Below are 72,089 nucleotides of genomic sequence, written 5' to 3' on the forward strand. Positions count from 1 at the left end.
ATATTTCCAGATTAAAGGAGACTAAAAAATAATGGCAGCGAAAGCAGCTTGTCATCCTAGATTGCTCCCGGATCAGAGGGGGAGACCATGAAAGATGGCATTAGTGAGACGCTTGGCTAAATGTGAACGTGGACCGTATAGGAGGTAATATTACCTCAAGGTAAATTGCCCAATTTTGATAATTATACCGTGGTTATGTAAGAAGCTATTCTTGCTCTCAGGAAAATGCCAGCTGAGGTGTTCAGGGTAAAGGGGCACCATGGCTGCAATTTACTCTTAAGTATTTCAGAAATAAACGTAAAAAGGGATGTGGCAAATGTGGCAAAATGTTAACAACCGATTTTTCTGACAACTCTTCTGCAAGGTCGATGTTATTTTGAAGTCGCAAGTGTTGAAACACTCTGCACGGGTTGCCTCCCCATTTCTCCAGGGTAAAGCCAAAGTTCTGGAAGTGGCCCACCAGAGCGTGTGTGATTTGGCCCTCCATTATGTCTCTTGCTTCTTTGCTCTTTCTTGTCCCCTTGGCTTGCTCTGCTCCTGGCACGCTGACCACCGCGCTGTGGCTGGAACGCCTGCACGTCAACTTTGTGAGGGGGGAGAGGTCATCTGTTTGGGTCACTGCTGAAGCCCCAGCATCTTACAACCGCCGAGCGTTCTTGACTAAACGAATACTGTCGAGCTTGAAAAGGTGCAGAAGAAAAGCAAATAAGAGCCAAGACTTATAAATTTATTATGTACCACGCAGTGCTCCAAGTGCTTTACAGATATCATCTCATCTATACCACAAAAACACTAGACATGGACACCATCGTCATCGTCATCATCACCATGTTGCCCACACATGTGGCAAACGTACGGAGGCAGGGTGGGAATGAGAGCCAGCAGGGAGTCAGCTGGATGGTAGCGTGTAAGGTGGCAAGCGGACATAATCAAAGTTGTCCTTGAAAATCTCTTAGTGGGGCGCCTGGGTGGCGCAGTCGGTTGAGCGTCCGACTTCAGCCAGGTCACGATCTCGCGGTCCGTGAGTTCGAGCCCCGCGTCGGGCTCTGGGCTGATGGCTCGGAGCCTGGAGCCTGTTTCCGATTCTGTGTCTCCCTCTCTCTCTGCCCCTCCCCCGTTCATGCTCTGTCTCTCTCTGTCCCAAAAATAAATAAATGTTGAAAAAAAAAATTAAAAAAAAAAAAAAAGAAAATCTCTTAGCAAGTCCCCGACACAGATGATTTCTTCCCCGAGCGTCGGATCCTTTCCCTGTATCTACAGTTGAGACCTGAACTCGATAGCTGGTTTGCGGGTGGGGGCCATGTTGTATGGAAATTTCCAGAGACATTTCCAGTTGAGAAATTGGCCTGGTGGGATGCTCACCCCAGGAAGGGAAGAGGGGATGATGACAACGGGGACCTTCACCAGAGTAAAGGTCTTTTCTAGTGTCAGAAACGGGGACAGAGTCTCATAAGCTCAGCCATCTCTCTCTGTGAGAGGACACGGAAATCAGTAAAGCCACGTGAGCTGTCTAGACCTTTGAGTTTCTGGGTACGGATGGCTCATCACATCTTGTGACAGCCTTTTCTGGTGTTTATCAACTCCTATCAGCAGTAACTAGTTCTTTATGTTTAACTCACACCTCCCACTGCAATTGCAGTCCGTTTCCTATTTCTCTCTGTACATTCAGAGAACAGATGCTCAACTTTCTCCTTCTAATCTTCCAGAGGATGGAAGATGCCCACTGAAAGCCTCCCTCCTCAGGTGACATTTTTTGTCTCAACCAAAGGGCTCCAGCCTCTTCATTTTTCTGCACGCTTCATTTTCCAGTCCACCATTTCAGTTACACTACATCAGATTTTTCAGTGAGCTCTACTCCCAACATGCAGCTCGAATTCACAACCCCAAGATCAAGAGTCGCATGCTCTACTGACTGAGCCAGCCGGGTGCCCTGCACCATGTTGGATTTAAAAAATAAATAAATAAACATAGTGGTTTTTTTTTTTTTGAAAAAGTAACACTTGCAAACGATGAAAATTTGAACAGAAGAAAAGCCTATCCAGAGAAATGTAAGTTTCTCTCCCATCCAAGACCTCTCAGTCTCCTTTTCTAGAATCAACCCTTCTCACCAGGGTCTCCTTCCAGAGAATTTTTTTAAGTCTATTAATTTATTTTGAGAGAGAGAGAGAGAGAGCAAGCAAGTGGTGGGGGAACAGGGAGAGAATCCCATGCAGGCTCCATGCTGCCAGAGCAGAGCCCTACATAGGGCTCAATCCCACGAACCTCGAGATCACATCCTGAGCCACAATCCAGACTTGGACGCTCAACCGACTGAGCCACCCAGGCACCCCCAGAGAATTTTCTCTATGTGCCAGGCAGCGTGTGAGCCACTGAGTAAACACGGAGTTACTGTCCTTCCAGAGCTCATCGGGTTATGGGGGTAGGGGGGAGGCAGACCAATGAGCGGGCCTGACGTGAAAAAGAAATCAGTGCCAAGGAAGTGCTAAGATGACACTTGACAATCGCCCCACGCTCCCTTGTAAGCTGTGTGGACCATGTGGGGAGCAGGCCACAAAAGCTTAGCCTTGTGCACGGTGGGAAGAGAAGACAGTGGCATTCTAGGTAGGAGCGGGGGCACCGGGACCCCTGCCAGGCTCTGGGCTAAGCCCTTTGCACCGAATGTCCTATGTAATCTTCACAGGGATATGAGGTGAGTGGCATTAGCCACCTTTTACAAACGAGGACACTTTTTGGCTCCAGAGATGTTAAGAGCCTGGCTGTCTGTCACACAACTGAGAATCAAACACTAACCTATCTTTCAGGAAAGCCTGGGCTCTCATCCGCCGTACCACGAACAGTTTCTGGGCTGGGGGGTGAGTGATGGATAATTCTGATACACTGCCTCCTTCCCCGTTCCCCTGCGGAGAGCCACTGGCCTGAAGGTAGCAGGTTGACTCAGTCTGTTAGCAAACTGAATTTTTCCATTTGAGGTGTGAGAGGGAGAGGACCGTGCATTGGCCTGGGAACCAGGAGCCCTCCGTCGTCGTAACTCCTGCTCTGCCTCTCATCATCCCTGTGACTTTGAGCAAGTCATTGTGTCATTGTACCCTCTGAACTTAGGGCCCTGACCTTGGAAGTGCAGAGCCTGGCGGGGATCATCCCTGGAAGCTTGATGGGATTTGCTGGTATTTCCATCATTCCAAAGCGCTGTAATGACACCTTCTGGAGCACAAAACTACATCCCTCTCTTGAGAAGGCCACAAAACCAGTTCTGTACATCTCTTTTCAAAGCACTTTGAAGAATGGATCCGTGGTGAGGGTAAAAAGCTGGCCCCGTCGTCCTGACGGGGTGAGATGTGAACATGTTAATCCTTGCCTGGCCTCTGCTTTCTGCTCACCGGTCTGAACACCATCCCCCACCCCCCAGTTCTCAATAAAGTGAAATGAGCCTTAGTTAAGTGAGCAAATACCGGTTTAATACATCCAACTTAATTAAAGTGATAATCAACTAGCAACTGAAGATAATCCTTGGTGAGCACTGGGAAGGGGCCCTCACGTTAATGGGTAATTGCAGGGATGTAATAACCTGAGAACTTTGCTCGGGCTGATTTCATGCTCGGGAAAGCAGCCCCGTGACGTACTGCAAGCCACAGAAAGAGGATCTGCCCTGGTCAGTAAGCCCCATAAAGCTAAGAGCAGAGAGGCTGAGTTGATCTAGAAAGAAAAAAAAAAAGGTGACTGAGGCATGGCCAGCAGATCATGAGCCTTCCTGCGTTTGGCTCGTTCCATTTCACATCAAACGTAGGGATTTGGAGACCAGATCTGGTCATTCGTGAAGCAAATTCTCCTTCTGGACCCCACAGTGACACGGGGTGGGAAGTTGGAGGAATCCAGCTCTCAGGTAAGCGTCTTTCTTCCACCCTCCCTTCCTTCTGCCCTGCTTCCCTCCTTCCTTCCTTCTCTCCCTCCTTTCTTCCTGCCTTTAAATTTCTTTTAAATGATGAAAGGGGCGCCTGGGTGGCGCAGTCGGTTAAGCGTCCGACTTCAGCCAGGTCACGATCTCGCGGTCCGCGAGTTCGAGCCCCGCGTCGGGCTCTGGGCTGATGGCTCGGAGCCTGGAGCCTGTTTCCGATTCTGTGTCTCCCTCTCTCTCTGCCCCTCCCCCGTTCATGCTCTGTCTCTCTCTGTCCCAAAAATAAATAAACGTTGAAAAAAAATTTTTTTTAAATAAATAAATAAATTTCTTTTAAATGATGAAAACAACACCTATTAAGCACAAAAGAACCACATTGCATGTAACTGTAAGAGGTATAAAACACAGGTCCTTAATCTCTACCCTCTCTCTCTCTCTCTCTCTCTTTCTCTTCTTTTCCTCCTTCCCATCTTTCTTTCCATTTTGTAAAATTATACGAGGCATGCAGGCTCAGTATAAAATACTCAAACAGTACAGAATGGTATTAGGCATAGAGGAAACCTACTTAGTATCCATTCTTCCTTCCTATCTTGTCTTCTTCCTCTCTCCCTCCCTCCCTTCCTGTCTCCTTTCCTTCAATTTTAAAAATTACATAGGTAATGTATGATGATCGTAGAAAAGCCGAGCAGCTCAGAATGGCATTGTATATAAAGGAAAGTCCTCAGGGCCCATCCCGTCTCCCCACCCACCTTTTCATACCTGACAGACAGAGAGACTTACTTGACTCCTTTTAATGGCTGCATAGTATTCTGTACTGTGTCCCACGATTTATTTATTGGGTGCCAGGTAAGTTTCTGAAACATACATTGGAATTGTTATAAAAGTTTAGAGGAAATGCAAGAAAGATATAAATTGGATTGTTTGCTACTGAAAATTCCATTTTATAGATAGCAATCATATCCATTTCTATAGCACTTTATACTTTGAAAATTGCCTTTGAAATATCACCTTATTTGATCCTCTTGTATAGCAGCTCTGGGAAATAGGCAGATTATTATCTCCATTTTTTACAGATAAGGAAACTGAGGCCCAGGGAAATGAAGGAACAGAAATACGGGCTCACAGCTAGTTATGGATTCTCAGTCTGGTCCTCCTTACAGCGCTGTGAATTTAAGCTGCATTTCATCTCACAAGTCGTAAGAGATTTAGACATTCCCCCACTTCTAAGTTTGTGGTGTAGGAAATCCATCCAAGTCATACAGATTCCCTTCTTATTCGCACTTAGAAGGGGAAGAAATACAATATGTTGCATTATCCTATAGGAAAAGAAATGTTTAAATCTGTAAGTCATTCCGAAGTTCATTTTATTTAAAATCAGAAAAGGCCCATCAGCACCCTACTGCCAAACTTCTGTAATATGTTCTGTAAGGTTTGTAGTTTTAACACTGTTTTGGCTGGAGAAGGGGGCTTTCCAGGGTATTCCCCAAATAAGCAGCTTTAATTATACTTTTTTTTTTTAAGGAGAAAAGCTGGGTGAATGAAGGAGGTGATCAGGTCTCTCTAAACAGATCTGCTCTAAAAATAGAAATGATTTCAGGAGTTACCTTGGCCATTTCTTCCAAATGTTTCGGATCATTACAATTTCAAGTTGTTGGGTTGAAGATGTGTGCATTAAGGTTGAGTGCAGCCCCATTTTGTAATTAACACATTCGATGTGTGTCTTCCCCTCTGGGCTAACTTGTCTTCCCAGCACTGTTATTCCCAGCGTGTAACACAGGCTCTGGCACATGTAGGCACTCGGTACAATTTGTTGGAAGGGTATGCAAATAAACCAATCAGTGAGGTTTCCGCCAGGCTGCGTAACTCAGGCAAGCGTCTATACTGCGGCTGGCAGACATGGCTTTAAGCAATAGGAAAAAGCCTTGCATTGGACGGGAGGGAGAAGTATGGTCACATACACTTGGAAATAAACCTTTTTTTTTTTTTTTTTTTTTTTTGGAAATAAACCTTTTGTTCTGAATCTCAGCTGGGCATATTTCTGACTTTTTGAACACAGGTTTACACAATGAAAGAACACATCATATGTCAGAAGTTTTATGGATTGATTCTCATGTTGAGCGGTACCTTTCTCTCAGGTAAGAAAATGTACTTTTGTGATTTCTTTCAATGTCTTATATACAGTAGGTGAAATGAACCATTTGCAAAGTCGTGGGGCTGCCTCTCAACGGCTTCCTTTGGGTCAATATGGCTGCAGGACAAGTTGAAACTTCAGTAAATGCATCCATTCACTCAGGATTGTGTAAGACTGATAGAAAACTGGCTTCAAGTACCCAGTAGTTTGGATGATTGTCTTTGACATTTCATTTTCTTTTTTTTTCCTAAATAAAGTAGCCTCCACACCCAACATGGGGCTTGAACTCACAACTCCGAGGTCAAAAGTTGTGTGTTCTACCAACTGAGCCAGGCAGGCGCTGTCTTTGACATTTCTTAATGCAGCTCTGAAATGCCATTTGATGGCTAATGCACACTTAAAAGAAGCTTTCAGTTTTCTTTTGGGCTGTTTTCTCTCATGCAAAATGCTGTATTTAAAGTTCCCTGCAGCACGATAATATCATCTTTCTTTCTTTTAAGATATGTATTTTAGGGGCGCCTGGGTGGCTCAGTCGGTTAAGCATCTGACTTTGGCTCAGGTCATGATCTCACGGTTTGTGGGTTTGAGTCTCGCACCAGGCTCTGTGCTGACAGCTCAGAGCCTGGGGCCTGCTTCGGATTCGGTGCCTCCCTCTCTCTCTGCCCCTTCCCCACTTATACTCTCTCTGTCTCTCTAAAATAAGTAACATTAAAAAACTTTTTAAAAATACAATATGTATTTTAAATCCAACAGTTTTTAAAATTGTTTTATACGGTCATTATTCTTTTCTTTTACTTTATTTTATTATGTATATATTGTGTATTTCTTTATTTTATTTGATTATGATATCACCTTTATCTCCTTTACATGGCAACAATCAATCATAGAATATAGATGGGGAAACTGAGGCGTGCCAAAAGCTGGTCACTGATCCACGGTGACAAACAGGCATCTGTTCTGGGGTGGCCCAGACCTTGCCTAGGCTCTGTGGCAGGACTGGAGATAGATTCTGTCTTTGTTTTTATTCTGCAGTGAATAGATGATTAAGACAATTGAACTGAAGTAGCTGGTAATTTGGAGACTTCGGGGAAAAGGTCGTCCTGGAAGGCTGCAACTTGGTCCATATTAAGTAAATTCAGTTGATAACATTGTTCACTTAGCACATCAGTCTTTAGCTAAAAGGTCATGCATGCCAGTGAGTGACAATTCTTGATGAAATAGACCTGGGGTTTAATTTGAATAGCCCTCAGATTGAGTGCTAATCTTCTGGAAAAACACCAAATCATCATCACCATCAACAACAAACACTGACTGGCTTCTTGCTGTGTGCAGGGCCTGATGGGAAACCATGTTTCTCATAATAAAGCTTGAAATGGGACCTATGGGGCACAGCGGCGACTCTGTCACCTGGCCTTGACTACCTGCTAAGATGTTGATTTATCTTTCTCTGCCTGTTTCCTCAAAGGCCAGAAGCTGTTTTCTCCATTTCTGTATCCAAAACATACAGCATAGGACTTGACCCACAGGTTAGGCATTAGGTACCTATTTGCTGATTCACTAAGTTTGTTTTATTTAATAAATTAATGCAACTTGAAATCACACATTTTTGAACTCCTGTTTGGTGATGCTATATGTGACACAGACTCTACGTGGGTTTTTTTTTTTTTTTGAGGGGTCACGGGGCATGAAATAGAGGGATCTAGGAACAGAGGGATCTGGAAGTCTTTCCTGTAGTCATGAAAGAAAAAAGTGGAAGAATGTGTTGTCCTGGAAAATGAGAATGAGTTTGTGAGGAATGTCACTGGTCAATGGAAATTATGATGGATAGGCAGATTTTCAACCTGAAGAAGTCATTTTATTTTTTTTATTTATTTATTAAAAAAAATTTTTTTTTAACGTTTATTTATTTTTGAGACAGAGAGAGACAGGGCATGAAGGGGGGAGGGGCAGAGAGAGAAGGAGACACAGAATCGGAAGCAGGCTCCAGGCTCTGAGCCATCAGCCCAGAGCCCGATGCGGGGCTCGAACTCACGGACCGCAAGATCGTGACCTGAGCTGAAGTCGGACGCTCAACCGACTGCGCCACCCAGGCGCCCCAAGAAGTCATTTTAAAGCATTCACAAGGTTTTCCAGACTAAGTCTCAAAACCATGGGTCGAGACAATGATTTTTTTTTTTGAGGTTATCAAATAATTAATTCTAATTTTTCTTCAATTGGCGAGAAGCTCATCGTTTTCTTCCTGGGGGGTGGGGGAGGATTCTGTCCTGGAAACAATGGCATAACTAAGGTTCGGTTCCCTTCAGGCTCCGGACGAGTCACCAGCTTCCCCAACTGTGAGGGTCATTGTAGGATAGAGGGCTAAGGGCAACACTGGGCACAAGACTCAGATGCTCTAAATGGATGGAGCCAGAGTGTGGAAAAAAGCCATGTTCCTAGAAGAACACCAAGGGTCAAAAAGAAGAAACCGAGTCTGTCCTAAGGTCGAAGGGTTGAGAGCCGAGCCAGCAAGAATGGATGAAGACAGGTCAGGGACTGAATAGTTGCAGAATGGAGCAGGAGATGAGGAATAAACCTGAAATAGACTCCTCACTGGTCTTCCTGCTTCTGCTCGTGCTCTGCTATAGCCCATTCTCCACACCACGGCCAGAGCAATCCTTTAACGTGTCAACTCAGAGCTTGTCCCTTTTTTTTTTTTTTTTTTACTCAAAACCTGCTAATACATTTCCAGGACAATTAGAATACAATCGCAATTCTTTTTTAAAGATAAACTGCAGATCCTTTTATGTAAGTTTATTTATTCATTTGGCGAGAGGAAGAGAGAGAAGCAGGGGAGGGGCAGGGGGAGAGGGAGACAGAGAGAATCCCAAGGAGGCTCCGCTCTGTTAAGCGAGGAGCCCGATGTGGGGCTCGAACTCACGAGCCATGAGATCGTGACCTGAGCTGAGATCAAGAGCTGGATGCTCAACTAACGGAGCCACCCAGGTACCCCAGTCCAAATTCTTTAATAAGACCTAAAAAGCACTGCGTGATCTGGTCTCCCACTGCTTCTTGGGCCTCGTTTCCTACCATGCTGCCTCTCTCACTCCACCCCAGACGTGCTGGCTTCCTTCCTATTCCTTGAACATGTCAAGCACAGTCTTACTTCAGGGCCTTTATATGTGCTATTACCCATGTCTGGGTCACTCTTACTCCACATTTGTGTAGCCCTGGCTGTTTTTAGTCTCCTAGAACTGGGTGGAAACGACTCTTCTCTCAGAGGGGTCTTCCCAAACTATCCTGTCTAATGTAGATATTCCCATTCGCCTTATCCCCATTAGCTAACTCATCAGCTTATTCATTTCCTTCAGAGCACTTTTCACAATTTGTGATTCTTTTTTTTTTTAAGATTTTATTTTTAAGTAATCTCTACACCCAACATGGGGCTCAAACTCACAACCCCGAGATCAAGAGCACAAGCTCTACCGACTGAGCCAGCCAGGCACCCCACAAGTTGTAATTTTTTTTTTCTTTTTTACATGTAATTTGTTGTCAAGTTAGCTAACATACAGAGTATACGGTGTGCTCTTGGCTTCGGGAGTAGATTCCCATGATTCATCGCTAATTTGTAATTCTTATATTTACTTGTTTATTGACTACCTCTCTCTCAGGAATGTAAGCCGATTAGGGCCAAGGACCTGAGGTGAATATGAGTTCACTCTAGCACTGATACATAGTTGAGTAGATGAATTCTCCAGGGTTCTTCTGGCTTTCTGAGTAAAGACATCCATTTTGTTGGGTAAGACATGGGCCTTGGACCCAAAATTTGAAGGAACAATCACATTACCTATGTGGGGGTGATTCTTCTGCTTCCTATTTTGAGAAGAATTCTTGACAGGCCCCATATGTGGTCAGCGTCCTGTGGCCTGGAAGAGCAGGTGTGTTGGAAAACTCTGTGGTTAGTGACTGGTGACAGAAATGAGGCTCAAAGGTGGATGCTTTTACATATGACAGATCTGGCTTATCCACAGGTTAGCCGGTTACTCACAAGACCAGCGGGAAGTGTAGGCACTGGGTATCAGGCAGTAACTCCCATTCTCTATGGCTGTTCACGTGATGACCATGGTGTTGTGGGTAACGGAGCTCCCCAGTATCAAGCACCTATCCATAGATCAACTCAGACAGCCACGGATCTTCTAGAACTCAGACCTGGTCTACAAGAGTTTTCCATGCTCCTGAACATTCATTTGCCAGAGTTTGTGCAGGTATAGGTTTCGCATACTATGGAAATGAGGGTCTGCCCACTCCCCTTTTAGGAGCGAGTGCTGACATTTCCCAGTTGAGGCAGGCATGGTGTACCCTTGCGGAATGCCCGTCCTCAGAGTGGGCAGATTTTCCAGGGTATAAAAGCAGCCGATGCCTCTGGTGGGTCCCTTCCCTAAAATTTGCTCTGCCTTGTCTCCCCCTTCTGATAGGAGGTATTTCCAGGTGGTAAGCTGGGCCTTGAGCCTTATGCAGTATTATGAATTGAATTGTGTCCCCCCCAAATTCATATGTTGAGGTCCTCTCCCTTAGCACCTCAGAATGTAATCACATTTGGGAGTAGGGTCAATGCAAACGTAATTAGTTAAGTAAAGTTGGGGTCATACTGGAGTAGGGTGGGCCCCTAATCTGAGATGACTGGTGTCCTTATAAAAGGAGAAAATTTGCACACAGACACGCATACAGGGAGAGGGCCATGTGGAGACAAAGGTGGAGGTTGGGGGAGATCAAAAGAAGTCACAAAACACCGAATGTTGCCAGCAAACCAGAACCTAGCAGAGAGACAAGGCACAGGTTTTGCCCCTCAGAGCCCTTAGAAGGAAAGGAGGCTGCCGACACTTTGATCTCAGCTGGTAGCCTCCAGAGCTGTGGGACAATAAATGTCTGTGGTTCAACCCACTGGTCTGTGGTACTTTGTTACAGCACCCAAACGACTGCTCAGTAAGGCTCTCTGGATTGGAAATCTTGAGTAAAATAGAGGAGAGCGGGTCACCTCATTGGGGGAGAAACAGAGACCAGGCCATGCCTATGGTGCCAGACTGTGATGAGCTTCGTTCGTCCACTCCCCCTAAGATGGTTCAAGGCAGTGTATCTAGAATCTCAGGCCCCTAAGTTTTGAAACACTTTAACATTGCAAGGAGAAACATGGCCTAGAGAGGACAGAGAAACAAATACAGGATATATCTGATGATTGCTTAATGCTGTCTGCAGAAAATTAAGGGGTTGTGCAGAAAAAGAATCATTTGGATTGCTTGTCTCTTAGAATTCTAAGCTTTTTACTCCGTGACTTTTAAAATGAATGTATTTGTGACTTTGGGGGTCCGATAGGAAGAGGAAACTTTACAGTTCAGAACTTCTCATTCTATGTCAGATACTTCGCTCACATCTCTGATGCCTTTGCACAAGGAACGGCCCTCTATCTGCCATCCATTAGACTCCAACTCAGTGCCCTAATGGTGGGCAAACCATTGATCAGAAAATAGCTATAAAGGACCTACTATGTACCAGCCATGATGCTGGGCACTGGAAACTGGCAGTAGAGGGCCAAGACTCTGGTTAAGCCACTGCCCTGAAAAACCAGCCAATACAAGAGTTGGAGCATTCTGGGAAAAACTGGCGTTATTTCATGCTCAGTGAATTCAGTTCTGCTTCAAAATTGTGTAAACATGGCATCACCAGGCAGAGCAGCTTTGGAACTTAGCAAAAAGCAAAATAAAATTACGTACTGAGTAATCATTATAGCAAGAGTTTTCTTTTCCCCCCAGGATCTGCCAGAGACAGACCTGGGACACAATCGTTTGCTCTATCAATCTGGTAGAGAGTTAAAAAAAAAAAAAAAAAGGTAGCTGGCAGACATAGGCACCACAAGAAAAGAAAAATACAGACCAATATCCCTTATGGGTATAGATGCAAAATTCTTTCTTTTAAAGATTTAAAAAATTGTTAAGTCATCTCTACATCCAACATGAGGCTTGAACCCACAAACCCCAAGACCAAAGTCGCATGCTCTTCTGACTGAGCCAGCCAGGTGCCCCTGAAAATTTCTTTTTTTTTTTCTTTTAAGTAAGTTTTACATCTAATATGGGTCTTTAACTCACGACTCTGAGATTAAGAGTCTCATGCTCTACCCACTGAGCCAGCCAGGTTCCCCTGGACAAAAAAATTCTTAACAAAATACTAGCAGACTGAATCCAGCAATATATTGAGAGGATTCTATACCTTGACCAAGTGGAATTTATGCAGGAAAAAAGTTTGACAAAAATCCAACACCTTTTCATGACTAAAACACTTGCCACACTAGAAATGGAAGGGAACTTCCTCCAGCTTATAAGACCATCTAGCAAAGGCCCACAGTAAACATTATACTTAATGATGAAAAGCGGAAAACTTTCCCCTAAGATCAGGAACAAGACCAGAATACCCACTTTTACCTCTTGTATTCAACATTACCGGAAGTTCTAGCCATAGAACTTGGGCAAGAAAAAGATATAAAAGGCATCCAAACTGGAACGAAAAAGGAAAACCATCTCTATTTGCAGATGATTACATGTTCTTACATATAGAACGCCCTACAGAATCTGCAAAAAAAAAAAAAAAAAAAAAAGACATTTAAGTTAATAAACACATTCAGCCAAGTTGCAAGACACAAGATCCACACAAAAATTTAGTGGTATTTCTATGTACTAGTAAGGCACAATCTGAAACAAAGTTACAAAAATAATTTCATTTACAATAGCATATAAAAGAATAACATACCTATGGGGCGGCTGGGTGGCTCAGTCGGTTAAGTGTCCGACTTCAGCTCAGGTCATAATCTTGTGGCTTGTGGGTTCGGGCCCCGCGGCCGGCTCTGTGCTGACAGCTCAGAGCCTGGAGCCTGCTTTAGATTCTGTGTCTCCCTCTCTCTCTCTCCGCGCCTCCTCCACTCACGCTCTTTCTCTCTCTCTCTAAAAAAAATAAATAAACATTTTTAAAAATTAAAAAAAAGAATAAAATACCTAGGAATAAATTTAATCAAGTAGTTGAAAGACTTCTACATTCAAACTGCAAACATTGCTGAAAGAAATTAAAGGAGACCTAAATAAATGGAAAAGATCCCACGTTCACGGATTTAATATTAAGGTAACATGATTTTGGGGTGTCTGGCTGGCTCAGTCAGTAGAGCTATTTGACTCTTGATCTTGGGTTTATTGGGCATACAGCTTACTTTAAAAAAAAGATAACAGGATTTAATATTAAAATGTCAATATTCCCCGGAGAGATCTACAAATTAATTGCAAATCTTATCAAAATCCAAGGGCTTTTTTTTTTTTAACAGATAAGGAAAAGATGATTGTGCAATTCATATGGAATTGCAAGGGACTCTGAATAGCCAAAACGATCTTGAAAAAGAACAAAATTGGAGAATTCACACATCCCAGTTTCAAAACTTACTACAAGGTTATGGTAATCAAAACAGTATGTTATTGGCATCAGAACAGATATAGGTTAATGGCACAGAATGGGAAGTCCAGAAAGAAACCCATGCATATATGTATGGTCAGTTAATTTTTCACAAGGGGGCCAAGAGCATTCAATGGGGAAAAATAGTCTCTTCAACAAATGGTGCTAGCCCAACTGGACATGTAAACTTACACATATACATATAAACACATAAAAAGAATGAAGTTGGACTCCCTCTTCACACCATGTACAAAAATTAAGTCAAAGCAGATGAAAGATCAAACGTAAGAACAACTATAAAAAACGGAAGAAATCTTCATGACCTTGGTTTTGGCAATAGAGTCTTAGAACCGACACCAAAAGAATGAGCAGTGGGGCGCCTGGGTGGCTCAGTCAGTTAAGCATCTGACTCTTGATTTTAGCTCAGGTCGTGATCTCATGGTTCGTACATTCGAGCCCTGTGTCAGGCTCCTTGCTGACGGTGCGGAGCCTGCTTGGGATTCTTTCTCTCTCTCTCTCTCTCTCTGCCCCTCCCCTGCTCTCTCTCTCTCAAAATAAATCAACAACAACAACAAAAGAATAAGCAGGAAAAGAAAAAATGGATAAATTGGATTTCATCTGAATTAAAAATTTATGCATCAAAGGACACTATCAAGAAACTGAGAAAACAAACTAGAGAATGGGAGAAAATGTTTTCCAGTCACACATCTCATAAGGTCCTAGGATCTAGAATATTTATCGGAGCACCTGGGTGACTCAGTCCATTGAGCGTCCAACTTTGGCTCCGGTCATCTTGCGGTTTGTGAGTTTGAGCCCCCGCATCGGGCTCACTGCTGTCAGCTTTGGATCCTCTGTCCCCGTCTCTCTACCTGTTCCCCAGTTGTGCTCTGTCTCTTTCAAAAATAAATAATAAAACATTTTTTAAAAAATAGAACAGGGGCGCCTGGGTGGCTCAGTTGGTTGGGTGACCAACTTCGGCTCAGGTCATGATCTGACAGTTTGTGAGTTCGCGCCCCACGTTGGGCTCTGTGCTGACAGGTCAGAGCCTGGAGCCTGCTTCGGATTCTACCTCTCTCTACCCCTCCCCTGCTCATGCTCTGTGTCTCTCTGTTTCTCAATAATAAATAATCATTAAAAAATTTAAAAAAAAATAGACCATATAAAGAGTGCTTACAATTCAACAACAAAAAGACAAATGACACAACTTAAAAATGGGCAAAGGGCTTGAATAGACATTTCTCCAAAGAAGATATGCACATGGCCAACAAGCACATGAAAAGATGCTCAATGTCATTAGTCATTAGGGAAATGTAAACCAAAACCATGGGGAGACACCACTCCACGCCCTCTGTGATGGTTATAATACTAATTTATTTTTTTTTATTTTTTTATTAAAAAAAAATTTTTTTTTTCAACATTTATTTATTTTTGGGACAGAGAGAGACAGAGCATGAACGGGGGAGGGGCAGAGAGAGGGAGACACAGAATCGGAAGCAGGCTCCAGGCTCTGAGCCATCAGCCCAGAGCCTGACGCGGGGCTCAAACTCACGGACCTTGAGATCGTGACCTGGCTGAAGTCGGACGCTTAACCGACTGCGCCACCCAGGCGCCCCATAATACTAATTTAAAGAAATGGAAAATAGCAAATGTTGGTGACGAAGTAGAGAAATTAGAACCCGTATAAACTGCTGGAGGGAATATGAAGTGGCTGCTGTGGAAACCAGTGGCTGTTACTCAGTAAGTTAAACATAGAATTACTACGTGACCCGTCCTAGATATGTACCCAAAAGCAACGAAGGCATGTTCACACAAAACAAATGACATGAGTGTCCACACAGGCACTGTTCATAATAGTTAAAAGGTAGAAACAACCCCAAAGTCCATTAACAGATGAGTCAGTAAACAAAATGTAGTATATCCCTACAATGGAATGTCATTCCACCATCAAGAATAATGATGTATTGGGGCGCCTGGCTGATTCGGTTGGAAATGCGTGTGACTCTTGATCTCAGAGTTGTGAGTTCGAGCCCCACGTTGTGTGTAGAGATTACTTATATGAAATGTCCAGAATAGTCAAATCCATACAGACAGAAAGTAGATTAGTGGTTGCCAGCAGGACGGAGGAGGGAAGGGTCATTGACTGCCTGACGGATATGGGGTTTCCTTTTGGGAGGCTGAGGATGTTCTAGAACTCCTAGAATAATGGTGATGGTCATATCCCATCACGAATGTGCTGACTGCCACTGAACTGTACACTTTAAAACGATTCATATGGTGAATTTTGTAGTATGTGAATTTTCTCAATGTAAATAAAATGGTGCCTGGCACTCCCAGGGCTGTAACAGAGCCGTTTAAACGAGGCTCATAAGTTTTTCCTAACATGGGAGATACTTATGTCATCATGTTACGTGAGAAAAGCAGGGTACCAAATTTTCCATACAATATGATCTCAGCCACGTAGAAATAAACAAAACTCGTGCACGGCAGAAAAGGAACGCCAAAGGAAATTTGCCAACATGTTGTCTCCGGGTGGTAGGGCTCTGGCTGACTTTGTTCTCATCTTTTTACTTTTCTACTGCTTTCCATTTTTTCTTTTAAAAAGCATGCACAGTATCACTTCTATAATGGAAGAAACAGGGTTTTTCTTTTAAGTGAGGAAAACAATAAATGTAATTGAAAATAAAAGGAAACAGGATAGGGGCGAGGAGACACAGAGGAGCCAAATCAAGAGGGAACACGCTTCGGGGGAGCAATCATGCAATTTGGGCTTGAAAATTGCCAGGGAACAGATGGCAGCGTCCAAGCAGACATCTGCAATGGATAGTTAAATCATATGCAAAGGCACAAGTGGCCTTTGAAGCAGGCCCTGGAGAGGCCCAGCTGAGAACGCTGCTCGCCAGTCCAAACAGAAGGGCAAAGCCCTTGTCCCGCCTCGGCACAGCCTGGTCCCCTCTGAGCCCCAGCTGGGGGCCCGGGGGCTTGCAGCAGGGCTCCGTGCAGACGCTCCTGCCTGTGTGAGGGTACAAAAGAGGTTTGGGAGAAGAAAGAGACTTCTAATAATGACAGTGGTGAACATGGCAGCTGACATTTACACGGGGCTTCACAGTTTATAAACATTTCATACATAAAACCTAAATGGCACTTACTACTGCGCCATCTCTCATAATGGCCCTGCGAGGACGGTAATTATTATTCCTATCTTACCATGGAGGAATGAGACACAAAGAAGTGACGTAGGTGTATTTAACATTCATACAGTGCTCACTAAATGCCACTGTCCTAAAAGCTTTCTCGTGCGTTAATTGTCCACGTTCATGCAGTGAGCAAGGGGCAGACCTAGGACTCAGAGCTGGTTCTTTGGACTCCATTACACCAACTTCTGCTCATATCCAGGTAGACCTTACCTCTGCCCCCAGAAACACAGAGTCTCAAGTATGGCTACAAGTGGTTCTATCGATCGATCAATCGATCCATCCATCCATCCATCCATCTTTATTTTTCTGATTATAAATTTAACACATGATTGTATAAAAACTGCAAATATCGGGGCACTTCGGTGGCTTAGTCCATTAAGTGTCTGAGTTTGGCTCAGGTCGTGATCTCACCATTTGTGAGTTTGAGCCCCGCATCGGACTCTCTGCTGACAGCACAGAGCCCGCTTCGGTTCCTCTGTTCCCCTCTCTCTCTGCCCCTCTCTCTCTCACACACTCTCTCTCTCAAAATAAATAAATAAATAAATAAACATTAAGGCCCTGGGTGGCTCAGTTGTTTAAGCGTCATGATCTCATGGCTCGTGAGTTCGAGCCCCATGTCAGGCTCTATGCTGACAGCTCAGAGCCTTGGAGCCTGCTTCGGATTCTGTGTCTCCCTCTCTCTCTGCCCCTCCCCCACGCACGCTCTGTCTCTTTCTCTCTATCAAAAAATAAATAAAATTTTGAAAAATTCTATAAAAAGTAAACATTAAAAACAAAAAAATAAAAAGTGCAAATATTACTGAAATAAGTAACATAGAAAGTAAAAGTCCCCCTAAATCTCACACCTAAAGATACTCATTCTTTTAAAAAAAAAATTTTTTTTAACATTTATTTATTTTTGAGACAGAGAGAGACAGAGCATGAACGGGGGAGGGTCAGAGAGAGGGAGACACAGAATCTGAAACAGGCTCCAGGCTCTGAGCTGTCAGCACAGAGCCTGATGTGGGGCTCGAACCCACGGACCGCGAGATCATGACCTGAGCCGAAGTTAGCCGCGAGATCATGACCTGAGCCGAAGTTAGCCGCTTAACCGACTGAGCCACCCAGGCGCCCCTAAAGATACTCATTCTTAACTGCTTGGTGTGTGTTTTTCTGGCTTTTTTTCTATGCTAAGGCACATATTTTTCTCTTATTTTAAACAGTAGGATGATATTCTGTCTATACTTATGTAACTCACATTTCTTATAATATGGAGCCTTGGAAATCTCTCCATGATTGTATCGATCTACCTTGTTTGCCTTAATTGTCCATTATACAGAGGTAACAGTTGCTTAACTAGTCACTTATGGACTGACATACAAGTATTCTTACTTTTTCTCAATTACAAACAATACCGCAATAAATATCCTGGTACTTGCATTGTTGTATACATGTACATTTGTCTAGAATAAATTGATAGAAATGGAATTGATGGGTCAAAAGTATATACACAGCTATCCACAATGAAAGTGTTCATAGATATTGGCAAATTGCCCGTCAGAAAAAAAGACTGTATTGGGGAGCCTGGCTGGCTCAGTCAGCAGAGCTATGTAACTCTTGATCTCCAGATCATGAGTTCCAGCCCCAAGTTGAGAGTAGAGTTTACAAAAAAAAAAAAAAAAAAAAAAAAAAAAAGACTGAATTATTGTGCTGGTTGAACATCTTTGTGAATATGCTAAAAAACATTGATCCTCCTCCAGGAGCCTTCTTTTTCTTTTTAAAGATTTTTAAAAAAATGTTTATTTTTGAGAGAGAGAGCAAGTATGAGCAAGGGAGGGGCAGAGAGAGAGGGAGACAGAGGAGCTGAAGCAGGTTCTGTGCTGACAGCAGAGAGCCTCATGTGGGGCTCGAACTCATGAACCATGAGATCATGACCTCAGCCAAAGTCAGACACTTAGCTGAGCCACCCAGGTGCCCCTAAAGATTTTATTTATTTTTATTTTTAAAAAAATTTTAATGTTTATTAATTTTTTGAGAGACAGAGAAAGACAGAGCGAGAGTGGGGGAGGGGCAGAGAGAGAGGGAGAGACCCAGGATCCGAAGCAGGCTCCAGGCTCTGAGCTGGCCGCACAGAGCCCGATGCGGGGCTCGAGTTCACAAACCGTGAGATCATGACCTGAGTCGAAGCTGGACGCTTAACTGACTGAGCCACCCAGGCGCCCCAAGATTTAATTTTTTTAAAGTAATCTCTGTACCCAATGTGTTGCTCGAACTTATAAATAACCCTAAGATCAAGAGCCACATGCTTGGGACGCCTGGCGGGCTCAGTCAGTGGAACATGCTACTCTTGATCTCAGGGTTGTGAGTTGGAGCCCCACGTTGGATGTAGAGATTACTAAAAAATAAATGAACTTAAAGAAATAGATCGTACTAATTGGTGCTCCCACGACAGTGTATTAAAATGACTTGTTTCCTCACAAGCTTGTCAATGCTGGCTATTCTCAGTCTAAAGTGCTATCATTTCAAAAGGTAAAAATGGTTATCTCCTTGTTGTAACTTGTGTTTCAAAAATAGCGAGGGGCCATCTTTTTATATTTCTGATGTAGTTATGTTGCATGTTTGTGTCCTTTGGCAACTGGCTTTATATGAGTATATTGCAGAGAGGAGGGGCCCTGTAGATAATATGGGATTATGATACATTCTCCTTTAAAGGACAAATGAGCCTTGGAGATTTATGCTCATCATAAAACCTGTTCTTAAACGTTGTATTTGACGTCATTTTGGGGGGTTGAACAGAAAAGCAGTTAACCAACCATAATCGAGATTTGGGTTTCATAGTGATTATCGCCTTGTGGGATGACCTCCAGATTTATTAGCCACATGAAAGATGATAAGATAATATAATCACATAAGCCAGGGATAGAAATAAACATTTGCTCATCCACCATGGACAGTTCAGAAATAGCTCACTGGCAGGTGGATGGTATGGGTTCCGGCACATGGCGGGAGGCGGGGGGTGGGGGGGTGGGGTGTGTGTGCGCGTGTGCGCGCATGCGTGCGTGTGGGCAGGCACGTACTTGTTTGCCTTTGCAAGACATCAGTGGAGGAATGGAGGGCGAGAGAATATTGTAGGGCTGGAGAATACCTAGAAGCTTTCATCTGGGGACATCTTCCAGAAGCAGGGAAGCGGTCACTTCCTGCCAGCCTTTGTAGTGTGCTGTTCTGGCAGGACACTGTCAGTTGTAGAGTGGCGGTCCCAGGGTCACATCCCTAATGCAGAGAGAGGTTGGAATTCTGTTCTGTCATAAAGCTCTTTTTGGTTTGTCAGGTACCGTGCTGGGGCTGGAATTAGGTTGATATTTGCCAATTCTCAGATATTTGCCTCGTGGCCTGGGGTGTGAGGTTTGTAACGCTGATGCTGTCACCATTCACCAATGGCTTCCTGTGAAGCAAAGGGCATGCTCAAGTTTAAATTTTCATAGATATTGCCAGATCGACCACGAAATGACTGTACCGATGGCCATGTTCTTCAGCAATGTTTGAGAGGGCTTGGCATGCATCATCTCACTTAATCTTCAAGCTTGTAAGGTCACTAGATAGGGGTATTATCTGGTGTAGATTATAATGTGAGTGGTGGGCCCGAGTTGTGCCTGCATACTGGGGCCCTGACTCCCCATTTTATTGAGGCAAACGTTGAGGCATGGGGAGGTTAAGGTACGTGTTCAAAGTTACACAGCTGATGAATGTCAGAGCTGAGATTCCAACCCAGGCTCATTGACTCCAGAGCCAGTGGTAACTGGGTCCATGGCCCCCTGGAACCTCTTAAAGATACGCAGCTCCCTTGGTGAGGAGCTGGAAGGGGGGAATTGGGGTACATTCAAGGCAGTGCCATTTATCTTACTTCTGAGTGCAGACAGAAGCCTTGAAGCTTCGGTATTGTCCGCCTGGTCACCCTCTGGGCCCCTGTCGGTGCCTTCAGCGAGACGCAGTCTCCAGAGACAGAATAAATCAAGTAATTTGGCTCAGGAAAAGGCATTGGAGAAATAAATTGCTGTTGCACCATGAATATAATAAGGCAGTTAGGTAGATGGAAATAGCTATCTTTTGATTACACGAGCGAAGATTATGTGCAGCAAATTTTAAGTCCAAGCTGCCTTTTCTTTGGCCTCTTCCCTGCCAACTACTTACATACTTCTAGCTGCCTCCCCGAAATGTCCAGCTGGTGTGTGCTCTGGGAACACTAATCTGACTTTTCATATTAGCGCAGGCAAAATATAATTAGGAAGAAACTCTTCTGCCAAAAAATGTCACATGCCAATGTCAAACAGAGATGATTTGTGTATCTCCATTATTTGGGCTGTTTTGCAGCAGTATTGACTCATAATGGTATTGTGTAACCTGGATATGACTATGTGGCCAAAGATGATAAAATTGAATTTTTGTTACCGAAATTTCATTTGCTTTCTCTTTCCCCTATCCCCAAATTTGGACAGATGCACTTTCACTGAAAGGAAAAAGACTGGATTTTTATGGAAGAGCTGACACGTACGTGAGCCTGACCAACACGGTTCCTGAACTCAGTCGATTCACAGCATGCATTGACCTGGTATTCGTGGATGACAAATCAAGCGATTGGATGGCCTTCTCCTATATTACTAATAACACCTTCCTGGGCAGAGAAGACATAGACCTTGGACTTGCAGGAGACCATCAGCAGCTAATACTGTCCAACTTGGGGAAGACTTTTTATATCCGTTACCAACTGGCTCCGTTTCAGTGGCATACAATCTGCTTGCTATGGGATGGTGTCAAGGGCAGATTAGAGCTCTTCCTGAATACAGAAAGGATACTGGTAGTGATGGATCAACCACAAAGCCTGACACCTAACGGGACTCTGATTCTAGGACATTTTCTCAAGAACTGGGACAGCCAGGTTAAAAGCCCACTGCCTGGCTTTGCTGGCAGCTTGTACTACTTTCAACTCTGGGACCACGTCCTGGAAAATGAGGACTTTATGAAGTGTTTGGGTGGAAACGTAGTTAGTTGGGAAGAAGATGTTTGGCTCATCAACAAGATCATCCCAACTGTTGACATGAGACTGCGCTGCTGTGAGTAACTTCTGAATTGTCCTCCTAGGCAAGGGTTGTGCTGATGCAGTCGTCTGCTTGCTGCTCTGGATGACCCACTCTTGGCCAAGGCTCTGTTTTCTTCAGAGGGGCCCACGGTTGCCACCGTTTTGTCATCTTTTTTTTTTTTTTTAATGTAGGACAAATACTATTTTCTTTCCTTTTTTGTGTGTGTTTTATTTTGATATGATTTCAAGCTTGCAGAAAAATTACAACAGGACAGAGAACTTCAATATGTTCTTTACCCACATTCACTATTACATTTTCCCCATGTTTTATTCTTCTTTTTCCTTCTCTTTCTTCCTCCATTCACACACACACACACACACACACACACGCACACACCCTGTTTCTTAATCATTTGAGAGTAAGTTGCAGACATAATGCCTCATTACCCCTAAATGTCTCAAAATATCTCAGTGTGTACTTCTTTAGAATAAGGACATTCTCTTTGTGGAACACCGATACAGCACGAATATCTAATTCATACTCCATATTCAAATTTAACCAATTATCCTACTAATTTCTTTTATAGCTATTTTTTGCTTGGTCCAGAATCCAATTCAAGATCATGCATTGCAGTTAGTTACCACGTCTCGTTAGATGAATCTGGAACAGATCCTTAGTCCTTTCCTGTCTTTCATGATGCCAATTTTTCCCATTACTGGCGATGATCATTTGATTCTGACGATGATTCTAGATTTCTCCACTGTGCAGTTCCTATTTTCCCCTTTGTAATTAACTAATTTCCAGGGGGAATATCTGGAGGCTACGTAAACATCCCATTATTATCAAACTTTCACCCAGTAGTTTTACATCTATTGATGATTCTTGCCTCAGTGACTTGGTTGCAAAGTGATGATTTTTAAAACTCCATTGTTTTTCAACATGTATTAGTTCGTATTTTATTGTAAGGGAGAGTGTTTTCTTCTTCCACATTTACTTATATATTCCTTCCGTTGTTTATGTGTTTATACCAACACGAACTCATGGATTCTTCCCTTATTCGATGGGTTACAATCTGTTGCTATCATCTATTTTGATGTTCAAATTGGCCCTCTTTTGGCCAGCGGGAGTCCTTCCATCTGGCTCTTGTGTCCTTTTGACATGTTCCCAGCTTTTTTTTTTTTTTTTTTTTTTTTAGTATTTCCTTAGTTTCAGCACAACAGGATGTTATAGGCTCATCTTGTACTTTTTCTGCTAAGCTCAAGAATCAGCCATTTTACCAAGGAGTCCTGGGTCCTTTTTAGCAAGCAATGGGATTTATAAACCAATTCATTTTTCTTTTGTGAGCAATGATGATGTTAGAGAACTGTTTGGGATGGAGTTCTTGTAACAAAACTGGCTTTTTGGAATGACGCATGTTATTTTTCTCCTTCTTTCCAATTTCGATGAGAAAATATAGGGTTGCTTTTCTCTGTACAACCCCATTCTCCCCTCAAATCCAATCTTTTCCACCCTCAGCAGTAGCAGGTCCTGAGTGTGGGTAAAGTCAGTGATAACAACATCCAGATGGGATTTTTTTTTCTCATTTCCTGAAATGTTCACTCATTTTTAGGTTTTATTGACGATTCTTATGGATTTGGGGGAGAGGTATCAAGGGAATGAGGGCTAGACCCATGCTTAATAGGCTCTCACAGATTATATAGATATGTTTTCACCAGTGGTCTGGGTACTGTTTGATTTAATGGCAGAGGCGCATTCCAGAGGGTTTCTGTGTTTCTTGGAGATCAGACTAAAGCAAAGGAACCGGAATGCTATTCCTTTGGGTGACTACCTGAAGGCATTTGGTTTTTCTCTTTTCTGAAGCCTTGGAAATAAAAGAGAATAGTCCTAGCTGGCTCTGATTACAAAAAGGAGCTAAGGACTAGCAGGTTAAGCCTGAACAGCTCACCCAAAGCAGTTTAAAGTAACTTTATCTTTGATCTAAAGAACCGGAAGTATGGCTCTATTAAATCCATATGCTCAGGAGTGGTTTTTGAAAACCTAATCTGGCTAGTGAATTGCCATGACCTTTTCTACCACTTTGTTGGTAAAATGCTAAATCTAACTGATGCGTTAAAGTGCTAGACAACCCCCATTTACTTTGCTCTGTTGTACACTCTTTAATGTACAATCTATCTTCTTGGTCTGATTGAGTCCTGATAGGCATAATACACAAATAATCCAACACAACAAAAAGGAAAAGAAAACACAATCTGAAATGACAACCAGCAAAAGGAGTAGAAAAGATTATTTCTACTATTCAGGTTTCTTCAAATGTTCTTTCTAAACCTTAGACCAGGGGTCCAGAGGTCCAGAATGGCCTCGATGGGTGGGCAAAGCCCTTGAAATTGCATGCAACATACTAAAAATGCAAGATGGATTCTTTTTTCCTGAGGACGAAGTCTATAGTTTCCATCATATTCAAAAGTATTTTGATAAATTGCTACATTTTACGAAGTTCTTTCCCTGTACCAGGCATGTTACAGATGAGGAAAGAGAGGCTCAAAGAGGTTAAGTAAGTTGCCTGATGTCACCAATTAAATTAGCGGAGCTGAGATGTGAGCAAAGATTTGTCTTGTTGCAAAGCTCGTGTTCTTTCACCCCCGCACCGTGCAGCACTATGTCTAGGGGTCTGTGGCCCCCAAAAGATTATGACCACTGTTTTACAAGCTTCCTTTGAAGGGATTTGCTGGTGCTAATAACCCACCTGGGGCGATTCGGCTACTGGCTGCAGCTCACCACAGAAGGAGCTGTAACACCACAGAATTTCTACCTCCGTCCTGGCCACATGACATATGGGGAAAAGGGGGCAGTTACATGAATAAATAGGAGTGATTACAACATGCCTAGCTTCAGCTTTTGCCTAATAAACTGGTATTTATGGTCCATAGAAGGATGATGACCTTTAACAAATAAATTTTAATGAGCACATTGCTAGGTTACAAATCTCAATAAATCTATTGACACATAAATTATATATGTATATATTTATATATTCATGAGAACAAGGCTTTTGGGGAACATTTCCTGAAAACCACGAACCCTACCTGGACTTAATAAGCAAGCATTCACTATAGTTGGAGATGTCTCTGGAATATTTAGACAACACAGTGATAAATAATAACAACAGCAAGTTGCCAGTCATTAGCAATTTAATTTTGGAGTCATTTTTAAGCATCTTTTCTTTGGTTTTAGAAATTACAAATGCAGGTGGTGCCTGGCTGGCTCAGTTGGTAGAGCATGTGACTCTTGATCTCAGGGTTGTGAGTTCAATCCCCACGTTGGGCATGGAGCCTACTTCAAAGAAGAAAAAATAGGGGTGCCTGGGTGGCTTAGTCGGTTAAGCGTCTGACTTCAGCTTAGGTCATGATCTCAGTTTGTGAGTTCAAGCCCACTTTGGGTGAGCCCCACTTCTCTCTCCCCCGCCAACCCTTTCTCTCCCTCCCTCTCTCTACCCCTTGTGAGATTCTCTCTCTCCCTCTCTATGCCCCTCGCTCACTTGAGCCCTCTCTCTCTCAAAAAAAAAAAAACTTAAAAAAATTACAAATGCAATACATTATGGTTGTTTATTATGTGGAGTTTACTATAATATAAACTCAAACAAGACAAAGTACATGAATATAAAGTAAAACCTACTCCACACCCTCTCCACAGAGGTATCTATTCTTTTAGATTTTTTTCTATAGATTTATAATGTATGCTTGTGCGTGTGTGTTTTGTTTTCAAAAAAAAACCAGGGGCGCCTGGGTGGCGCAGTCGGTTAAGCGTCCGACTTCAGCCAGGTCACGATCTCGCAGTCCGTGAGTTCGAGCCCCGCGTCGGGCTCTGGGCTGATGGCTCAGAGCCTGGAGCCTGTTTCCGATTCTGTGTCTCCCTCTCTCTCTGCCCCTCCCCCGTTCATGCTCTGTCTCTCTCTCTGTCTCAAAAAAAAAAAAAAAAAAACGTTAAAAAAAAACAAAAAAACAAAAAAACAAAAATAATATATGCGTACATACGTATTATTTTATCATTTGATGTATTTTAACTTAATATTATCATGGATGTATCAGTACATTTAGATCAACCTCATCTGTTTTTAGGGCTGCATTTATCCATTGTATAGATGTACTATGATTTATTTAACTCACTACTGATGGGCATTTAAGTTGCTTCCAATTTTTTGCAGTTACAAATAATGCTGTAATAAATTTCCTTGTACGTACATCTAGGTATACGTGGGCTAGCAATTTCATAGGGCACATTAGTAAAAGTAGAATTGCAAAGGAAAAGAACATAAGCTTTAGCAATTTAAATTGATTTACCATTTTTACTAGGTATTTTATTAATTTAACTATTCATTAAGATGGGTTTCTTTTGGGGCGCCTGGGTGGCTCAGTCGGTTGGGCGTCCGGCTTCGGCTCAGGTCATGATCTCATAGTCCGTGAGTTCGAGCCCCGTGTCGGGCTCTGTGCTGACAGTGCAGAGCCTGGAGGCTGCTTCGGATTCTGTGTCTCCTTCTCTCTCTGCCCCTCCCCTGCTCATGCTCTGCCTCTCTCTGTCTCAAAAATAAAAACATTAAAAAAAATTTTAAAAAAAGATGGGTTTCTTTTGGGGGTGCCTGGGTGGCTCAGTCAGTTAAACGTGCAACTTTGGCTCAGGTCATGATCTCACGGTTCATGAGTTCGAGCCCTGCATCGGTCTCTGCGCTGACAGCTCAGAGCCTGGAGCCTGCTTTGGATTCTGTGTCTCCCTCTCTTTCTGCCCCTCCGCCACTCGTGTTTTGTCTCTCTCAAAAAGAAATAAACATTACAAAATTTTTTTATTTTTATTTTTATTTTATTTTATTTTTTTATTGAGTAGCAAAAATTCTTTTTTATTTTTTTCATTTTATTTTTTATTTTTTAAAATTTACATCCAAAAAAAATTTACATCCAAATTAGTTAGCATCTAGTGCAACAATGATTTCAGGAGTAGATTCCTTAGTGCCCCTGACCCGTTTAGCCCATCCCCCCTCCCACAACCCCTCCAGCAACCCCCAGTTTGCTCTCCACATCTGTGAGTCTCCTCTGTTTTGTCCCCCTCCCTGTCCCCATATCATTTTTGCTTCCCTTCCTTTATGCCCATCTTCCCTGTCTCCCAAAGTCCTCATATGAGTGAAGTCATATGATCTCCGTCTTTCTCTGACTGACTGACCTCACTCAGCACAATACCCTCCAGTTCCATCGACATAGTTGCAAACGGCAAGATTTCCTTCCCTTTGATTGCCGAGTAATACTCCATTGTATATACATACCACATTTTCTGTATCCATTCATCCATTGATGGACATTTGGGCTCTTTCCATACTTTGGCTACTGTTGATAGTACGGCTATAAACATGGGGGTGCATGTGTCCCTTCGAAACAGCACACCTGTATCCCGTGGATAAATGCCTAGTAGTGCAATTGCTGGGTCGTAGGGTAGTTCTATTTTTAGTGTTTTGAGGAAACTTCATACTGTTTTCCAGAGTGGCTGCACCAGCTTGCATTCCCACAAAATTTTTTTAAAAGATGGATTTATTTTTTAAAGTAAAAGCAATAGATACACTGGTAAAAATTCAAACAATGAGTAAGGACATAAATTAAAAGTAAAAGCCTCCCTCTGGGCTGATGGCTCAGAGCCTGGAGCCTGCTTCCGATTCTGTGTCTCCCTCTCTCTCTGCCCCTCCCCCGTTCATGCTCTGTCTCTCTCTGTCCCCAAAATAAATAAACGTTAAAAAAAAATTAAAAAAAATAAATTAAAAAAAAAAAGTAAAAGCCTCCTTTCTCGTCAACCTCTTGCCTTAAGTGCCTCTCCCTGAAAGTGATGAATGTTAATGTCTTCTGTATCCTTGCAGACACAATGTAAAGCTTGGTTTACCTGTAAATAGTCTTTGTTTTTCTTTTTCACAGTTGGGATCATCATTATGTGCATAGTCTTCGTATCTGTTTTAAAAATCCATTTAATCAGGGGCGCCTGGGTGGCGCAGTCGGTTAAGCGTCTGACTTCAGCCAGGTCACGATCTCACGGTCCGTGAGTTCGAGCCCCGCGTCAGGCTCTGGGCTGATGGCTCAGAGCCTGGAGCCTGTTTCCGATTCTGTGTCTCCCTCTCTCTCTGCCCCTTCCCTGTTCATGCTCTGTCTCTCTCTGTCCCAAAAATAAATAAACGTTGAAAAAAAAAATTAAAAAAAAAATCCATTTAATCATATATTTTGGAGGCATTCCCATATCAGAAAATACAGAACATAGAGTTGCCTGATTATTTGGGAGGAGGGTATGGGTTAGTATGAGAGAGTAAGGGTCTCCTATAATTTATTCGATGACCTCTCTTTGAAGGACTTTGAAGTTATTTCCAGGTTTCAGCTGTGACAAAGTCTACAGTGTTTTAAAAGGAATGGTTGGTGACAGGAATTTCTTGAGGTGACCATTAGGGACTGAGCACAACCTGAATTTCCTCTCCAGGTTATGTTGAGTATAATTGCCTAATCTTAGCTCAGACACATGATCCGGCAAAGGATTTGTTCTGAGTTGTGAATGTACGAAGACGAAGAGTCTTCCCAAAGGCGCTCAGATGAAATGAGCCCCTGGTTATGGAGTTGAGAAATCCCCTTGGAAAAGAGTGGAATAACATGAACCAAGCCCATCCCGGGAAAGCTGCACTGTATCGAAACTCAGAGCCCCTGTATCGGTGGAGCTATTGATTTGCTCAGGTTTATTAAGAGATCTAATGCTCCAGCTGCTTTAGAATTACTGTGAACTAACCATTCTTAGAATATGCAGAGATTGATTATATCATTCATGCACTTTCTGAGGCCTTTGGCCCACTATTAAGCCCGCTAAGCAATTATCAGCTGTGATAGGAAAGGTTCCATAGCGATGGGTTCTACTAGCTAAAAGGCAATTTGGTTTGGCCCTTGTATATCAAGTCTCTGGGCTATCCTCGTTTTTTTATCACGAAAGGTAAGCAGAGGCTGTTTGTAGTTTCCTTGAACTTCCTTATTTGTATTCCCCTGCACAGGGTGACGTTCTCCTATAGATTCAGAGATAGAAGGTTTCACCTGTCTCTCTCCCTGTCTCAGGATTCATTTTTCATGTCCTTTCCTGGAAACTGAATACAGACACCATTTTGAAACATGTATATTTTTGTCATCATCTTAAAGATGCTCGTTTTGTATTTCTTCTGCCCCATGGGCAGATCTGTCTGTAGCAGTTTCTGGTCACTATTATCTCTCACAAATCTAATAAACACATTCTGAATTATATTTCCAAAGGTCGTGATTGGAAGAAAAAGCCAGATGCAATATGTAGGCTAGAAAACCACAAAGATTTAATATGAGGTGATATACCCAAAGCATAAGCAGAATTTGGTACCTTAGCAAATGTTCTACTTAATATTCTGTTGGCAGGTACACCTGCAACAAAATGCCTCATAAATATTCAGCTACTCTATACCTCTGTTCTCTGGCTCCCAATGATTACAATAATACAATTTTGTCTAGAGTGAAGGAGCAAATGGCAATTAAGCCCACAGGCCCCTGTGAATTAGCGTGGATTATCCCCACTTTAATACAGAAATACCAAAGCTCATGCAAATCATTTGTGCAAATGATCACTTGTTCACAAGTGGAAACAGAATGAATGTGGCAAAACATGTTTGCAAGCCCTTCAAAGATGGAGGCCAGACTTCATGGCTTCTGTGGTCCTTCCAGTAGGAATGGACATTCAGTTATCACTCAACTACCTGCACGGTGTGGGCTTTTGCATTTGCCTTTTTTTTTTTTTTCAATTGAGATACCTGTAGAGTCACATGCAGCTGGAAATCCCTTGTACAATTTGCTCTGTTTTCCCCAAGAGTAACCTTTTACAAAGCTATAGCATAACGACCAGAATGTGGATGTCGATACAACTTGCTAACCGTATTCAGATTTCTCTAGTTTAATACTTGTACCCATTTGCGTGTATTAAGTTCTACATAATTCTATCCCCTGTGTTGATTTGTGCATCTAGCACCACAGTCAAGGCAGGGAACACTTTCAATACTGCAGGGATCCTTCCTGTTGCCCTTTATAAACACACCCACTTCTCTCCTGCCTTTCTCCCCACTTCCCTCTGCCCCCCACCTCCCTAACCCTTGAAAACCCCTCATCTGTCCACCATTTCTAAAAGTTTGTCATTTCGGGGCGCCTGGGTGGCGCAGTCGGTTAAGCGTCCGACTTCAGCCAGGTCACGATCTCACGGTCCGTGAGTTCGAGCCCCGCGTCAGGCTCTGGGCTGATGGCTCAGAGCCTGGAGCCTGTTTCCGATTCTGTGTCTCCCTCTCTCTCTGCCCCTCCCCCGTTCATGCTCTGTCTCTCTCTGTCCCAAAAATAAATAAACGTTGAAAAAAAAATTAAAAAAAAAAATAAAAGTTTGTCATTTCAAAAATGTTAATAAATGGAATCAGACAGTGTGTAACCTTTTGGCATTGGCTCTGCCCCACCCCCCCACCCCCATCAGCATTATTCCCTTGAGTTTCCTCCAGGTTGTGTGTATCCATAGTTTGTTCCTTTCTATTGCTGGGTAGGATTCCATGGTATGGATTTTCCACAGTTTGTTTAGACATTCACCCATTAAAGGGCATTTGGACTGATTCCAGGTTTTGGCTATAGCCACCCCTCAAAAACCCCCCACCACACCCTGCTACAGTCTTTGTGTACAGGTTTTTGTGTAGACACAAATTTTCCTTTCTCTGGGACAAATGCCCAGTAGCGTCATTGCTGAGCTGTATGGTAGTTGCACGTTTAGTTTTCTATGAAACTGTCAGGCTGTTTTCCAAAGTGCCAGTACCTTCTTATATTCCTACCAGCAATGGATGAGTTATGCATTTTCTCTCCATACTTGCCAGCATTTATTATTTTAGCCATTCTGGTAGTGTGTAGTGATGTTTCGTTATGCTTTTAATTTACATTTCCCTGGTGCCTTATGATGTTGAACACCGTTTTCTGTGGTTATTTGCCATCTGTACATCCTCTTCAGTGAGCTATTCATGTCTTTTGCCTAGTTTTAAAAATTGGATTTGTTTTACTGTTGAGTCTTGAGAATTCTTTATATATTCTAGTCCTTAGTTGGATATATGTTTTGCAAATATTTTCTCCTAGTCTGTAGATTGCTTTTTATGATCCTTTTTACACGGGCTTTCATGGAGCAAAAGCTTCTAGTTTTGATGAAGTCCAATTTATCAGTTTTTCTTTTTGTGGATCATGCTTTTGGTGTCAAGCCTAAGAACTCTTGGCTTAGTGCTCATTTTGTACCATCCAGCCTTGCTGAACTCACTTCTAAGTTTCAAGAGTTTTTTGTTTTTGTTTTTTTTTTAAAGATTCCTTGGGATTTTCAACATGGACAATCATGTAATCTTCAATGACTTAATTTTTTTTTATTAAGTAAACTCTACCCCCCAACATGGGGCTCAAACTCACAACCCTGAGATTAAGAGTTGCATGCTCTACTGAGTCAGCCAGGCGTTCCTGCAATGCCTTTTATTTCTTTCTCTTCTTACTGGAATGTCTCTGCTTCCAATAGTATGTTGACTAGAAGTGGTGAGAGCAGACATTCTTGCCTTGTTCCCAGTCTTGGAGGGAAGACATTCAGTCTTTCACCATTATGGTTGATTTTATATGTAAGTTTCTTGGTTATGTTCTTTATCAGGTTGATATAAATGCTGTCCGTTCCTAACTTGCCAAGGGATTTTCTCATGGATGGACGTGCGATTTTGTCAAATGCTTTTTCTGTATCAGTTGAACATCTTTGCTAACCCACTGTAATTCATTGGCAGACTTGGGGTTTGAAATAATCTTTAATTCCTATAAATCTTGGTTAAAAAGCTATTGACGTTTGATTGGATTGCCTTTATTTGGAATATGAATGATTCTTCAAGGCAGGTATTGTTTCAGGGCATGGCTATAATTTGGGACTCCCATTGAGTTTCAATGCCCAGGCCTGCAAGGGCACCTTTCTGTTTTGGTTTAGCACAGTGATACTCTCTTCTAAGGTTTATGTCTCATTATTTTGGACGATTGCTTATTCTTGAGCTATTCAGCATGTGCAGAACTTGGCTTTTATTATCTAAGTTTGTCTTTCCTTGTTTTTTTTTTTTAAGGTAGAGTCTCTTCATTCTCCTAGGTTTGTGGTGGTTCTGTGTAAATTGAGGGCATGCACTTATGGGTACTAGATAATTGAAACACTGACATGTACTGTCTTACTTCTCTACTTTTTCCATCTGTGGAAATCTCATCCTGTCAGCACTGTACCTCTCTGGGCCTAATATCTAAATGAAGTGGTTGAATCCAGTCTCCAAGACTTAGTTCTAGGATTGTGTGATTTGGAGGTGCCTGGGTGCTTCGGTCAGTTAAGCATCTGACTCTTCATATCAGCTCAGGTCAGGATCTTGCGGTGACGTGATCAAGCCCCGAGTGGGGCTCCGTGCCGAGTGTGGAGCTTGCTCTGGATTCTGTCTCTGAATCCCTCTCTGCCCCTCCCCTGCTCGTGTGCTCTCTCTCAAAATACGTGAACATTAAAAAAAAAAAGATTCTGTGATTTTAATTAAGGAAGACTTGAGTATTTGTTAATAAAGACACTAGAGGAAAAACTTGGTACACTAATCCCTCTGGGAAAAAACTCTCATCTTAAAGATTCAATGGGAGGTTTGCTGAAATATAAATCCAGGCTTCGGATTCAAGTGAAGTGATGTAAGTTGCATTATTTTCCAAGAGATACCTGCTACTTAAAATGCCACCTGCTTGACAATTTTGTTCAATTCATCTGTTTTTCCTTTTCTAAGTTTTATGCTTCTTTTGAGACGCTTACTGGAAGTGTTAATAACAATTAACATCTATAGCTCAGCCCTCTTCAGATAAAAATATCATACCTAACTCCCATCCTCTGTGTTCTGAAAGAGTTTCCTGTTACTCATCAGGACTCCTGTAACGGTGCTTTTTGAATATTGCATCAAAGAAGATAACTTGGACTTTTGCGGTATTCAGTATTTTATTGTTTTCCTAAAAAGTAAATGCAGCTCCATCATGAATCATTTGTAAAGAACTGGAAATTGTGTACTCTTTCTCAACAATTAGTGTATTCACAGAGAGTGATTCAGGCTCTGGGATGCCACACTCCTCAAATGTGATATAAGTGACACTTTAACAGCTTTGCTAAGCCAGTTGGCTGTGGTAAAGCCATCTGCAAAAATGGAAACCAAAAAACCCTGACAATTCTCCCTCTGCTTGTAGTTACGGACAAATTTGAAGGCAGAAAGCTTGAAATAAATATTGTGCTGTAGAAGTGTAGCAGTTTCTCGACGGGGCCTAACAGAATGCGAATCTCTGATCATCGAAACAATGTTGGAAAATTAAGTGGGAGAGTGCTTTTTATATAACGTAGACTTTTCCCCTTATACACGTGTGTGGCGACTTTATACATGTGTGACTTTTGTCAACTCTGACTGTACAGTCAGTTGCAGACTTCTGATTGCCATTCATTCTACTTGCTAATGACCACAAAATCCTAAAGAACATCCTACACACATCTCAGAATTTCTATATATGCAAATTAAAGGTAATTTTAATGCTCAAGACAGTGAGACAAGTTAGTAGATTGTCTACCCCACCATAATTATTTCTACATCATAAGTAATAGGCTTCCCAGGTGGATAAATTCAAAATGCTAACTTCCCAATGGTAAATATGCAGGATTTCATTCTGGGTGATCTGAACCAGAGAAAAATTATGACTCAGTCTTGAATTTTACTATGCACCATTTTCACGTGGATGTTCTTCACCCCAAATTCCACTTACCCAAGTCAGAACTGCATATTTTTCTTCTGAGAGAGGCTGCCTTCCCAATTTTCCTATTTTCTATGAGTATCACTGCTATTCTCCAAGTTGCCCAAAAGCAAAATTTGGGCTCTCTGAGATTTCCGTCCTCTTCATCTCGTAAGCTTCTTCGTTACTCTAACCTGTCAATTCTTCCTTTAGGAATCCCAACATGACTTATTTCATTCCAACCCCTTGTCATCCACTTGTTCAGTTAGCCTGCAAATATTTACTGGACACCTGCCATGTGACAGGCCCTATGCCAGGCACTAAGGTTACACTGGTGAGCAAAGAAAGAGGCGGTCCTTGCCCACATGGTGTAGTGGGGAAGACAGACAGTAGTGATAAGCACACACCAGTGTAAAACTGCAGATGTGACAACTACTGTGAAAAAGAAGTACGGGCTGTCATAAGAGCCTAGAATAGATTGGTTTGATCCAGTCCTGGAGGCGAAGGGAGGTAGCAGTCTTCCCTGAGGAAGTGATGCATGAGCTTGGATCTGAAGGATGAGAAGTTAATCGAATGAAGAAGGATGGGAAGAACATTCCAAGTACAGGGAGCAGCACAGGGGGTAGTCTTGTGGTGGGAAAGAGAATGCCAAATACTGGAGGACTAAAACGAGGCTGGTGGGCCGAAGCCCAAGAAACAAAGGAGAAACGTCCTGCAAAGTGAGGCTGGACCGGTAGGTAGGGGCCAAACTGTGTATAGCCTTATAAGCTCTATTAAGAAACACATTTGTTTTTAATCCTAGGAGTAATGGAAGGCCACTAAAGGGAGCTAAATGTGTGTGTGTGTGTGTGTGTGTGTGTGTGTGAGAGAGAGAGAGAGAGAGAGAGAGAGATGATCAAATCTGCATTTCAAAAAAGATCACCCTGATTTTCTTATGGAAGAGACTGGAGGGGCACCAAGAGCAGAAGCAGAGATCAGGTGGGAGGCTGTGCAGTCGTCCAGGTGAGAGGCCAATGGGGGCTTGGTCAGGGTGGTAAGTGATAGAGATGGAGATAAACAGATGGAGTCAAGAGCTATTTGGGAGATAAGAGTTATAGGACAAAATTATGGGTTGGCTATGGCAGGCGAGAGAGAAAAAGAAGGAGACAGAGGGAGAGGATTTTGCCTTGTGCAACTGAACGCATGATGATGCCATTCACTGAGGGAGTCCTGACAGAGGACCCAGTTTGGAGAGAAGACCGAGTTCAAATTGGGGCATACTGAGTTGGAAGGGTTAATGAGATAGCCAACAGATGTCAAGTAAGCAATTGGGTATACAGATGTGGAGCTCAGAATAGAGATCCGGTCGAGAGATACAACTTTGTCATTCATCTGTGTATAGGTATAAACTGGAAGATGGAGGTGTGTGAAGAAACCATAGGGTGAGGGGGCGCCTGGGTGGTTCGGTCGGTTGGGCGTCTGACTTCAGCTCGGGTCATGATCTCGCAGTCTGTGAGTTCGAGCCCCGCGTCGGGCTCCGTGCTGACCGCTCGGGGCCTGGAGCCTGCTTCGGATTCTGCGTCTCCCTCTCTCTCTCTGCCCCTCCACAGCTCACGCTCTGTCTCTCCCTCTCAAAAATAAATAAATATTTTTAAAAAAAGAAAGAAAGAAACCACAGGGTGAGAAGAGAAGCGGTGCTTGGACCAAGCTTTGAGGAACTCTAATGTTTAATGACTGGGTTAAATAGGATGGGTCTGCAAAAGAGATGGAAAAGGAGTGGCCAGAGAAGTAGGAGAAAGCCCAAGAGCATGTTACGTCACGGAAATCAATGAAAGGAGTATTTTAAGAAGAAGGGAGTGGTCAACATTGTCCAAAACTGTCGAGAGGTAAAGTAAGATGAAGACTGAAAAAGTATCCATAGTATTTGTCCTTATGGAAGCCATTGGTGGCCTTAGTGGGTGTTGTGCAGTGGAATGATGACAAAAAACCCAGTTCAGTGTGGGCTAAAGAAAGGAGCCGGGGAGGGTGGAGACAGCCAGTATAGATAAACTTTCTTTAAAGTGGATGTGATGGGGAAGAAGGAGACAGGGCAGTACCTGTAGAGGGATGTGGGGCTTTTATTGTTTTTAATGTTTATTTATTTATTTTGAGAGACAGAGGGAGAGAGAGGGAGAGACAGAGAGAGGGAGGAAGGGGAAGAGGGAGAGGGAGAGAGAGAATCCCAGGTAGGCTCCTCGCTGATAGTGCAGAGCCCGATGCGGGGCTCGATCCCACGAACTGTGAGATCATGCATGACCTGAGCCGAAATCAAGAGTCGAACACTTAACCGACTGGACTACCCAGGCGCCCCCGATGTAGGGCTTTTATTTTGTATTACAAGAGACTGGAATATGTTTTAAATCAGGAAGGAAAGGCTCCTTAAGAAAAGGAGCCATACCTGCCGGTGAGGGATAACTGAGACAGTAGCACAGCTGAGTTTCTGGTCACTTCAATTATTTTGTCCTATGAAGTAAGGGGCACAGTTACAGAAGAAACACGGGGTGAGGGGGCAGAGTTTGGTAATGAGGAAGGCTTCAAATAGTTATTGTAGAGAGTAGTAGCAAAAATTGAGCAGAGAAAATAGTAGGGTGGCTGGGCAGTGTGAGAGGCTTATTTGGGGGTGGTGATCAGGAATTTATAGAAACACTAATTCATCCCCTTGTGTGACCACGGCCAGCAGTGCTTGACCTCTCAAGTGCAAGTATGGAGGCGATGGATAGTCGGGTTGGCTCAGAGTTGATGGGAGTGAGGTGAGGAATAGGACCCTACCAGCCTCCTAAAGAATCTCCTTGCTTTCGGTGCCTTCCTGTTCCTACCCATCCTGTACACTGCCACGAAAGTCATTTGCTTTAAAGACTACTTTTATTCATTTCATTCTCCTCACTCAAGAATCTACATCCTTTCCAAGGGTGGAGTGCTTAAGAGCATGGATGACAGACCTTGGTCTGAACCGTGAACTTGAGCAATTCGTGTAAAGTTGCCAATACTCTGTTTCTTCGCCTCTAAAGTGGGAGTAATGGTAATATCCACCTTATAAGGTTGTTAGGTGTATTAAACGAGATAGCATGGGGTGCCTGGCTGGCTCGTTTGGAAGAGCACACAACTCTTGATCTCGGGGTCATGAGTTTGAGCCCCACGTTGGATGTAGAGGTTACTAAGAAAAATAAATAAACTTAAGAAAACTACTAAAAAAGAAATGGGATAGCATTTAGTATGGCGCTTGGCTCATAGTGAGTGTGTGGAAGCTGCTACGTTATCTTCTGTTACCTGTTTCTCCACCCTCCCCTTCAAGTTACATCCTAGTCTGACATTCTTTCCCAGCCCTACCCAACATACTCCTTCCTAGCTAGACTGATCCTCCGCTGCCTCCACATTCATTGCCACGTGCCTTTGATTCTCTACCCAAATCCCATCATTCCTCAAAGGCCAACATCTTCTAGAAGAAAGCTTCCTCATTAGTTTGAAGCCTGTGTTGATCTCTCACTGCACTGCTCTCCCACTGCAATTCAGAGACATTTGGAACCTGGTTATATTCCATTGTTCACTTTATGTATTTATTTACTAAAATTTTTTCCCCATTTATTTATCTTTGAGAGATGCAGAGAGACAGAACATGAGTTGGGGAGGAACAGAGAGAGGGAGACACAGGATCTGAAACAGGCTCCAGGCTCCGAGCTGTCAGCACAGCCTGACACGGGGCTCAAACTCATAATCTGTGAGATCATGACCTGAGCTGAAGTCGGATTTTTAACCGACTGAGCCACCCAGGCACACCTTATTTATTTATTTTTAAAGTAGGCTTCACGCCCAGTGCAAAACCCAACATGGGACTTGAACTCACGACCCTAAGATCAAGACCTGAGCTGAGATCAAGAGTTGGACACTTAACTGACTGAGCCACCCAGGCGCCCCAAATTGTTCACTTTATTATACACTGTACTATTATTTTTTATTGTTTTCAGTGTTTTGTTTAAAAATGTTATGTTATATTTTGTCTAAAAACATGTCAGTAATATAAGACTTTTCTAATGTAAGTGTGAGCGCTTTGAGGGAAGGAATCATGCTGTGAGAGCTATATACTTCTTTCTCACACGACCCAGAATAGCATTCATAATACTTGTTAAATTTAATTCACTTGAATTGAGATAAAATCTAGGCCCCAGTGGTCTTCAAAGTGAGGTACACAATTCTAGGGGGGCACACAGACAGTACATCAGAGTGCAGGAAGAAGATATTATAAAGCTTCTATTTCTATTTATTTTTATCATATCCTTTTGACATTTCTATTTTTGTGTATGCTTGGAATGTACATAATACAAATTTATTATATATATGTACATACGTTATTGACAAATATGTGTGTGTGTGTGTGTGTGTGTGTGTGTGTGTGTGTAGTGCATGTTCAAGAAGTTTAAGCTTGAGGTTCCAGATCAAAACATCTTTATACAGCTTAGAAGAGTAATAGAAATTTGACCAAGTCTGAAACTTTCCTTTATGGCAGTTAAATTTCTTTTTGAACACTTACCGTGTGCCAGGTGCTATACTAAGTGTTTTATACGCATTAGCTCAGTTCTCAAAACAATCTTATAAGGTAGCTGTTATTTTTTCGCATTAGAGAGGAGGAAATTGCAGCACAGAGAGGTTAGGCAATTAGTTCAGGGTGACATAATGAAAAATGATGGCACCAGGATTTAAAACTACATCTATTTGAATCCAAAGCTGTCCCTCCTTTTGGGAAGACTTTTAACTACACAGTACAACTTCTTTGATAGATATGGGACTATTCAAGTTACCTAGTTCTTCTTAAGCGAGTCTTGATCACTTGTGTCTTTCAAGAAATTGGTGCATTTCCCAGCGCTAAACCTCTTAATCAGTACGTGACTCTAGCATTCATCCCTCCTTTAGCGGTGCCTCCAATTGTTAATGGAGACACTGTGAAATGGATGTCCTTCTACTTGTTACTTAACCAGGGCCTTTTGAGAACAATATAGAGATTTTAGAAAGTAGAAAATTATCTTAAGAAAAACCAAGTAGGCAAGTGGTTTGATTATATCAGATGTTTATCTCCTCTTAAAAATATAAGAAAAAATTATAGAGCTCTTTCTAACAGAATTGTCTCTGATTCCCAAAGCTGAATCCAAAGTAACACGTGCTTTCTCATTTTTCAGTTGTTTATGAAAATATAACAACTCAAGAAATGAGTACGACTCTTTCTCAGCAAATAGATGTGACAACTCCATCCCAAGTTACTGGACTAAAACCGCAAGAGACAGTATATTCTTCTACAATGATGTTTAAAAGCATGCCTGTATTTGCAACTGATTATGCAACCCTATCATATTCCAATACAACGTCTCCACTTCTGGAAACAGTGACCGCCCCCAAATTATTAAAGACATCCGTAGCGGGGACTGCTAGATTCACGGCAGACAGTTTGTCAACTTCAGCAGCCATCACTCTGCCTACCAAGGGTACCTCCACAGGCGCTACCACCAATTCCACGAAAATAACTAAATCCCCATCTTCAGAGAGCACCGGGACAACAAAAATGGCTGAAGCCATTGCTACTGAGACATTTCCTCAAACTGCAGCTACTAATTTTCCGTACACATCTGGATTTACCAAGGATTCAATTATACCCAAAACTTCAGTGACTGGATCTCAGTCGGCCATTATGAAGACAACATCTGTATTCTCATCTGTTGAGTCAACACCCGTATCTACAACATCTTGGCCCAAGCAGAAATCCACAGGTATTGAGGCACTTTCTATCTTCACAGCTAGCCAGGAGTTTCTTACATCTACAGATGCTGGAACAGTGCCTCGGTCCACGGTGGAACAGACTTCGGCTACAGCTACTCATGTTGGGACTGTATCCGCATTCCCACCCGGGTCTGTGCTCATCTCCACAGTTGCTCCAGTGCATTCTGTATTTCCTAGAAATCAGACAGCATCGACGCTGGCAATAACTGACACAGAAATAACATCTACAGTTCATTCAAAACCACCCCCAACGAAGCCCGTTGAGATGATGCCTGTGCCAAGAACAGCTGAGGCAGAATTGACATCTATAGATTTCCAGGACGTCTCTTCACCCAGAATGGAGGATACGATATCTACTTTCATACCAGAAAAGGCCTCTTCTATGGCCCTTTCTTTCAGGACATCCTCTCCATTCACCGGAGCTCAGGATGTACAGACAGTTAGTGACGCTGAGACTACACATCCAGCCTCGACTCCTGGAGTCACAGCTGCCGCCACGGTGGCTGAAACTGTGCTCCCCCCCACAACAGCTGGGCCGACACATACCCAGAATACCCCCACAGATGGTGGAAACATGCCCTCTTTGAATTCTACTAGATCAGCTTCCACAGTCAAGGCATATGAGTCTGGTCCCACATCCATAACTGATGATGGTGCCCAACTACTCTCCACCGGTGAAGCCACTTGGGCTTCCAGGCCAGACCAGACCCTGCTGACACTAGCATTCCATGGGAGTGCTTCTAATGCAGAACATTCGTCCACAACTAGTCCTGTTGGTTTCCCACCAGAAGCACCCTCAGAAAGTGAGGCTACCCCTGTCGCCGATGCTCTTATTACCGCTGATGGTACTACAGACAGATACACAACAGCTCTATCCAACTCGACGGTTTCGTGGTTGTTTGTTAACTTCTCCACAGTTTCAAGACCCGCATCTGTAACCACACTGCCTGAGTTTAAACTCACCACCTTCCTACTAAAAACTACCCCTATGTCTACAGCAGCTGGAAGTGAGGTTCTTTCAACGCCAAGGGAGACAGTTGCTCCCCCAGTAGGTGCATCTACCGTTGCTGACACTGAACCAAATTTTTCTACTGAGGAGAGCGCTTCTGAGACCATCCTAACAGAGACAAGTGGTACGATTGCATGTGGAGGGACAACGGCCCCCGTAGCAGAGTCTGCAAAAACACGAAGATATGAGGCTACTGTGACAAGGAAAGAAACAACTGCCCATTGTCTTGAGGGAAAATCAACTGTAGCAGTGACAACTGAGCGTCCTCCATCTGCAACAATGCCGGAAGCAACGGATGAATCTGCACAAAGGGTAACAGCTTCTGTCGCCATTTCCCCTTTTCCCCATATAGAAAAGTTGACTACCCCATTGGAGAATAGAACTGCAACTACTGAGGTGAGAGGAAGTTGGCTTTCTACAAAATCGATGAAGACCACACCTAAGAGTTCATATGATGGAACCACAGAAATCTTTCATTCCACCCACACCTACACAGCACATTGGACTTCAGAGGCTCCGCCTGAGGGGAATCCAACCCCATCTCCCATTTCTGGGAGCGCACAGACATTCCCTGAACCCTTGGGCGCTTCCACCAGAAGGATTTTGGGGACCAGTTTTGCCACTATCCCTACAGACACGACAGCTATGTCCTCGCCTGCTGGCATCTTGCCTCCGCAGCCTACAGCTACCCATTCCTCAGCAACCCCTGTGCCATCAGCTCCTGCGACCACAGCTTCAGTGTCACCTTTGGGTCAGACTGCTTCGGCAACCAGCCACGGCATGCCTACACACCGACGCTCGATTCACACCACTTCAGAAGCCACAGTGATCGCCATCAGTAAAACACCCGCGACAGTCCTCTCTCTGACAGAACGTCCAGTCCCCTCGTGGAGACCTCCCACTCCCGTGGCAACTAAGGCTGAGACCACCCATCACCTCACCTCGGCTGACACAGTAACCCCATTTACACCCACTCTTGTCTGCTCTAAGTCCGTCTCTGACAACATTCCTGTTGCGTCCTCCACCCGTGTGATCTCAACTCGGTTTACACCAGTGACGACCCGACCTGTATCTCAAGTGGAGGAGACTTCCACCCACGCTCTCAGCTTTCTGCACACTCTCAGCAGTAGTGGGGATGTTGTTAGCTTGGCGACCAGCACCACAGAAACCTCTGTTGTTGACGAGACCATGTCCTCAGACACGTCTGCCCATAAGGCTAGTACTTCAGTAGATGATCACATTTCTCAATCTTCAGCGCATCTTGGAAACACACTGGTCCCCACCCTATTAGTGACTGATGTTTCTACCGTGCCTTCTGACAAAGAGCAGATGACCACATCCCTGGGAAACACCTCTAGAACTACGGAGGTGACAGAAATGTCCCCAGCAGAGAATCCTTTTATTTCAGACTCCCAGAGTACTTCACCCTTGGAAATGACAGATACAGGAGCTGCTGAGAGCCCAGCAATTTCCACCCATCAAACACGTTCACCTTCAGACTTCCCACTTGTAACTCCACCTGACAGGATTTCAGCTTCACCTCCCGCTTCTGGGAGTGTACAGACTACATCTACCTCTCTCTCAAGCCACACAGGAGATGCTCACATTCCAGAAATGTCTACCGTCACTTCCGGGACAACCAGAGTATCGAATCCTGTAGACATCAACACATCTCTTTCAAACTTGCTTCCCCCTAAGACTCCAACGGAGCTGACTTCAGGCGCCTCTCCCATTTCTGAAAGCATACAGACCTCCCCTGAGTTCCTGTCTCTTTCTACAACCGGACCACCTGGTGCCATTTTTACACTCGTCTCTACTGATGGGGTCACTACAGCCCTTTCTGCTCCAAATGTACCAACGGTACTTCTTGGGAAAACCTCTATGGCAACGTCCATTCCTACCTACCAGATGTCCTCACTGCCAGTTGGCGTCACTGCCTTTGCCTCCAAAAGAGTTTCTGAAACTCCCGCAACACTCGTAACTAACTCTTCTAAAACAACACACCCGGATTGTCCGAAAAGTCCCTCCACAGCCACTTCTGCGCCTATGTCTGAGATGTCCGCAATGCCAGTGAGTGGCTCTGCTTTCTCACCTCCAGCTGCCTCTTTTGACACTTCCGCAGCTGCTGGGTCATTCTCTTCATTATTGTCTTCAACTACCCCTAGGACTACCATGACCGTACCGGCATCTACACTGGATGTCGCACCTAGGCCTGCTTCAAAAAGCACGCTGTTTTCCTCTGCTTTCATTACTTCAGAAGTGACAGAGGTGTCCTCCAGGATCACACCTACATCCTCTTCCTCTCCGACAGAGTCAACTTTTCCCTCCGTGAAAACCATCCCAACCACTATCATGGCAGGGATAGCACCTCCATCTGTAGGCACCACTGCCTCCTCTCTACTCAGTTCTAGGAACACGGAAGCGATTTCTTCCATTCCAAAGACCACATTTTCACCCTTTCTAGCAACAACCCATCAGTCATCACAAAATGAGACGGCAACTCTGGGCATATTACCTGGGACTACCAAGGACTCCCTGTCTCCTGTAAGCAGTAGTACAGTAACAGCCCTCACAAATACTTCTTCTGGAACTGATGCCCTGGAAAGTGTGTTTTCATCTACTCCGTCAGGTCATCCCCATACTTCCTCGAGTATTCAGGTGTCCCCGTCTTTGACTAGCTTTAAGAGCACTCCTGGACACACAAAAAGGGTCAAAGCCACCACTTACCTTTCTTCCAATACAGAAAAGAAGACTTCCTGGTCAGAAAATACTTCAACAGCTGAACCAACAAAAGGTGCCACACCTGTGAAGACCCCTGTTTCGTACTCTCCGTGGACTCCATCCATTGCAACTCCACCCTCTTTGACATCACTTCTTTTTTCACCTCATCGTACGGAAGCCAAATTCTCCACTCCAAAGACTTTTCTTCCTCTTACATCCCAAATGGTTGAATTTCCAGTTCTGGGAACAAGAACCACACCTAGTAACACCCAACCTCTGCTTATGACTTCCTGGAACACACCCACAGCTAAAGGTTCTCAATTTCCAATTTTTACCAGTACTCATGTACCTACACCCCACAAGACGGAAACGGAGATTCCATACCTTGTTCCTGGGTCTTTGTCAACATTCGCAGCCCCTCAGACTGGGCTTATATCTGGAGATGTTATGGCAAAGCCATCAATTTCCACGTCAGGATTTCTTCCCACCTTGGGGATGTCTGACAGCCCTTCATCAATATCTTCAAGATCTATCCCTATCACTTTGGCTGACATGAAGCACACGTTTGAGAAAACAGCGACATCCGTAACTCTTGGGACCACACTCCCATCGAATCATTCTGGCGCTACTTCAGGATCCATACTTTCAAAGGCTGCTAGTTCACCTACGCTGGCTTGGATTTTATCCACTCTCCCTTCGGGTTCTCCACTGTCAACTGTATTCAGTACTCCTCACATTGTAACTTCTTCTACAGTAAAGCTGTCAGAGTCCACGTCTCTGACTTCTGACAGGACGTCGACACGCTCGTTCACTAACTTCACAACACCATCCTTTGCTACTGTACACACCGCACTCCCTGAAACCACCCCTACACCTGCAGTGGGCAGCATCAGCACTGGCTTCCCAACTTCTCTCCCTGTGTCTGTTAAACTCACAGATAACAGCCAATACGTTTCCAAATCCCCTGAGGCATCTTCCAGAATCACTGCGACTGCCAACTCCAAGACTGTGTCTCAACCTCTACCCTCGAGCAAAATGAGTAGCTCACCTCCCGCAACTGACCACACCCAATCTATTAGCTCCATGCTTCTGCCCAGCCACGCCGTGACATCTGCCTGGAGCAGAATCCCAGCTGTATCAGCATCCTCTACACTGGACTCCCTTCCAGATATAACTGCCAATACATCTACTGCTACTGGAGGCTCACTTCCACTCACATCCACTGGAGTAACACCCCTTCCTCCAGCAACTGTGCCTTCACTACTCTCTTCCTCTCCTGAGACAATCTGGCCAGACTCCACACCTTCTTTTAGGTCTATGGAAACCTCGACTTCACTTGTTGCCACTGAGTCCACAGGTCTGTTCTAGAATATGTCCAGCGTATCGCTGACAGAATACATGGGCACTGGGTCATGTGTCCTCTAAGGTGGCCGTTCCCTGAAGGCAGAAAAGGATAAAGAAGGGTACAGGTGTTTCTGCTCTCCTTCAGACAGTGGGTGCAGGGGGCAGCTGGCTGGCTCGGTCAGTGGAGCATGTGACTCTTGATCTCAGGGTTGTGAGTTCGAACCCCACACTGGGTGTGGAAATTACTATAAAAAGACAGTGGGTACAGTGGTACCTTGTCCAAACAGAATTCTCTAGCCATCTTGCTTATCTTTGCTTTATTGAAATATAGTGCAAATGTACCTTTTCATTCGGTATGACCTCTCTAAGCATGCTTTCCATCCATTCTGTCCCTGATACTCTGTCTCTGCCAATGTGAACATCATCAGGAACTTCACCTTCTCCCAGTGTGGAATTATATGGCCTTAGGTCTGACATGATGACTGCAAACCATCCAATTCCAGGAGATATTCTAGCCTGCCTTTTTAAATTCCTCTTATATAGGCCTCAGCTTCTCCAGTCTCCACCTCCAGCTGGCTTGGAATGCTTATCTATGGCCAGGGAGTATTTGGCTTCCATATCATGCAAATCTGGGATGTCCCTTCAACTTTTAACTCTCAAAAATTGAAATTTTAAAGGACAGACAAGAGAAAGAGGGATACAGAGACAAATCTGAAGTAGAAAGAAAAGTATAGGGAGAAATAAATATTTTCTCAGTGCAAATGATCTTGTGAGATAATGTTCAGCTTGACCATTACATGGACTGGAAATGTGTTGGCTACAGAAAATTGAGGATTTGGAGGATTTGCAGAGTGTCCATCAACTGTGTAGCAATCAGGAAACTGCCGAAATAATTAAAACAAAAATGTGATGGTACATCTGTTTTGCTTTTGGATATGGAGCCCAAGTGTTGGCTCTTGACCTTGGAGTTAAATTAAGCAAAATTTAAGAACGAGACTTCATTGTTGGTCTCTCTAAAATGACAAGCAGTGTTGACCAAATTTATGGAAGTTAAATTTCTTGAGCTAAATGAGTGAAATTAATCTCGTTTTTAATTACAGTCTCCTTCTACAATATTGAAATGAGTTTCTCTGTCTTTGATGAAGACCCAAGGATCCCGGTTATCAGTGTTGTCAAAGAATTTGCAGAAAATTGGGTAAAATAATCTTTTAAATATTTATGGTACATATAAAATCTGTGAATATATGTATGTGCATATATATATGATGGACGGAGTAGCTTAAAAGTAGGCTTTAACTTCTTTCTACCCATGATACATTTCACAGCTAATTGGTTTTGATTTTTTGCTGCAAATTTATCTACTGTGTGAGTAACACTGTAAGGACGTACGGTGTCAATGCTGAAAGCTTTTATGGGATGTCATTATTTTAATTTGTTTAGAACTTTCCCTTCGCCGACACAAATTCTGGGCTTCTGCCAAATTTTCCTAATTGGAGAAAGTGGGGAGGCAGCGATAACAAAGCCTATGCTATTGTATTTAAATATGTTTATTTTCTGCAGTTTTATTTTTTCTCTCCTACACGATGTTTTCTTTATCCTCACATTTTTTTCTGAAAATAAAAGTAATACATTCTCTCTGTAAAAAAAAAAAAAAAATCCAGAGACTGAAATCCGAGCCCCAGAAAGTAAATGTTTTCCCTCATACTGCTTGTATTGAATCCTCTTAACAGTCTGGGGTATATTCATTGAGGGTTTGTTTTTTTTTTCCCCTATACCCGTGGTAACACTGATGCATGTCTGTTCTTTTACAAAAATAATTGGAATCATACAATTATCCTATTCTGCAGCTTGCTTTTTCTCACTTAACCATATATCTTTGAGCATATTCATATTGCAAATATACATCTACCTCATATACTTTAACAGATACAAAGGATTTCACTGGATGGTTGTAATATAGTTTTTTTTTTTTTTTTAATTCAGACACCCAGCGGTGGACATTTAGGTCACTTTTATTTTTTTCTCTATTTGGAAACAATGCTGACGATATGCCCTTGCAATAAATTTGGGGGGCACTTGAGGTTTTCTAGAGGATAAATTCCCAGAGCTGGAATTGCTGGATCAAAGCACATGAACATTGAACATTAAAAAAAAATGTTTATTTATTTATTCCGAGAGAGAGAGAGCTTAGAAGTGGGGGAGAAGCAGAGTGAGGGAGAGAGAGCACACAAGTAGGAGAGGAAGAGAGAGAGAATCCCAAGCAGGCCCCGTACTGACAGCACAGAGCTCGATGCAGGCCTGCAACTCACAAACGGTCAGGTCATGACCTGAGTGAAAATCAAGAGTGGTTAACCGACTGAGCCCCGCTTGGGCCCCACATTTCACATTCTAACATAAAGCTAGGTGGCCTCCCAGACAGGCGATATCCATTTGCACCCCACCAACAGTAAATGATCATGTCTGTTTCCTCTCTTTCCCCATCAGCATTTCTTTTGCCGTGGGTATAGCATGATTGTAAGTGCTTGAAAATGGGCGCGTGTATGTGTCTCTTAGGGCCGCCATAACAAAATACAAGGCACCGGGGGGCTTACACCACAGACATTTCTTCTCTCACAGTTCCGAAGGCTGGAAGTCCAAGATCAAGGCGCCTGGAGGGTGGGTTTCTTCAGAGGACTCTCTCCTTGGCTTCCAGAGGGCCACCTTCTCACTGTGTCCTCCCATAGCCTTTTCTGCGTGCGCGCGCACACACACATGCGCACATGACGCACACACGCGCACGCGCGCGGCAGGTACAGAGAGAGAGAGAGAGAGAGAGAGAGAGAGAGACACACACACACACACACACACACACACACACGCACACACACATATCTGGTGTCTCTCTTCTTCCAGGGACTGCCAGTCCTACCAGATTAAGGCTCCACCTTCTGACTATTTTGAGCCTTCATCGCCTCCTTAAAGGGCCTACCCCCAAATATAGTCACATGAGGGAGTTAGGACTTCAACGTATCGATTGGAGGGGACGCTATTCAGCCCCTGGCAGTAGGTAAAATGTAAATTAAAGAACTGAGTGGAGCAGATGGAAATGTTGATCTCACTGGAATAATAAATGCAGCTTAATGATGACATTGTCTCAGGTAACTTCCCTGGCTTGATAGAGGAGTGGGAATACTAAAATCGATCTGTTTTGTCTCTTACAGTTGAATTCTATATTTCAGGACAGTGAATTTGCTGTTGCTAATCTGGCCATTCAAATTAAAAGCAGGTATGGGGGTATCATCTATTGTGGGTCGAAGGCAGTTTGGGGGCATTCTGGGTATGTTCCTATCCCGGGGGCGGGGGAGGGCGGATTTCATTTTGTTTTTTTTCCGTCTGAGATTTAGGGTCGGCATTTTGAGTTACATCTTCCCTTCTGAGTGTAGGTTCTCTTTGGAATACGAGAAAAATGTGTATTATCACTGTAGGGTGTAAAGCCAATGGGAGAACAAAACAGAGGAATATGAATCAGGGAAACAGTGGAATTAGATTCAGTTGCCTTTAATGTCCCTTTTGGCTTTAAAATGCTCTGTGACTTTGAGAGGGAAAATCATGCCTTAGAGGGATGAAAGGCTAGGGATGGCCAATGCGTGAAGATTTACACGACTCTTTATTTTCTGATTAACGCACTTTCAGGAGGTAGAATATTCCAAAGGGAACCTGAAATGTGTAAGGCGAGGCGTGCTGACTAGTCTAAGACTTGCCTGGGGTGCAGATTTGGGGAGGTGATGACAGTGCAATGGGCAGGTGCTGAGAAGTATCGAGGAGCCGAGATCAAAGAGAAAACCCGCCTTTCCCCACCCTCTCCAATATCTGGTTTGCAGCTTATTTTCTACATACTCCTAGATTTGGGGCCATACGTTTATTAAGAGAACGGGATCCTACTCTACGTGCTGTTTTACACCTTTCTTTTCTTGCTTCAAAATACATCATGTACATCTTAGCGGGCCAACACATACAGATTTAGCTTCTTCCTTTTAATGACTGCATGGGCTCCTTTTGCATGGGTGTGCAATGGTGTATTTATCCGATTACCTAGTGATGGACATTTCAGTTATTTCCACTCTTGTACGTATATCTGTATGCGCCCTTGTTGGTACTGTTATGGGACAGATTCCTGGGAGTGGGGTTGCTCAAAGACTTAACCACCATTTGGGTACTCAGCTAATGACCAAGCTCTTTTGAAGTGTCTCCTTAGAGCCCTAGTGTTTGAATTCCAAGCTGGGAGATTCTACTGTTCTGCCTCACAGTTGTCTTTCTCCTGAACTTGAGCCCTCATGTATTGGACACTGTATTTCATTTACGTGTGTGTGTGTGTGTGTGTGTGTGTGTGTGTGTGTATTTATGCTTTTGATACAGAGACACTTCTGAGGGAGAAATAACCATGGATCAAACTGCAGTAAGTAATTTTCCAAATGACTTGTAACTCATCCTGTACCTGCGTAGATATAAGTAAATTAGTGCTTCTACCCAAGTGTATGTCAAGCAAAGCTCAATGATGGCCGTGGAGGGTCAAATTACATTACTTTCTTTGGCATCTGCACAGCGACCCAGTAGGAAGACCATCCTCTGCTTTTCTGAACTCTCTGTGGGGCAGTGTTTTTGAGGTACCTTTTGTGTGGGCTATGGGAGCATGGAAGGACTTGGGGATTGTAAATAATAAATCTGCCTTTTATGTGTATAGGTTTGAAGTCAGAGTGTGACAAAACTACCTCCCATCCTCCCTGCCCCGATTCTCAGTACTTATCCCAGTGCCTCAAAATTTTACCACGTCAGACTCCAAAAGGATTGGTACGCAATGCAGCTCGTAAGGTTTTTAAACATGAGAGAAATATTTTGCTGATACAAAATAAAATCAAGCCTGCAGTGCCATCCAAATGATCTGCCGTCATTTATTTTTTAAACTTAAAAATTGTTTATTTTTGAGAAAGAGAGAGAGAGAGAGAGAGAGCAAGCACACGAGTGAACGGAGAAGAGCAGACAGAGAGGGAGAGAGAGAACCCCAAGCAGGCTCTGTGTTGTCAGTGCAGAGTCTGATGCGGGGCTCGAACCTTGAGATCATGAAACCGTGAGGTCATGACCTGAGCTGAAATCAAGAGTTGGATGCTTGGGGCACCTGGGTGGCTCAGCTGGTTAAGCCTCTGACTTTGGCTCAGATCATGATCTCACGGTTCGTGGGTTCGAGGCCAGCATCAGGCTCCGCGCTGACCATGTGGAGCCTGTTTGGGATTCTCTGTCTCTCCTCTCTCTCTGCCCCTCCCTGACTTGTGCTTTCTCTCTCAAAATAAATACATAAACTGGAAAAAAAAAAAAAAAGAAATACTTAAAAAAAAAAAAGACACTTAACTGACTGAGCCACCCGGGGGCCTCCTATCTGTCATCCTTTAAAATACTTTCTGTAAAGAGCAGAGTCTGAATTTTTTAATTTAATAGGTAACATAACCTAAGTGAAATTGCTCTCAAATAATAGGTGTAAAAAGCCTTTTGGCGACACTGTGGTCCCCAGGGCAGGCTGCCTGGGTTAGAACCCCTGATCTTGCACTTCCTGAATGGGAGACCTTGGACAACCTAATTGAACGCTCTGTGCCTCAGTTTCCTCATCTCATAGTAAATGCTTGGTAGTGTTTACTCTTGTCATCACCATGTCAGGATCTAGATCTGGAAGTCTCTCTCAGCTTCTGCTCCCAGTGCTGTGATTCGTCAGCTGTGTGACACTGGGCAGATCACTTACCTTCTCTGAGACCTAGCTTTCTCATCTAGAAAATGGGGTGACTTTCCCCGCGTTGTCCACACCACAGGGATGATATGAGGACTAGATGCATTGACTTTTTTGAGACTGATTTGCAAATGGCAATGGGTTACATAAAGGTAAAGCATAATGATGATCGCTGTTGTCAATAAGCCCTGTGCTCAACTGTAACATTTGTTTAAAGATTTCGGAGACCATGTACTTTTCTTTTGCATTATTTTGAAACAGAGGGAAGGGCGAGGAATGGCTACAATTTCCTATGTACCATACAGGTAAGAACCGAGTTTATTCATAGCTGGTACATTTAGTTCTGATTTTCCTTCCATTTAATTCTGTATTTGCAGCCTCTGGGTCGGAGTTGTCAGAAGGAGATCAAAGTACCCGGTGGTTATTTTACAGATGCTGTAATTGGGCTCTTGCCTTCATGAAATAAGTTGTTTCGGTTGGTCATGGCACAGCCTAGCAAAGAGCCTGCTGCCTCTTTGTAGTCAAAAGAAAATGGGGTCCAAAGTGGTCATAATTTGGAGATGGGGGGAATAAAGCGTTTGTTGCCGTCAAGAAAAGTCCACAGAATACTCAGCAGGGAAGTGGAACATACTAGGTATTTGTGACCTTGGCTAAGTCTCAGTTCCCTCATCTGTGGAATGGGGCTAATAATAGCACTTTTCGTCAGGCTGTTGTGAAGATAACATGAGTAGCAAGATGAGGGGAGCAAGAGTGCTACAAATGTTAGCTACTATCATTATCATTATCTCCATTATTACTATTGGAGAAATAGGCCTTCCGCAGAACACCTCTTTACAGACTAATTGAGCGTGTGCCATTTGCCTCATTGCAGTAATGATGGATAAATTGGAGACCAGAAGGATAAAAGGTTTTCTCTCGAGTAATAAATCCTGAGTACTCCATCTTCTCTATTAATTAGCACAAACTCCCAGCGAACGCATGGCTAGTTGATTTTAATAGAATGCGAATGTTTCTGACTGTTCTTTTGCAAATGGGCTTTGAGTTGTTTATTTGGCAGATGAGAAAATTTATCAGAAGATTTCGATGGGCCGTCTTCCATTATGTCTTAAGGCTTGCCACTGGACGTAAAATGTTGGGTGTTTATGGGCTCTCAATTAAACCACCTGTGTAAAATCTCAGCGCCGCGGGCCAAGTTGTACCCTGTTGACATAACTGCGACATTGTTCTTTTGTCTCTGCTTTTTAGCTGTGTTTGTCAGGTCATCCTAAAAGCCAACTCTTCTTTAGCAGTCAGCGAATTGATTAGCAGGATCGAAAGGAAAATACATGGCAACCTCACACATGGAAACTTCACGCAAGGTCAACTGATGTTGTTAGTTGCATCGGAACACATTGCAGTGGAAAAACTAGGTAATTTGGGGTGGGGGGTATTCCATATGCATCCATTCCCCTTATTATATTCCCCATATATATATATAATATAATTTATTGTCCACTTGGCTTCTACACAACACCCAGTGCTCATCCCAACAGGTGCCCTCCTCGATGCCCATCAGCCACTTTCCTCTCATTCCCCTTATTATAAAGCTTATAATGCATGCATAGGAAGACGTCTTGAGTTCTGAAGGGGAGAGGAGTTGTCGTCACGTCCCTTTCCTCATCCACAGTGCTCACTCACCCTGAGAACCTTTCTGCCTGTAAGAGCTTATAAACAATACAGGGGGACTACCGGAGACCCTTGGTCAGCTCTGGACATCAGCAGTGGCCCGTCCATCAACGGAGCGGGAGAATTGTCTTTCTTGCACAAATACCCGGAGGGTGGGGGAGCTTCCTCGTCCCACACTAGAGCTGCCCGATAGATGCTTGCTGATTTATTGATTGATATAGCCAGGCTGTTCATCTTGGAAAGTGATCTGGGAACAGTCGGGCCTTTCTCTCATGGTCCACACAGCTTACAAGGGAGCCCCAATAGACTGCGGCAAAATAGATTGCGGGCTAACCCGGATACCACACATCCGCGTTAGAACACACAATCCTCGGCGACAAACTAATCAGGTAGCAGAGGGTGGGCTGTGGTCCCAAGTGACAGATGAGTGGCAGGCAGAGAAGGGTGGAAGCCACAGGCAGAGCTTACAGGAGACTGGGATGGCCGGACCATTCTGTCAACACACGAGGGGGAAGATTTCTGGAACCAGGGTCATGAGCCCAGTGGGTGGTCAGTGAAAACAGGGGACTGGCCACGCACACTTAGCCTGGGTCACTTCTCCCTTAATGTGACCACACTTGGCAGCAAAACCTTGCCCTCAGCATCGACATCAGAGCAGGGCTCCTGTGTCTAATACTGGCGACAGTCGGTACGTGGAGTTGACTAAAACCAAATCCACCCCAGAACCCCTGAAGAAGGGAGGAAGCATCCAGAAGGAGAAGTCAGTCTTTAGTCTCCCATCATTGACAGTGGGTACCTCTGAAGGAGGGCAACCGGCAGGTGAGGGCTTTTGGTTTTTGTGTGGGTGGCTTGAACTATTAGTCAATGCAAATGTAACACTTTTAAACACCAAGACAAAAAGCTGTCCTGTCAATTTGTGCTTTTAATGAAAAGGACTAAATGTGAGGTTTTGCTGGGAGGCTTAATTTAAGGAAGGCCTGCATTTCACGTATTTTCCGTGAAGCCTGCTTTAAAGGGCCTGGTAGAAAAAGTTTCCTCTTTTATTTGCTGGTGTTTACAGGCAGGAGAATAATGATGGGTCATAATGGCTGTTCATGATTCTTCTAAGTGCCTTTTGCCCTTTAAAATGTGCATACATTTTCTCTGTAGAGCCTGGAAGGTGCAAAGCCCAAGAAACAGTCTCTAAATACAAAGGGACCTATAAGTGGCTCTTAACCAACCCTACCGAGACAGCCCAAACTAGATGCATAAAGAATAGGGATGGAAACGCCACTAGAGTCTGGTATGTATTGGCCGAGTTCTAACTGCCAGTTCAGATACTCAAAGGTCCCCTTAACTGGGGCCACGCTTCTGAGCAGGCTCCCTCCCTCCCCCTCTACCCTTGTCTTGCCTTCTTTTACCCTTCGGACCTACTTAAGCATGCGCGTGCAACATAATCACATTCCAAAAGAATGTTCAAGAAGACAAAAGGGAAAACATCACCCATAATCCCACCATGGGAACACAGCTGTTTTTTAGGCTGGTGTGTTTTTTCATCTCGCTATTCCCGGTGTGCCTTTAAGTTTTATGTAGCTTTTTTTTGTAGTGGCAATCACCACCCTCCTATCAGCACTGTGATTTACCTTTTCACTCAATAGTTGATCAAACATTTTCTGTGGTTTACATTCTTCTTAATGACCATTTCGAAAAATTGCCTCCGAAGCTACCTCGTTGATGGGCCATAATAATTTACTAAATCACCCTCCTATTGTTGCCTTATCATTTTCCTTCTTTACATCATCAGCCCCTCTTCTCTGACTCTCTGCTGTTAATGGTTTATGCCATTAACTTAAGTAGGCAGCCCAGAAGGGCAGCAGGGTTTGACAGAGGCTTAAAAGCTTTTTTTTGGAAGGCAACATCTTAGACTGGGTCCTACTCTCTTCATACACCTAATCAGGTTATCAAATCATGCTGGTTTTGTGATCACAATCAGAGCTCACATGAAGCCTTTGCTTTCGGACTCCACCACCGCGACCTCCGTGCAGGTCCTTACCATTGTCCCTCAGCTACTATTAAAACAGTCCCCTTGCCTTCCCCTGCTCTGGTTCCACATTGCCTCGGGTATTAAGTCTGAGCTCTTAAAGACAGTACTCAAGACCTGTGGGCTCCCCCCCTTTTTTTTTTACCATGCATTCCAGCCAAGGAGGGCCATTTGCCACTGTGGACTACGGTGGGTGCCTCCTCGGGTCTCTTTCTCTGCTTGTGCTATTTGCTCTGCTTCGGGGCAGGGGGGCCCTCCTCCATGTCTGTCCTTTTAGCATCCAGCTCAGCTCAGAGCTTGCAGATAAGCTCTCCTCGCTTGGTGGTTTTGATAGAGTCCGTTTTGTTGATAGAGTTTTTAATCTCACAACTTGCCTCCTAAACGTAGTTACATTTACAGACTCAAACCACCAAGTTACAACACGCTCCTGCCGGGACCAGACCCTGCTGTGTTTGTCTGCACTATCAGAGGTTCGAGAACACAGTGGGTGCTCAATAAATGTGTCAGCTCATTTGAAATGAACTGTATTGAATACGGGAGGGTGGACGGTGGGGGCAAAGAGCAGCAGAGGGTGCCATACCAATTGCCTCTGGGGAATGATATGCTGACACGGGGACAGATTCTAAAATGAATTTCCTTTTAAAATGGGGGTAAGAAAGGAAAGTAAGGGTAAGGAGCCACGTCCAGAGGGGCAAAAATCTGTGCCCCGGCTCTTGCTCTGCTGGACGTTGCCGTGCTTCATCTCAGACTCGCTTGCCTTTTTATACCTCCTGCATGGGGACCCTAGATTCGCTTGTTCCCCAAGAGCAAAGTTTTCTTCACTTTACAGACGCTGGGCTCCTGCCTTTGCTATCTCAGCCAGGAGAGCCCAGTGTTTGTAAGTGGGAGTGGGCAAAAGGAAGAGGCACGCCAAAGATACACCGTGTTCCTTCTTTGTTTGCTTTAAGACTATTCTGGCCTCATCGTCCAACGAGAAAGCTCTTTGTCCCTCTCTCCTCTCTTTCTTAGCTCAATCAACATGGAGACTGGCAAATCTCAGTGGGAAAAACCGAAGTTAAAACAGTGCAAACTGCTTCAAGGACTTCCTGATAAGATTGTGGATCTCGCTAACATTACTATAAGTGATGGTAAGACTGTTCTGTACACATTAGTGAAATAATGGAACCTCAGTTGGTCTGCTTGACCTGAGACCAGAGAGGGTATAGGCTAGCCCCATGTGGGAAAATCCACCTTACAACGATCCAATTTCAGAAACTAGGTAGTTCGTGTTGGTAGAGGTGGGAGCAAGGTATGCTAAGCTAGGACTCTCAGTGGGTTTTTTTGGCTTTATAGTGTTTTTTATTTTATAATTTGTAGCTAATTATTACTTTTTACTTGAAAATAGTTTTAAGTGGTGCCTGGGTAGCTCAGTCGGTTGAGCGTCCGACTCCTGATGTTAGCTCAGGTCATGATCCCAGGGTCGTGGGATTGAGCCTTGCATCGGACTCTGGATTGGGGGCGCCGAGCCTGCTTGGGACCATCTCTCTCCCTTTCTCTTTGCCCCTCCCCCACTTGTGCTCTCTCTCGAGCTCTCTCAAAATAAATAAATAAACTTAAAAAACAGTTTTAATAGGTAATTCTTCACATAGTCCAATATTGCAAAAACAGAAAGGCTATACAGTGAAACATCTTCCCACTGCTGACCCCTGCCATTCAATAAATATCCACAGAGATGTTTTATGTATCTACAAGGAAAATTACACACACACACACACACACACACACACACCATACATATACATATATGTGTATATTCTCCCTCCCTCTTTGTACACAAAGTGGAGCATGCTATCCATGCTGTTCTGCATATTGCTTTTTTCTCTTCACAATATATTGCAGAAATTTATTGTTTTGGTATATGGAGAGCTTCCTCGTGCTTTTTATCACTGCATTATATTATACCGCATGCACGAGCCCTAATTTATTTCTTTCACCTGTTTCCTATGGACGGGCAATTTAAGCTGTCAATAACATTTTGTTTTTACGAAACTGTTGTAATGGATATTGTACATATGTCATTTTGCCTAAGTGGGATATACTTGAAAGATAAATTCCTAAAAGTAGAATTGCCGGGCTACTCATACTTTCGATGGTGTTAAAATGCTGTCTGTGATGGTTGCACCAGTTCGTACTCCCACTTGCAAGATGTGAAAGTGCCTGTCTTGGGGCACCTGGGTGGCTCAGTCAGTTGAGCGGCTGACCTCAGCTCAGGTCATGATCTCGCGGTTCGTGAGTTCGAGCCCCACACTACAGATCCTCTGTCCCCCTCTCCCTCTGCCCCTCCCCTGCTTGTGCTCTCTCAAAAATAAATAAACATTGGGGCGCCTGGGTGGCGCAGTCGGTTAAGCGTCCGACTTCAGCCAGGTCACGATCTCACGGTCCGTGAGTTCGAGCCCCGCGTCAGGCTCTGGGCTGATGGCTCAGAGCCTGGAGCCTGTTTCCGATTCTGTGTGTCTCTCTCTCTCTGCCCCTCCCCTGTTCATGCTCTGTCTCTCTCTGTCCCAAAAATAAATAAACGTTGAAAAAATTTAAAAAAATAAATAATAAAAAATAAATAAATAAATAAACATTAATGGGGCGCCTGGGTGGCTCAATCGGTTAAGTGTGCAACTTTAGCTCAGTTCATGATCTCGCGTTTCGTGGGTTCCAGCCCCACGTCGGGCTCTGTGCTGACAGCTCAGAGCCTGGAGCCTGTCTTCGGATTCTGTGTCTCCCTTTCTCTCTGCCCCTCCCTGGCTCAATCTCTGTCTTTCCCTCTTTCTCTCTCAAAAAGAAAAAAATTAAAAAAAAAAAAACAACCTTTTGAATCTCCAGTCATTTGATAAACAGAAATTGATATCTTGTAGTTGAAAAAAATTTTTATGAAGATATTCACATATAAAATTTTACGCATTTAATGGGTACAATTCCATGGTTTTTAGCATATTCACTAGAGTGTGCAACAGTCACCACTAGTTCCAGAACATTTTGATCATTCCAAAAAGGAACCCCACACACATTAGCAGTCATTCCCTTCCCCTCATCCTTGCAATGCCTGGAAACCTCTAATCTACTTTCTTTCTTTTTTAAATTCTATTTTATTGTAGTAAGAACGCTTAACATGAGATCTACCCTCTTGACAAAAATTTTTTTTTTTTAAGTAGGCTCCGTGCCCAGCGTGGAGCTCAATGTGGGGCTTGAACTCACGACCCTGAGATCAAGAGTCGGACACTTAACTGACCGGGACACCCAGGCAGTTCCCCCACTGGACAAATTCTTAAATGTATAGTATATTCCTACTGACTATGGGTACAATGTTGTGTAACAGATCTCCAGAACTTACTCATCTTGCTTAACTGAAACTTTATGCCTGTTGATGAGCAACTCCCCATTTCCCCTCCCCCAGCCCCTGGCCACCACCATTCTACTCTGTGCTCTTGTGACTTCGACTGTGTTAGATTCCCCCATATAAATGAGATCATGCTAGTGCCTGGGTGACTCCATCGGTTAAGCGTCTGACTTCGGCTCAGGTCCTAATCTCGCGGTTCGTGGGTTCTAGCCCTGCGTCGGACTCTGCGCTGACAGCTCAGAGCCTGGAGCTTCCTTCCGATGCTGTGTCTCTGTCTCACTCTGCCACTCCCCCACTCACTCTCTCTCTCCAAAATAAGTAAACATTAAAAACATTAAAAAAGATAAATGAGCTCATGCAATATTTGCCATTCTGTGTCTGGCTTATTTCACTTAGCCTAATGTCTCCAGGTTTATCCGTGTTGTTGCAAATGACAGGATTTCCTTCTTTTTAAAGGTGAATATTATTCCTGTGTGTGTGTGTGTGTGTGTGTGTGTGTGACATTTTCTTTATCCATTCATCTCTAGATGAACACTTGTATTATTTTCATACTTTGACTATTGTGAATAATGTAATGAACACGTTACTGTAGATATCTCTGTGAGATAGTGATTTTCGTTCCTTTGGATATACACACGCAAGCGAGATGGCTGGATCATACGGTAGTTCTATTTTTAATTTGTGAAGAACCTCCATACTGTTTTCCATGGTGACTGTGCCAGTTTACATCCCCACCCACAGTGTACCAGGGTACCCTTTTCTTATACCCTTGACGACACTTGTCTCTTGATTTCTGATAATAGCTACCCTGACAGTTGTGACGTGATGTCTCAGTGTGGTTTTGCTTTCCATTTGTCTTACGATGATGGATGTTGAATGCCTTTTCATGTATCTATTGACCTTTTTTATGTCTTTTGAGAAGTGTCTATTTGAGTCCTTAGCCCATTTTTAATCAGGTTATTTGTTCACTATTGAGTTATGGAAAGTCTTTTTTTTTTTTTTTTATCTTTTAAGGTAGGCTCCATGCTCACTGTGGGGCTTGAACTCGTGACCCTCAGATCAAGAGTCACATGCTCTACTGACTGAGCCAGCCAGGTACCCCATGAATTATAGAAATTCTTTGTATACTTTGGAGATTAGCTCCTTATCAAATATGTGGTTTGCAGATATTTTTTTTCACCATTTGGTAGGTTGTCTTTTCATTCTGTTGATTATTTCTCTTGTTGTGAGAAACTTTTTATATGTTGTGGTCCCATATGTTTATTTTTGTTTCTGTTGCCTGTGCTTCTGGTGCCACATCCATGGAGTTGTTGCCAAGATCAGTGTCATGAAGTTTTCCCGTTATGTTTTCTTCTAGGAGTTTTTGAGTTTCAGCTCTTGCATTTAAGTCCTGAATCAGTGTGAGTTGATTTTTGTGTACCATGTAATAGAAGGGCCAGTTTCATTCTTTTGCATGTGAATTTCCAGTTTTCCCAGCACCATTTGCAGACGAGATTATCCTTTCCTCATGTGTGGTTTTTTTTTTTTTTTTCGCTCTTGTTGAAGATCAGTTGATGGTATGTGTGTGGATTTGTTTCTGGGCTCTCTATTCTGTTCCATTGGTTTATAGGTCTGCCTTTACACGGTACCGCGCTGTTTGATTACTGTAGCTTTGTATTATATGTTGATATCAAGGAGTGTAATGCCTTTGTTCTACTTTCTCAAGATTGATTTGGCTGTTTGTGTGTGTGGAGGGGTTCGATATGAATTTTAGAATTTTTTTTCTATTTCTGTAAAAAAAAATACCATTGGCTCGCTAATTTAGTGAAGGCTTTGTTCCCTGCAGTATATACATCTGATGCTTCTCATTAGAAGATGCAGCCTTAGGCTTGTCCACATTCTCCGTGACTACCAGGGATGACTGGTTCTAGCTGGGTTGTGATTGTTTCTTTTTTTGGTAATGTTTGTCTATTTATTCATTCATTTATTTATTTATTTATTTATTTATTTAGAGAGACAGAGGGCAGGCAGGGGAGGGGCAGAGAGAGAGGGAGACACAGAATCCGAAGCAGGCTCCAAGCTCTGAGCTGACAGCTCAGAGCCCGACGCAGGGCTCGAACCCACGGTCCGTGATATCATGACCTGAGCCGATGTCGGATGCTCAACCGACTGAGCCCCCCAGGCCCCCCGGACCGATTTATTTTACAACAAACAAGTGAGGATTCCTTCCACTGCTTTCGCTCGAGGAATTAGCATTTTTTTTTAAATTTTTTTTTTCAACGTTTATTTATTTTTGGGACAGAGAGAGACAGAGCATGAACGGGGGAGGGGCAGAGAGAGAGGGAGACACAGAATCGGAAACAGGCTCCAGGCTCCGAGCCATCAGCCCAGAGCCTGACGCGGGGCTCGAACTCCCGGACCGCGAGATTGTGACCTGGCTGAAGTCGGACGCTTAACCGACTGCGCCACCCAGGCGCCCCTCGAGGACTTAGCATTTTTTACGCAAAGAGTGTGATGTGTCCTGCATTTCACTTAAAAACTGGATGACTCTAGGTGAAAAGCCTGTGATTACTTTCCACAGTGTAGTCAGTCTCCCATTGGCCAGTTGTTTACTTTCCTTCTGTGACAGCAGGGACTGCATGGACTGAAGTCACGCCACTGAGGCCCAAAGAATGACTCTGGGTAGGCGGCGCTGGCTATCCCACTTACAACAAAAGCCTGAAAATTTACTAAGAGCAATAGAAAAATCTGTGAATGAGCACATCGTATGTTTCCCCCATCTCAGTCGTATTATTTTCTCAAGTTTCTTTAACAGACCAGAAGATAGATGTGACAAGGACAAAATATTAATTTAGAAGTAATTACAACCTTGTTCAAGCTCCCCCTTTCTGCCACCTCCATTGTTGGGCAGATTGTGGTAATGGTTAAGGGGGGAGGCAGGGTGGAAATTGAGAGAATCTCGGGTAAGATTGCTTAATTTACATTGACAGGGACAGAGAGTTGTTTGCAGAGAGAGAGGGAGAGAGGCAGAGAGAGAAAGAGAGAGAGAGAGAGGGTGGTGTTTTTGCTAATTTGTCTTCCCAAACAGACTTGGTTATTTGCAGTGTAACCTGGGTTAAGCGTTATGAGTGTAATCTCTCTCCGGACTTCTCTCAAGGGATTGTATGTTTCGATTGTTTTCCATTATATTTTGGTTATTGGACTTAAACGGGAGTTTAAACTAGCAGGGCACCACAAGGAGCTCAGCTTTATAGGGGTTATAAGGAACGAAAATCTAATTCGTGTTGTATTTGTTTAACAAATACTGGCATTATGGTTATGACAAACAGGTCTTTGGTTTTAGAGATGCATACTGAAGTATTTATGGATGCGATGATATTTCTGGGACTTACTTTAAAATAATCTGGGGATTGAGGAAAGTGGGTGAGAGTGTAGATAAACTATGATTAGCTCTTCATTGACACTTGTTGAAGCTAGGTGATTCATGAGGTACATGGGGAGTCATTATACTATTCTACTTTTGTGCGTGTTTGAAAATTTCCATAATAAAAAGTGAAGAAAAAAGTGGGCGAATTAATATCTATTGTTCTTACCCTTTAAAAAAAAATCTAAATTAAGTTGCTCTTTACTATATATTGGTCCATAGTTGCTTTTTTCCTGTGCTTGCTGGTTCTTGACAGAAAAAATATCATTGCCATCTTTGATTATGAAAACACAGACTGAGAATGTTTGCTGATATTTTAGTACAGGTGGGATCTACTTAACTCAATCCAATACTCAAAGTCTTAACTTAATTAGAATCTAATTGCGAGCTAATCTTCAGTGCCAAAAAGGTTTCCCTGGTGTATTTTAAAAAGGATTTAATGAATAAAAACTTGACTTCTGTGCTACTTGCTGGGACTCCGTCTGTTATAGAAATTGAGGTCCAGGCCTCCTGGGTGGCTCAGTCGGTTAAGCGTCCGACTTCGGCTCAGGTCACGATCTCGCGGTCCGTGAGTTCGAGCCCCGCGTCGGGCTCTGGGCTGACTGCTCAGAGCCTGGAGCCTGTTTCAGATTCTGTGTCTCCCTCTCCCTCTGACCCTCCCCTGTTCATGCTCTGTCTCTCTCTGTCTTAAAAATAAATAAACGTTAAAAAAGAAAGAAAGAAATTGAGGTCCAGCATTTTATTTACTGTAAATTTTGCTACCTTGGTATATATTTCTATTTCACTGCCTTTACTTTAAAAAAAAACGTTTATTTATTTTGAGAGAGAGAGCGCATGCGCGCACGCACGAGTGCGGGAGGGGTAGAGAGAGAGACAGAAAATCTGAAGCAGGCTCCACGCTGTCAGCACAGAGCCTGACTCAGGGCTCGAACTCACGAACTGTGAGACCATGACCTGGGCTGAAATCAAGAGCTGGACGCGTAACCAACTGAGCCACCACAGGCAGCCTCACTGCCTTTACTTTTGAAAGGGAAGGAAGCAGACCGGCATTTCCCAAAACGAAGTGATGCAGGTTTTACATTTCGATTTTCTTTCCCCAGAGAATGCAGGTGATGCTGCACAGCACATTTTAAACTTGATAAATGAATCCCCCACTCTGGATGAAGACGAGACAAAAATTATTGTTTCTAAAGTATCTGACATTTCACAATGTCATGAGATAAGTATGAATCTAACCCAGATGATACTACAAATAATCAGTGCTGTTTTGGGAAAGCAAAACAATTCAGCATCTGATCTGCGTGAAGTGAGAAATGAGTTAAGTACTAATATTTCGGTAAAATAAATTATTGCATGATATTCACAATATTTATAATTCATTCCTTTGTATGCAGTTATCACCAGTTTTCAAGGTCAGGAAGCTGTGCATCCAAAGCCGTGTTTGTGTGATGCAAGGGGGTCATCGCACTCACGTCCCAATTGTGAAGGAATGCATGGCAAATTCTAACTCAACTTCAATCGTAGCAGCTTTTCAAATAAATAGCTACCCCAAACCAAGCCTCCAATCTATTTTCCCAGCCCCGGGGCTCCCCCAATTTCTATAAAATGCATCCACCCAGTGCTCAAGCAAAAAGTTTGAGAATAATACTAGTTACCTCCCTCTACCTTATGGCCGATCAGTAACCAAGTCTTGTAGGAGGCACCGTACATGATGTTTTTAATCCCCCAAATATTCCTGCCAGTGCTTTTATTCAGTAATTCCAAAACAATGTAAAAACCAGAGATTAAAACTGAAGGAAAGGTCTTACATTGAGGAAATCCTGTAAGGAGGATGGGTTTTATATTAAAGAGGTAGTAATGCTCTTCTCTACTTGTGGTTCCTTGCAGAATTCTGAGGATAATTGAGCGTGCTGGTCACAAGATGGAGTTTTTTGGGAGGACAGCAAATCTGACAGCAGCCAGCCTGGCTTTGGCCATCCTGCGGGTAGACCACACATTTGAAGGCATGGCCTTCAGCATTCGCTCCTACAACGAGGGCGCAGACCCTGAGGTGAGTACAGTTCGGGGAACTGAGAGCCAATCAGGCAAGCACTGTTCCAAGTCTTCGTTCATTTACTCCTTGGGAGGGAGAGGGGATACTTTTGTTTTTTTTAAAGGTCTTAGTCTTCAGAGGACCTTATGGAAGTACACATATCCCAGGGAAGATTCAGATAGAACCCTTAGTAGATGAATATCTTGGTTGGAACGGTGTCCACGAGATGTGCAATGACGCCATCTTTGGCCCCATGACCCGAAATCATCTCACATGTTATTTTATTATTAGCTACTATTTATGGAGTACTTATTATATGTTGGGGCACTATGCTACTGTCTGTACAGATAAGGAAACAGAGCAGTTAAGTAACTTGTCCAAGGACACACAACCTAATGGCCAAGCCAGGGTTCAAACTTATGTCTGTTTGGCTTTAAATTCTGGGCCTTTTCAGGGCACCTGGGTGGCTCAGTCGGTTAAGCATCCGACTTAGGCTCAGGTCATGATCTCGTGGTTCGTGAGTTCAAGCCCCGTGTCGGGCTCTGTGCTGACAGCTCGGAGCCTGGAGCCTGCTTCGGATTCTGTGTCTCCCTTTCTCTCTGCCCCTCCCCCACTTGCTCTCTCTCTCTCTCTCTCTCTCTCTCTCTGTCAAAAAATAAATAAACATGAAAAAAAATTTAAAGCCTGGGCCCTTTCCACCACACCACACCACCTCAGGCCACAGGCTGCCAACCCTTGCTGAAGACAATTTGGGAGGGCACCATTTTTTAAAAAAAATATACAGGTTGAAAAATTATAAAACTTACTTATGGGGAAATACACAAATTCTAAGTATACATTCGCTGAATTCTAACAGAAGTGTGCATCTGTGTAACTCCAAACCCATATCAAGATATATAACATTACTGTCATCCCTCAAATTCCCTTCCTGCTCCTTCCCAGTCAATCCCTGGAGCTACTACATCCACTGGCAGCCACCGTTCTGGTATTTTTCCACCATAGTTTTGCCTGTTCTGGAACTTTCTATAAATGGAATCATATAATATGTACTCTCTTATATAAGACTTCTTTCATATAGCTTTTTTTTTTGTTTCTATAGTTTGTCCTTTTTTATTGCTGTATAATGTTCCACTGCATGGACATACCAAACATTGTCTGTTCTCCTGTTGATGGACGTTGGGATTGTTTCCAGTTTTGGGCTATTATGAACAATAAATCCTGCATTGAACATTCATGTAAAAGTCTTTGTGTCTACATATGTTTTCATGTATCTAGAGTGAATACCTAGGAGTGATAAGTTTAAATTTGTAAGAACCTATCATGCTGGCTCCTAAGTGGATTGTGGAGTGATTGTTTAATTTTTTAAAAATTGAACGACAGTTGATATGCAGTGTCACACTAGTTTGATTTTTCAATTTTGTATTGGCCATTTGGGTATCTTCTTTGGTGACATATCTGTTAAAATCGTTTGCCCCTTTTTAACTTGGGTTGTCTGTCTTCTTATTGAGACGTAAGTATTTTTTGTATATTCTGGATACAAGGCATTTATCAGATACATGTCTTGAAAATGTTTTCTCTGTGGCTTGCCTATTCATTTCCTCAGTGGTGTCTTTTGATGAGGATAAGTTTTAACGTTGATGAGGTATAACTTATCAGTTGTTTTCTTTTATGAGCAACACCCTGTGACTTGTCTAAGAAATCTTTGCCTGCCAGCAGGTCATGAAGATATTCTCCCATGCTTTCCTTTAAGAGATTTATGGTTGTAGCTTTAATGGTTAGGACTATAAACCCCATTGAATTAAGTTTTATGTGTGGTGTGAGAAGGTGTGGTGTAGCATATGGTTTGGAGGTCATTTTGGTCCATATAGATACCCAGTTATTCCAATGCCATTTATTGAAGACTTTTCTTTCCCCATTGGCTTGCTTTGGCATCTTTGACCAAAAAAAAAAAAAAATCGAATACTCATGCAGATTTGGGTCTATTTCTGAGCGTTCGATTCTGTTCCTTTAATTTTTTTATGGATTCTTATGCCATTATCACACTGTCTTGATTCTTGTAGTGTTGAAATCCTTCAACTTCAAGGTAGTGTGAGTCCTTCAACTTTGTTCTTTTTCAAGATAGCTTTGGTTACTCTAGGCCTTTCCTGTGTCCGTATGAATTTTCAAAGGTGCTTATCAATTTGTACCAAAAAAAAAAAAAAAAGTGTCGAGAGTGACTGAGATTGACTCGATGCTGTTGATCAATTTTGGGGAGAATTGATTTCTTAATAATATTGAGTCTTCTCGTCCAAGAACATTTACTCAGGTCGATTTTAATTTCCCTCAACAATGTTTTGTGGTTTGTTTATTTATTTATTTATTTATTATTTTAAGTTTTTATTTTCATTCCAGTTAGTTAACATACAGTGTCATATTAGGTTCAGGTGTATAATATAGTGATTCAACACTTTCATACAGTATCTGGTGCTCATCACAAGTGCCCTCCTAGATGATAAATAGATAGAGATAGACATAGAATGTCAACTGTTTTTATATACTTGCAGCAAATAATTAGAAAATTAAATTTAAAAAATTCCACTTGCAACAACACCAGAAAACATAAAATATTTAGGAATAAATTTATGCTTTCTAGTTTTAAGCAGAGCAGTATCACAATGTTTTGTAGTTTTTTGGGGGGTTTTTTTTTTTTGGTTTTTAAGTAGGCTTCATACCCAGCATGGACCCCAACATGGGGCTTGAATTCCTGACCCTGCGATCAAGACCTGAGCTGGTACCAAGAGTTGGATGCTTAACCAACTGAGCCACCTAGGTGCCCCAATGTTTTGTAGTTTTAAGTGGAGTAGTTTCATATGTCTTTTGTTAGGTTTATTCCTAAATATTTTATGTCTTCTGATGCTGTTGCAAATGGAATTTTTTAAAATTTAATTTTCTAATTATTTGCTGCAAGTATACAAAAATAAAGTTGATACTCTCTGTATCCATCTATCTATCTATCTATCTATCTATCTATCTCTAGTTTTCTATCCTATGAACTTGCTAAACTCACATGTTAGTTGTAGCAGTTGTTTTAGAGATTCCTTTTTTAAAAAGTATTTGTAGGGTTTTTTTTAAGTTTATTTTGAGAGAGACAGAGAGTGCAAGTGGGGGAGGGGCAGAGAGAGAGGGGGGGACAGAGGATCTGAAGTGGGCTCCGTGCTGACAGCAGACAGCCCAGTGAGGGGCTTGAACTCATGAATTGTGAGATCATGACCTGAGCCACAGTCAGATGCTTGACCATCCAAGCCACCCAGGTGCCTGCTATAGAGATTCCTTAGGACATTCTTTGTAATGTCATCTGGCAATAGAAACAGTTTAATGTTTTCCTTATTGATTTTTATTCCTTTTATTCCTTTCTTTTGATTTTAGTGCTTCCAATAAAATGTTGGATTGAAATGGTTAAATTGACATCCTTGTCTTGTTCCTGATATCAGAAGAAATGTGTTCACTGTTTTACCATTACTCTGATGTTAGCCATGTTTTTGTTTTGTTTTGTTTTTAGATCCCCTTTATTTGATTGAGGAAGTTACCTTCTGTTCCTAGATTGCTGAAAGATTTTATTGTGAATGGTTGTTGAATTTTGTCAAATGTTTTTTCTGTACCTCTTGAAATAATTGTTTGGCTTTTCTCCTTTATTCTTCTAATATGGTGGATTTCATTGATTTTAGGATGTTAAACCAATCTCGTATTCCTGGAAGAAAAGCTACTGGTCACAATGTATTATCATTTTTTATATACGGCTGTTTTCAACGTACTTATATTTTAAGTATTTTTGTATTTATGTTCATGAAGGATGTTGGTCTGGGATTTTTTTCTCATTTTTAAAATAATATTTTATTTCTAATTATTTTTTTTATTTTCTACTTTTTTAATTCTATTTTTATTTATTTAGTTAGATTAGGGTTGTGCCAACTTTCTAACAGTGAGTTGGGAAATAGTCCCTGTTCTACTTTTGGAAAGTATTTGTAACGTTGGTGTTATTCCTTCATCAAATGCTTGATAGGGTTCCCTAGGAAACTCTATGGATCTGGAATTTCTGTGTGGGAAGTATTTTGATAGCAAACCCAATGAATTTCATGGATATAGAGCCATTTATATGTTTTGATTCATCTTGTGTGTTTTGGTTAGTTATATATTTCTAAGAATTTATTTCATCTAACTCGTGAAGCTTATTGACAATAGTTGTTCATAGTATTTCCTATTTCTTTTTTTAATGTTTATTCATTTTGAGAAAGAGAGAGACAGACAGAGAGAGAGAGAGAGAGAGAGAGAGAAAGGAGAGAGAGAGAGCACGTGCACGAGCAGAAGAGGGACACAGAGAGAGGAGAGATAGAATCCCAAGCTGGCTTTGCACTGTCAGTGCAGAGCCCATTGCAGGGCTGGAGCTCACAAACTATGAGTTGAGCTGAACTCACGAACTCATAACCTGAGCTGAAGTCAAGAGTTGGATGCTTAATGGACTGAGCCACCCAGGTTCCCTTTTCCTATTTCTTAATGTCTATAGAATTTATAGGGATGGTTAGCAAAGTTTTTCTGTAAAAGGCAGTAAATATTTTAGGCTTTGTAAGTCACAGGTGGTCTCTGATGAAATTTTTATTTTCTTTCTCTCTTTTTCTTCCTCCCTTCCTCTCTTTCTCTCTCTCTCTCCCCCCTTTCCTTTCCTTTCCTTTCCTTCCTCACATTCTTTTAAAAATGAAACGTAAAAGCCATTCTTAGCTTGAGATATATGAAAACAAGCCATAGGTAGGATTGACCTGCTGACCAATTTGTCAATCTCTTATCTATAGTAATAATCCCTCTTTAATTCTTGATAGTGTTGATTTCTTTTCTTGTTCTTTTTTTCTTGGTCAGTATAGCCAGAGATTTTTCAATTTTGTTGATCCTTTTTAAGAACCAACTTTTGGCTTTGTTAATTTTCTTTATTGAGTGTTTTTTATTTTGTTACTATCTGCTCTTATCTTTAGTATTTCCTTTCACGTGCTTATTTTGTGTTTATTTTGCTCTCCTTTATCTAGTTTCTTAAGGTGGATCCATAGGCCATTGATTTTAGGTACTTCTTTTCTAGTAAATCATAAAAAGCTATAAATATCTCTCTAAGCACTGTTTAGCTGCAGTCTGCAAATTTTGATATGTTGTATTTTCATGAGCAGTCAGTTCAAAATATTTCCTACTTTCTTCTTTGATGCGTGGATGATTCAGGAGGGCATTCTTTAAGTCCCAAATATTTGGGGAACACCCAACACATATTGTTGTTTTTGATTTCTTGTTTATTTCGTATGGGTCACAGAGCGTACTTGGGATCATTTCAATCCATTTAAATTTGTTGGGACTTGTTTCACACACTTGAAACACTTGGTGTGTTCTACTTGTTGCATATGTTGTACTTTAAATATCAGACCTCAAGGTGGTCGATAATGTTGTTTAGGTCATCTGTGTCTTTACTGATTTTTTTACTAGCTGTTTCCTAATTTAGAGGGGTGTTAAAATCTCTGACTCTGTGAAATTCTCTCTTTCTCCCTTTAGCTGTGTCAAATGTTGCCTTACTTATTTTGGGGCTCTGTTATAATATGACATAAATATAATATCCATTTGTGTTGTTGTGTCTTCCCCATAATAACTCTAATCTTACTTGTTTCTGGTAATGTTCTTTATCTTATGGTCTGTTTTATCTGATTTTATTTATTTTTATTTTTTTATTTTTTTATTTTTTTCATGAAATTTATTGACAAATTGGTTTCCATACAACACCCAGTGCTCATCCCAAAAGGTGTCCTCCTCAATACCCATCACCCACCCTCTCCTCCCTCCCACCCCCCATCAACCCTCAGTTTGTTCTCAGTTTTTAACAGTCTCTTCTGCTTTGGCTCTCTCCCATTCTAACCTCTTTTTTTTTTTTCCTTCCCCTCCCCCATGGGTTCCTGTTAAGTTTCTCAGGATCCACATAAGAGTGAAACCATATGGTATCTGTCTTTCTCTGTATGGCTTATTTCACTTAGCATCACACTCTCCAGTTCCATCCACGTTGCTACAAAAGGCCATATTCCATTTTTTCTCATTGCCACGTAATATTCCATTGTGTATATAAACCACAATTTCTTTATCCATTCATCAGTTGATGGACATTTAGGCTCTTTCCATCATTTGGCTATTGTTGAGAGTGCTGCTAGGAACATTGGGGTACAAGTGGCCCTATGCATCAGTGCTCCTGTATCCCTTGGATAAATTCCTAGCAGTGCTATTGCTGGGTCATAGGGTAGGTCTATTTTTAATTTTCTGAGGAACCTCCACACTGCTTTCCAGAGCGGCTGCACCAATTTGCATTCCCACCAACAGTGCAAGAGGGTTCCCGTTTCTCCACATCCTCTCCAGCATCTATAGTCTCCTGATTTGTTCATTTTGGCCACTCTGACTGGCGTGAGGTGATACCTGAGTGTGGTTTTGATTTGTATTTCCCTGATAAGGAGCGACGCTGAACATCTTTTCATGTGCCTGTTGGCCATCCGGATGTCTTCTTTAGACAAGTGTCTATTCATGTTTTCTGCCCCTTTCTTCACTGGGTTATTTGTTTTTCGGGTGTGGAGTTTGGTGAGCTCTTTATAGATTTTGGATACTAGCCCTTTGTCCGATATGTCATTTGCGAATATCTTTTCCCATTCCGTTGGTTGCCTTTTAGTTTTGTTGGTTGTTTCCTTTGCTGTGCAGAAGCTTTTTATCTTCATAAGGTCCCAGTAATTCACTTTTGCTTTTAATTCCCTTGCCTTTGGGGATGTGTCGAGTAAGAGATTGCTACGGCTGAGGTCAGAGAGATCTTTTCCTGCTTTCTCCTCTAAGGTTTTGATGGTTTCCTGTCTCACATTTAGGTCTTTTATCCATTTTGAGTTTATTTTTGTGAATGGTGTGAGAAAGTGGTCTAGTTTCAACCTTCTGCATGTTGCTGTCCAGTTCTCCCAGCACCATTTGTGAAAGAGGCTGTCTTTTTTCCATTGGATGTTCTTTCCTGCTTTGTCAAAGATGAGTTGGCCATACGTTTGTGGGTCTAGTTCTGGGGTTTCTATTCTATTCCATTGGTCTATGTGTCTGTTTTTGTGCCATGTTTTATCTGATTTTAATATAGTCATTGCAGTTTTTTCATGCTTACTATTCCATATACATTTGTTTTTACACCCACTTATTTTCTATTTCTTCATATTCAAAGTGCACTTCAAAAAAAAAAGTGTGCTTCTTGTTGATAGCATACAGCTTGTGTTTCACATTTTTTATCCATCCTGAAAATATCTGCCTTTTAATTGGAGTGTGTAGTCCTTTAACATTTAATGTAATGTTTGATCTGGTTGGATCTAGGATTACCATTTTATTCTATTTTCTATCTGTCCCTTTGGTTTTTGATCCTCTCTTCCTGATGCTTTTTGGTTAATTTTTTAATATGTATTACAACTGAATTTTCATTTGTTACTGACTTTTTAGTTATATCTGTTTGTATTATTTTTGTGATGGTTGCTCTAGAAATTACAATATGCATCCTTATATTTTGCAATATACTTAGAGGAGATATTGTACTACTTCATGTAAAACACTTTGACCATCCATATCCATTTACACCTCTGTCTTTTATGATATAATTCTCATATATATTATATCTAAGTAGATCAGAAACTCCACAAGACAGTGTTATAATTATTGCTTTAAAGTCTTATGCAATCGAGAGAAAAAAATAGTCTTTTATATTTATGTATATATTTATAATTTTCAGTGCTCTTCATTCTTACCTGAAGGCCAGAGTTCCATTTGGTAACATTTCCCCTTCAACTCAAGGAAATGTATTTAGTATTTCTTGTAGTACAGGTCTGATGGTGATGAATTTTCTTGGTTTTAGTTTATCTGAAAATGGCTCTATTTTGCCTTTATTCTTGAAGGATATTTTTGTTTACCATAGAATTCTGAATTCCCTTGGCAGCATTTTCCCCCTAGCATTTTGAACATAGTCTACTCTCTTCTGGGTTCCACATTTTCTGATCAGAAGTCAGTAATCATTTGAATTTTTGTTTCTCTGTATCTGATGTATAAAAGGTCATTTTTCGCTGGTTGCTTTCAATATTTTCTTTGTTTTTTCACAGTTTGGTATTATGTGTGTAAGTGTGTTTTTCCTTGCATTTATCCTGCTTGAGGTTTTCTGAGATTCTTGAATCTGTAAATTTATGTCTTGAATCTGTAAATTTATCAAATTTGGGGAAATTTCCATCATTATCTCTTTAAATATTACCTCTTCACTGTTCTCTCTCTCCTCTCCTTTTGGGACTCCAATTACATGTATGTAAGATTTTTGGATGTCACCCCACAGGTCCCTGAGGTTAAGTTCATGTTTTTAATCATTTTACTATCTATTTTTCTGATAGTATAACTTCTGATTTCTTTTCAAGTCCAGTGATCTCTATCATCTTTATGTTACTCTTAAACCCATCCAGTGCAATGAAAACATTTTTGCTATTGTATTTTTGGTTCTAGAGTTTCCATTTTGTCCCTTCTTTTGCTTGTTTCTCTGCTTTTATTTCTTCTTTTTGCATTAATTGCAAGTATATTTTCTTTTAAATACCTGAGCATAGTTACATGAGGTGCTTAAGAATCCTTGTCTCCTGACTCCAACATCTGGGTCATCTCCAGTTTGATCTCCATTGATTGTCTTTTCACTTGAAAATGGGTGATATTTGGGGGCACCTGGGTGGCTCAGTCATTAGGGCATCTGGCACTTGATAGCAGCTCAGCTCTTGATCTCAGGGCCCTGAGTTCAAGCCCCATGTTGGGCTCACACCCAGCGTGGAACCTACTTTAAAAAGAAAAAGAGAAAGTGGGTCACATTCATTCTTCCTTCACACGTGGGGTAATTGTGAGTTATGTCCTGGGTACTGCGAATGTTACATAATGGAGTTTCTGGGTTCTAGTATATTCTTCCGAAAACTATTGACTTTTTTTTTATACCAGGCAAATAACTCAGTTGGAATTGAACTGTGGATGCCATCTTTGGGATGGCAGCATAAATCTCAGTTAAGTTCCTTTATTCTTCGTTGGAGTCCGTCCTGTACATTAGTGGTTCAGAGGCCAGGCAGAGTTTATACTCGGGACTTTGGCTCTTCTTCTCTAGCTTTCTCCTTTCCGTGATTCACCCCAGCCCCCCCCCCCCGACCTTCCAGTGACAGACTGTGGTTACCCTGGGCTTTGTTTTATGATTCTTCATGCCGCCAAGACTGCGAGTTTGCTATCAGAATTTTGAGTGGTGTTCACAGCATTAGTTTCACCTTGCCATCAGGTTAAGAGCTGTAAAAACAGGTAACTAACTCACTTTGTAATGTTACCTTTTTCCACGTGTCTGCTCTTGTCCAGAATCTGCCTGCTTTTGTTCATTTT

The 72,089-nt window shown here is 42.6% G+C and overlaps 2 protein-coding genes and 1 non-coding gene across 3 annotated transcripts; all 3 read left to right on the forward strand.

Moving 5' to 3' along the window:
- The first annotated feature begins 798 nt into the window (after window positions 1–798).
- Window positions 799–22,894, forward strand: LOC122477155 (adhesion G-protein coupled receptor G4-like). The gene is made up of 2 exons (XM_043570024.1): window positions 799–907; window positions 21,151–22,894. Exons 1-2 carry the CDS (start codon window positions 799–801, stop codon window positions 21,771–21,773), a joined length of 732 nt encoding a protein of 243 aa, XP_043425959.1. The 3' UTR covers window positions 21,774–22,894.
- Window positions 22,895–24,983: 2,089 nt separating this feature from the next.
- On the forward strand, window positions 24,984–25,056 carry TRNAK-CUU. Its single transcript has one exon. It is a non-coding gene; the product is annotated as a tRNA-Lys (tRNA).
- A 4,423-nt stretch (window positions 25,057–29,479) lies between these two features.
- On the forward strand, window positions 29,480–45,103 carry ADGRG4 (adhesion G protein-coupled receptor G4). Its single transcript, XM_043570026.1, has 2 exons — window positions 29,480–29,513; window positions 38,747–45,103. Exons 1-2 carry the CDS (start codon window positions 29,480–29,482, stop codon window positions 44,437–44,439), a joined length of 5,727 nt encoding a protein of 1,908 aa, XP_043425961.1. The 3' UTR covers window positions 44,440–45,103.
- Window positions 45,104–72,089: the final 26,986 nt, after the last annotated feature.

Source organism: Prionailurus bengalensis, chromosome X, assembly GCF_016509475.1.
Source record: "Prionailurus bengalensis isolate Pbe53 chromosome X, Fcat_Pben_1.1_paternal_pri, whole genome shotgun sequence".
NCBI lineage: Eukaryota > Metazoa > Chordata > Mammalia > Carnivora > Felidae > Prionailurus > Prionailurus bengalensis.

Excerpts from the sequence above, each read along its gene's own strand:
- ADGRG4 (XM_043570026.1), top strand. The coding sequence starts at position 29,480 with ATGGACATTCAGTTATCACTCAACTACCTGCACG. Across the intron at positions 29,514-38,746 it reads ATCACTCAACTACCTGCACG|TTGTTTATGAAAATATAACA; the intron begins GTGTGGGCTTTT and ends CTCATTTTTCAG.
- LOC122477155 (XM_043570024.1), top strand. The coding sequence starts at position 799 with ATGGACACCATCGTCATCGTCATCATCACCATGTTGCCCACACATGTG. Across the intron at positions 908-21,150 it reads AGTCAGCTGGATGGTAGCGT|ATGCACTTTCACTGAAAGGA; the intron begins GTAAGGTGGCAA and ends AAATTTGGACAG.